The 70487-nt window shown below is 53.1% G+C and overlaps 2 protein-coding genes and 1 pseudogene across 2 annotated transcripts; 2 read left to right on the top strand and 1 right to left on the bottom strand.

Moving 5' to 3' along the window:
* The first annotated feature begins 10387 nt into the window (after nt 1-10387).
* On the top strand, nt 10388-11347 carry LOC143398887 (olfactory receptor 2B11-like; annotated as a pseudogene).
* A 19898-nt stretch (nt 11348-31245) lies between these two features.
* Or2b11 (olfactory receptor family 2 subfamily B member 11) lies at nt 31246-32201 on the top strand. The gene is given in 2 exon segments (XM_076857349.2): nt 31246-32146; nt 32149-32201. Coding segments are annotated over 2 exon segments (954 nt in total).
* A 7367-nt stretch (nt 32202-39568) lies between these two features.
* Nucleotides 39569-61520, bottom strand: Nlrp3 (NLR family pyrin domain containing 3). Its single transcript, XM_076855607.2, has 10 exons — nt 61493-61520; nt 60971-61291; nt 57511-57624; nt 54943-56704; nt 52580-52750; nt 49771-49941; nt 48553-48723; nt 43564-43734; nt 42938-43108; nt 39569-39996 (listed from the first exon to the last, which is right to left on the bottom strand). The coding sequence occupies exons 2-10, from the start codon at nt 61245-61247 to the stop codon at nt 39897-39899; spliced, it is 3108 nt and encodes a 1035-aa protein (XP_076711722.2). The 5' UTR covers nt 61248-61291; nt 61493-61520; the 3' UTR covers nt 39569-39896.
* Nucleotides 61521-70487: the final 8967 nt, after the last annotated feature.

Genomic DNA, 70487 nt, shown 5'->3' with positions numbered 1-70487 from the left:
ACCTGCCGGCGACCTCTGGGTCAGCAGCAGGTAATACACCAGCAGGTGTGTACATGTACTATGTAGCCATAAAAGGTAGGAAATCGCAACCAGCACTGCAGTGTGCACTTCAGGGCATTCGGTAAAGGAAATGAGCTAATCATGAAACTAAAAATGTAGAATGATCACGTTAGCTGAGGTAGTCAGAGTGGTCAGAATCACATGCAGGCAATGAAGCTGGGGGCTGCCGGGTTTGGAGGAAGGAATGACATTGGGCAGGTGCAGGTGGAGTTTGTCAGTTGGAGGATCCCGTTGTGGGAGGCAGGAGGGTTGCACCACACGATTGTGTGCCTGATACCACAGGGCACACACTTGGAACAGGTAAGCTAGAAAACTTTATCTGTATTTACCATAATGAAACAGTGGGGCAAAAAAGAAAGGGAGAGAGGCGTGCTGTCAATGAGCTGCAGTGTCTCCTCCCAGCAGAGGTAACAGCACCAGGGAGCTGCAGGGCAGCTGGTCACCAGCCCTCCTCCTGAACCAGGGCCTTCCCTGACTGCTAGAGAAGGACACAGCAGGCACTGTCCCCCAAGAGCCTTTCCTGGAAGAGATGTGCATGCCAAGTGCTGAAGCCCCTTCCCCTCTGGACAGCAGCAAGGCTTTGGAATGGATTGAGAAAGAAACTTAGTCATAGAGAAAAGAGTAGGAATAACAAGAATAAGTGCACAGGTGAGGCCACGGGGCTCAGCATGGACCTCCACATGAAGTCTGCCTTAGATGCAGCAGGTCTCCCTCCTGCAGGGTCACCAGCAAAGGCAGAGATTGACAGAGCAGACCCACACAGGGAGGGCTTCTCCTAAAACTGATGGGACCACCCACCACCATGGTGAAGGCCTCAGAGTGTTGCCATGGAGACACTGAAATGAAAACACCCTGCACATTTCACCTCTCTCTGTCTACAGCCAGGGAAGAGCCAGAGCCATGGGAGGAGAAAGCGTGAGCTCCCCAGCAACATCATCCTGCTGGGCTTCTCAGGTACCAACCTGGAGTGCCCCCTCTGCACAGAGATGCTGGTCTCCCGCATCCTCAAGCTCACAGGCAATGACCTCACCATCTCTCTCTCCCTGCTGGAAACCAGAGTCCAGATGCCCACGTACCTCCTCCTGGACAAGCTCTCTGTGCTGGACCTCTGTGTCACCTGCACCATCATGCCACAGATGCTGGCCAACCTCTGGGGGACAAGAAGACGATTACCTCCTGGGGCTGCATCACACAGTCCTACCTCTTCCACTGGACAAGCTTGAAGAATATGCCCTGCTGATGAAGATGGCCTTTGACCTCTACATGGCAATGTGCCAGCCCCTCCAGTACCCACTCATCATGTGCCTGTGGGTGTGTCGGCAGCTGGCTGCCGCAGCCTAGTCCACCAGCCTGGTCAACTCTGTGCTCCAAGCCACACTCAGCCTCCAGCTTCCCTTCTGTGGGCACCACACCCTGGACCACTTCTTCTGCGAGTTGCCAGCCCTGATCAAGCTGGTTTGTGTGACACCAGGGCAAGCGACCTGGCCCTGACCTTGGGAGCCGTCCCTTTTGGCATAGTGGCTCCACTGTTGTGCTCATCTCCTGCACCTGCGTTGCTAGGGCCCAGGGCAGCACAAGGCACTGGTATCTGCAGCACCTACCGGCTGGTCGTCCTCATGTAATTTGGGCCAGGAATCATCATATACCTCCAGCCCCCGCCAATAGCACCCAGGTCAAGTTCAAGTCCCTCTTCTACTGGGTTGTCCCCCACTGCTCAACGCCCTGCTCACACCCTGAGAAGAAGGATGTGAAAGCAGCCTGGAGCGGGGGGCTGCTTCCCAGGGCTGGCTCAGGTCCTAAGGAGCGGTGTTCTCCACCTGTCTCCTGGAGCAACGGCATGCACACACCACCACACTGCTCAAGCAAGTCTCTGTGCCCACAGAGGAAGGGCTCCCTTCCCCCTCGTCAACCATTCGATGACAGGAAGAATCTTCAGACTCAAAAATCTCTAAGCACCATTGTGTCAACCTTGGCTCTTTGTCAGCGTGACTGTCTAGAGCCAGAAGGACTAGCATTGTCCCCACCCCCAAGGAGTGGAAAGTATCACCTTGGAACCCTTTCCCACAACCACTCCCCTTGCCCAGGTGCCTTCCAACAAAGTTTGCTGACACCTCAAAACATGAACCATTTATGGTGAAAACTCTCAAAGTCCTTTCTTTGAAATATACATCCCACATCATCATAACACATGATGCTAGCCTCCACAGCCACCAACTGTATCACAGCACCGCAGAGCTGCCTGCTCCCGCCTACCTGTGATGACCCACCTTTCCCCATCCATTCCTCCCTCCCTCCCACTCTGCTCATCCTCTGATCACAAACCACATTCCACTCACATCTACTGTAAGATTAACCTATTCAGATTCCACACGAGTGAGATCTGTGGTCTTTCTGTTCCTGACTTATTTTACTTAACATATTAAAAATGCATGGCTTTCAAAAGTCCACATATTATTCAGTATTCGTGACACATTTTTTTAAAATCAGCAGTAGACATTATTCACTGCTGTAGTTTTGATGTGAGGTATACCTGCAAAAGCTCAAATGTGAAAAAATGCAAGAATATTCAGAGGTGAAATAATTATCTTATGGGAGGTATAACCTCACTGGTGGGTTGATCTATTTGAATGGATTAACTGGTGGTACCTATAGGCAGGTTACCTCTCCTGTCTCTCAGCATCTCATGAGCTTCGTTTCCTAACAGACTTCTTCATCCCACACTTTATCAAACCTTGGCTTCATTAATGCCCTCAAGGTCCATCTTTGGTCACTTAGGGGACATGATCCTCTAACCTCACCATGACAAAAGTCACTTTGTGTTCCTCAATGAATGTGTGAGGAATATCCAGCACCTCTTGATAATTCTTGCCTGCATAGGATCATCACCTGCCTCTGCCTACTTTGTCTGTTTTACTGGCAATTTTAAAGATCAGAGCCGGCCAGCCCCTTGCATGTGGATTAATAGGAATCCTGCATGCCCACAACCCCTGTGGCACAAAGCCCTGGTGGGGCACAGATCTGACTGAAATGCCGCTGCTCATGGTGCCCTGCAGGTGTGCTGCACACACGGCCAGTGCAGGAGGGCAGTGGGGACGCCAATTGTGGTAGACACCCACTCTTTGATCCTTCCTCACAACCTCGAAGCAAGGAGTTTCCTTCTGCCTCTTTGGTCTCCACCATAATGTCCTTTGAGAGTAGATCTTGTCCCCCACTAGACACAGCCTCTGCTTCTAGTAGCACCCTCTTCTTGCCACAGGCCTGAGCAGGATGGTGTCTTTGTGCACAGTTCTTTTAGTATTAGGAACAGATTCCACACAAGTCCTCTGTGAAACGCTGGCTTTTGGGGGTGGGTTTGGGACTGCAGGGTGAATTGGGAGATACAGATGTGCATCAGCTCAGCGCTGACCCAGGGGATTGTGTGCAGCGATGGGCACTCGGGGAACAAGGGTGTGGACTGCAAGGCTGCACTTTCCCGTGTCACGGGCAGGTATCTGTGTAGACTGTGTAGATGACCTGATCTCTGATAGACATATGGCACATACACATGTCAAACTGAGGGTCACTGCAGGCCACCTTGGCATCAGATGGTTCCTGGGGGACATCTCGCAGCAGCCCTGTCCTCACGCTTACTTCCCAGGGCTTCCCCAGATGCTCAACGAGCTCTCCCTTCACCATATTTAGGCCAGACTTCATGCACCTTCACCCCTAGTGGGGACAGCTCTGCTGCTGTCACCATGTAGGTCCCTGGGCTCCCAGGCAGGCATGTCTCAGCACAGCAGCAGGTGGAGGCTGAAGCCCATCTTCCACAGCAAAGCTGAATGAGGCCCTGCAGCCTCCGCAGACACTCCTCACGCAGCCCTCCGGCATCTCAGAATGAGTAGGACAGGACTGAAGCTGTCCGGCCTTGACCCTGAACATTGGGAAAATGTCATCTGGAAGAAAGAGGGACATGGGCACATCTCCTGGCCATTGTGCCCCGAGTGTCTGGAATGTCCCCCAAAGCCAGATGGGAAGAGCAAGAGGCTGAAGAGGCAACAGCAGGCAGGGATCCTCTCCAGACAGATCCAGAACACTGCACCCCAACAGGGCCACACCAAGGCCATCACCAGAGATGGGACTCCAGGGGCCCGGGGTGTAGCTCAGGGCCAGAAGACTATGGGGTGCCCGGTGTCACTGAAACGGCAAAAAGTATGCAGGCCAAGAGTCCTCACCCACAATGATGAGCATGTGAGGACACACTTGCCAATGAGCTGGATTTGGTCACCCCACAAGGTACATGTACTTCCAAACATGAGCTGTACACAATAAATTCACATGATTTTATCAGTCTGTTGAAACACCTGATAACAGTCCTCCTCACACCCAGCAGAACCTGCCATCCACACGAGAAGAGTCGAAGCACATGGGACGGGTGGAAGAGAGCTGTGCTCCCCCAGGGCAGGGCCATCAGAGCTCCCAAAAAGAGCAGCGCTCCGAGTGCAGTGAGCAGTCATCCCTACACTGACAGGAACCCCCAAGGATACCCTCCACCTCACTCCCCGCAGACCCTCCACACAGCCAGCCAGGGAAGAGCCCAGGCGTCCTCCATGGGTGAGCAGATGTAGACCTGGCAGTAAGGCCAACACAAGGACACACAGGGGACCCTCGGCCCTCAAGAGGGATGCCATTCTGCTGTTCGAACAGCCTGGGTGGCTTGTAGGGCCTGTGCTGAGCAATCAGCCAGACAGGAAGAAAAGCACTGAGTGATCTCACTCATGGGACCTGAAGAAAAGGAGAGCCAGGCAGCAGCCACCAGGCTAGGCCCTGAGGAAGTGAGGAGGGACAGGGGAAAGGGCACGGGTACAGGTGCCCAGGAGGAGCCACACCAGGGCCTGGTCTCTCCACGGGACTATGCGCAGGGCAGCCGGCAATGACTGCAGCGCTCTTACCACGATACAGCGGGTGGCTGAGACAATGGACATGCAGCTTGTTCTGCAGTGGAAACCATTGTACCACATACACAAAATACAGCATCGCGTTGTGACTCAAATACACATAATAAAATTTATCCTAAAATGGAATAAGCCTTCCTAAAGCTCTTCCCTTCACTGTGTTGAGCTATAATGTTTTAATTTCATTCCCTATTGAACTTGAACTTTGTTCTCTCCTTGTAACCAATGAAACAGTAGCTGGGACTGTGTATAGTGATCAGAAGAGAATTCTCCACATGTGTCTGTGGCAGTCACTGTTCTAAGAGCTTGGCCAACACCCTTGCGTCTCACCCTTGTAACAGATTCTAGAGGGTGGTCCCAGTACTTCTCATATCTGCAGATGACACAGTGAGACACAGAGAAGGGAGGTAACCTGCCCAAAGACACACAAAGAGTGGTCAACTCTGCTTTGGCCACTGGGGTCTCAGGTTCCACAGGGCCACCGCTGCTGGCTGCACTCTGACTTTGCAGTCTCCCTCCCAACCCTGAAGAGTCAAAACCCACTGCTCACCACCGGCTGCTTTACAAGGCCCCAAGCCAATACAGGGCCTCGACTGGCAGCCAGCCCTTGACACCAATCAACAGACCTCAGGGACAGCCTCCTGCCAGGGAGAAGCGGCACCACTGGCTGTCTGGGGACAAGGAGCCCAGCCTCCCTCAGGAGTGGAGATGGCAAGGCAAACCTGACTAAGACACGCTTATGCAGCAGGGACCGGCACTTTGCCCCTGGATGCCACATCCTTGGGAGTAACCTGGGAGCAATGCTGGGCCACCTTGAACCCACACCCGCCTGTTGCCTAGGAGATTGCAAAAGGCGCCACACCTTCCAGCAAGCCTGCTGACAGGGAGCACGTACTGCTGAGGCTGAATCCCCTCTCCACTTGGACCGAGGGCCAGGTCAGGTGAGAGCAAGGTCCAGGACCTCCTCAGGGCATGGGCTGGATTGTCCTGAATGTGCAGGGCATTTCCAGTGACAGTTGCCTTGCACCCCTCCACACTGAGACCCCTTGGGCTGTAATAGAGCCTGCATCCTCGACCTTGTCCTCTACAGATGCCAGGGAACCAAGGAGTGCCTGGCTGGCCATTAGCTCAGACACACTGCCCTGCACAATGGACTAGAGGGTGACAGGGTGACAGCATGGACACTAGTCTCTGCTGGATTCCACCAGGGCCTGGGCCAGAGGGCAGGGAGTCAGTGAAGGATGGTCATGTACCAGGAAGCTGATTCAGCTCTGTGGATACTACTTGTAACGGGGGAGGCCACCAAAGCACATGGGCACCTGAACCCTCCCCACAGCTTCATCCTGCTCCAGCAGTGCCCTCACAAGGAAGATGGACACAGCAAGGAAGCCAGGGCGTCCCCAGAAAACCATCTATAGGTTGGATCTCACAGCAAACCCAAGCGGCCCAGGGGCACAGTGAGGGAGCTGGGCTGGTCCCTGACTCAGCGAGGGCAACAGGAGCCTCCTGTGATGTCCTTTCCCGCAGGACCAGGGCTCACCACAGCAGTGCTGACGGGTCTGCACAGACCACCGCATAACAGCAGTGGGGACTGGCACACCACTGCAAGCCACCCGACACTGCTGGGGGAGGGCGACAGGATTCACAGACTAACAGGGAACTGGCTGGAGCTGGGAGCCAGGTTGGAAGTGGGATGACCCAGTCCACAGTGTCAGGAAGGCATGTGGAGGACACGGAAATGAGAGCTGGAGCCACGGGTCCGGGAGGACTCGCCCGAGCAGGACTGAGTTAGGCTGGGAGACGGCTGTTAGAGCAGCAAGAGAAGCTGTGCCTCGGCGGGATCTGTGTTTGTTCAGAGAGAAGACAGAGAAGGCCAAGGGGGTCAGAGGCTCCTCCTGCAGAGCTCCAGGTCAAAAAAGATGGATAGCCAGGCATTCCATGCAGGGCACAAAGGAACAGGGCTGGACAGTGTCCAGCTGTGAGGTTGAGAAACTGTGGGGGTGGTGTGCACGTGTGCCCTAATAGGGAACACGTGAGTGCAGGCACCCAGGCGCTGTGTCTGTGCACCCAGGTGTGGTATGGATGCATGTGCCCATCCAGCTTGTGTCTCTATGTGTGCACCCAGGAGAGATATGAGTGTGTGTGTGTGTTTGTGTGTATGTGTGTGTGTGCGTGCGTGCACATGCCCAGGTAGGATATGCATGTGTCTGTGAGCTCAGATAAGGTGTGTGTGTATGTGTGTGTGTTTGCCCAGGTAGGAGTGTCTCTGTGTGTGTACACACATGTGCCCAGGTAGGGTGTGTGTGTGTGTGCACACCCAGGTAGTGGTGTCTCTGTGTGTGGGTACATGTGTGCCCAGGTAGGGTGTGTGTGTGTGTGTGTGTGTGTGCACACGTGCATGCCCAGGTAGGGGTGTGTCTGTGTGTGTACACACACCAGCTCAGGTAGGGTGTGTGTGTGTATGTATGTATGTATGTGTGTGTGTGCCCAGGTGGGTGTGTGTCTGTGTGTGTGCACACACCTGCCCAGGTATAGTGTGTGTTTGTGTGCCCAGGAAGGGGTGTCTTTATGTGTGTGCACACATGTACCCAGGTAGGATGTGTGTGTGTGTATGTGTGTGTGCGCGTCCAGGTAGTGGTGTCTCTATGTGTGTGCACACGTGTGCCCATGTAGGGTGTGTGTGGTGTGTGTTTGTGCCCCCCAGGAAGGGGTGGGGGCCATGCTGAACCTCCTTTGTTAAAGTAATGCCAACCAAAAGCACAAGGTGCATCCTCTCAGCCATTTAGAATGGTTACAATCTAAAAGGAAAGAAGTTCCTCTTGGGGAGGAATTAGAGAAGAACCACCTCCCACCCTGTTGGTAGGGCATAAATTTGTGTGGCCACGGTGGGGAACAGCCAGGTCCCTCAAAGAACTAAAAGAGATCTACCTTGGTCCAGCACAGCACTGGGTGTGTGCCCAAAGGCAAAGGCTCTTATGCAGGAAGTATCCCCACATCCGTCCTGTTCACTGTGCACAACTCCCAACAGCCAGGAGCCCAGGTGCCCATGGCGAGGAATGAAGGAAACGCAAGAGGGTGTCCATCAGCCACAAAGAATGAAATCCTGTTCAACCATGTACAGCCAGAGCATTGAGAAGTTGTGCTCTGTTTGTGTACAATGTGTCAAATGCATCCTACTGTCAGGAATAACTAATTAGAACAAATTTTAAAGATTTAAAAAGAAGTAAAAACATCAAATTCCTGTATAGCAAACTGGGTGGAACTGGAGGGTGCTGTTAGGTGTAACCAGTCAGGCACAGAAGACAGGCAATGTCCTCTCCCTGAGGCTGAAGAATGGGCCTGAACAGAACACCCATTACTAAGGGTGGGGAAAGAAGTGGGAAAAGGGTGCTGGATATCACCCCTGCCACTATGCATGGGCTTTCCCAGTCAGGGCCTTTGGTCCCCAACTCCTATCCTCTCCCAAGCACTGTGCCTTCAAGTTCATGATAGGCTTGCTGTTGCTCCATGCTGAGAGTGGAAAGAAGTCAAACCCTCTATGTAGGTCATTAGGGAGGATTAATTTTCAGTTATGGAAAAGAAAGTTGGCGTATGACATTTCCATGATGGGAGAGTGGTACCCTCATCATGTACCACTCATCGGTGCTAATAAACACATGAAAAATCCCTTCCCGGTTTGGTGGCCCCCAACAGGCCAGGACAGATGCTGAGAGAGGGGCTGCCCCTGGCCAGACCTGCCCAACCAGGGAGGACCCAGGAGGCCTACGCCGCACCAGGAACACGGAGGCCCATTTGAGGCACAGATTCTCTCTCTGAGCCAGAAATTGCAGCACTGGAGCAGGCTGAGGAAGAAATGTGGAGTGCAGGGGAAGCCATTGTGATTAGCTCCAGCACAACTTCCCAGGATGGAAGGAAAGAGGCACCTTGGAGCTCCAAGTGAGAAACAAAAAACAAGGCCTCTTGGAAGAAGATCAGTCCTGGGGAAGCACCTGCTCTAGACTGCCCAGGCACTGGCCCTGCAGTGGCCTGGTGCACAGGCACAGCAGGCAGCAAACACAGCAGCCACAGCAGGAAGCCATACCCAGGAGGGCAAAGCGGAGACTGGGAAAGGAGGGCAACACTGAGAAGGGGAAGCTCTACCTGTGGACACAAGACCAGGGGAAAGGCAGAAATGCAGCCAGTCGAGCCTTCTCAGATTTTCTTTATTGTACCGTTTTAACAAGAGACTTTACATAGAGAACTGAACTCAACACAGAGGTCGTTTTCTTTCCCAGTGTCTTGATTTTTCCTGTGAGCATGCCGAAGATGAAACCGGGGGCTCACATAGACTAAGCCCTTGTGCGAACCCTGAGCTATACCCCTTTACTCCCCCAAGTTTTTACCCTGTCCATGGTGACTTCAGAAAAGCCACTCTCTCATCATGGAAATGTCATACGCTAGCTTTCTTTTCCATAACTGAAAATTAATCCTCCCTAATTACCTACATAGAGGGTTTGATTTCTTTCCACTCTCAGCATGGAGCAATAGCAAGCCCATCATGAACTTGAAGGCACAGTGCTTGGGAGAGGATAGGAGTTGGGGACCAAAGGCCCTGAGTGGGAAAGCCCATGCATAGCACATGGCAGCCCAGGTGCCTCCAAACAGCAAGGTCATCCAGAAGCCTCACTGCTTCCTTCCTGAGAGAGGACAGTAGACTGGCAAAGAAGTCACACGTAGAGTGGGAGCTCGGAGGCAGGCTGATCTTCCACTGAACACCTCCAGAACTGGTCTTCACAGGTTCCTGTGCTCAACACTCTGTGCTTGGGGACTTTCAGGGGTCATGACAAACCTGGAGCTGAAGTGACAGGTCTCAGCTGCTCCATCCAGGTACCCATGCAGTCTGGCACTGCCAAAGCGAGTGAGCTATGGGGAGGGGAGAGTGCTGTGCCCCATAGAGGCATGGGCAGCTCCTGCAGCCAGAGTTGAGCCCCCAGCTGCTTATGAAGCCCGTCTTGCTTTATCACCTTCCTCCTCTCTCACACCACCACCTCCAAAGACAAAGTGATAAAGCCTGAGAGTGGACAGTTCCCCTGAGTGTGTCTGCAAAGAACTGAAGCAGTCCAACTCAAATAAACCTGTCATGTGTGCGTCCACTCACCCCAGTTCCTTGGCCACCCAAAGCTCTACTCCCCATCTTAGCAGATCCAGACACTGACATTGGAAACGCGAGTGGGTGTGGGTAAGGTCACAGAGAAGGAGGGGAAGTGAAGACACAGGTGCAGTTGTCTGACTCCCCCAGTCCCAGTGTCTACAGAGGTCAGAAAGGTCAGACAGGTGTACAAAGATGATTACCTTCTGACAGGACTCATTCATTCCCACTCTCTTGACTCATTACAGGTGCCAGAAGATGCCTCACCATGAGAAGTGACAACCAGAGCTTCCTGTGGGATCCTCCGAAGTACTTCATCCTTCTGGGCATCTCTGACAGACCATGGCTAGAACTTCCTCTCTTCGTGGTCCTCCTGGTGTCCTACATTCTGACCATGCTGGGAAACATTTCCATCATCCTGGTGTCACAGCTGGATGCCCAGCTACAGAGCCCCATGTACATCTTCCTCAGCCACCTGTCCTTCCTGGACCTGTGCTTCACAACCACCACGGTCCCCCAGATGCTGGTCAACATGGGCAGCTCCAGGAAGACCATCAGCTACAGTGGCTGCACCGTGCAGTATGCCATTTTCCACTGGCTGGGGTGCACCGAGTGCATCGTCCTGGCTGCCATGGCCCTGGACCGTTAGGTGGCCATCTGTGAGCCCCTGCGGTATGCCATTATCATGCACCGCCCTCTCTGCCAGCAGCTTGTGGCTGTGGCCTGGCTCAGTGGCTTTGGCAACTCCCTCGTTCAAGTGGTCCTGACAGTCCAGCTGCCCTTCTGCGGGCGGCAGGTGCTGAACAACTTCTTCTGCGAGGTGCCAGCTATAATCAAGCTGTCGTGTGCGGCGGATACCGCAGTGAATGACACCACGCTGGCCGTGCTGGTGGCCTTCTTTGTGCTGGTCCCCCTGGCTCTCATACTCCTCTCCTATGGCTTCATTGCCCGGGCTGCGCTCAGGATCCAGACCTCCATGGGACGGCACAAGGCCTTTGGGACCTGTTCCTCCCACCTGGTGGTGGTCTCCCTCTTCTACTTGCCTGCCATCTACATGTATCTGCAGCCCCCCTCCAGCTACTCCCAAGAGCAGGGCAAGTTCATCTCCCTCTTCTACTCCATAATCACACCCACCCTCAATCCCTTCATCTACACCCTGAGGAATAAGGACGTGAAGGGAGCTCTCAGGAGACTCCTGGCCAGGGCCTGGAGGCCCTGCAGAAGATAAAGATCCATGACATGGCCATCTCCATCACCTGGATAGCAGGAGGCAGTAGTGACATGCAGAGTGCCTTCCGGCAAGGGACTGAAAATGCACAGTAGGTAGGTACTGTGAGATCCACCTTCTCAACATCCCCACCGCCAGACAACACACCTCTTTGTGATGAAGTCACTAACAAGTGGGTAACTCCAAGAAACCAGGTGCTTTTGAGAAAGGTTTCGGTGAGCTGGTGTGAAATGAATATTTGTTGGATGATTTAATTTCAAACTTCCCTATTCTTGCCCCTTTTCCTCTTTCTCCATTTCTATTTCTCTTCTGTTTGTCCCCTCTTAAGCTTCCTTCCTTTCCCATTACTCCTAAGCATATACAATACAGTGTGAAACTATCTTATTTGCTTATAATAAATGCAGGGTCTTCATAGATTTGAACATGAATTTCACATAGATTTTTCAAAATATTATAAGAATGAAGAGGAGTGCTTTCTTCCTGTGAACATAGATATTTTTTTTTCCACAGCTCGAATTTCCTTCTTTACAAAGTTTTCCCACCATTAACTGGAAACTAGTGACACCAAATCCACCAGGGACATGTAAGACTCCACATCATGTTCCATGGACAGAGAAAATACGCCATACCTTACAAAAGGATGTATTCCAGCTGAGAATGCAAGTTCTACATACCAATGACGGTTAGAACAATAAAACTTTAAACAAAATTTCAAAGTAAGCTACCCAAATTGAACCAAGAGGACATAGAAAACCTAAACCAACCAATAGCAATGTGATTGAATCAGTAATAAAAAAGTCTTGCAACAAAGAGAAGCCCAGGATTGCCAGTTGAATTCTACCAGATCCTTAAAAAAGAACTCATGCCAATGTTCTTCAAATTATTCTACGATATAAAGAAGGGGTGTTATGGTTATGATGTATTGTGTCCCCCCAAAACCTCCTCTCTTAGGGCAAGAAGGTTTCCAGGGGAAATGATTAGATTATGAGAGTAGCACCTAATCAGTGGGTAAAACCATTGAAAGGGCTGACCTTTGTAAGGATTGGGAGGGGGTATTTGCTGGGGGTGTGGCCATGGGGTGATGTGCCCCTGGGGTGGTGGTCATGGCCGTGGGTGGTGCGTTGCTGGTTCTCCCTGGCTCTCCCTGGCTCTCCAGGCCCTCCCTCTCTCTGCTTGAAGGTCGCCCTGGCTGGGCAGCTTCCCTGCACCACACTCTTCCCGATGATGCTCCCTCACCTCAGAGCAAGGAGCCACATACCTTGACTGGCCTTCTGAGACCTTGACTGGCCTTCTGAGACCCTGAGGCCACACAAGCTCCTCCATCTCCAGGCTGGTCTGGCGGGGTGTTTGGGTCACAACAGGGAGGAGCTGATTGGCACGGGGGGACATACCCAGACTGAGCCTAACCAAAACGTGAGGAGAACATGTCAAGGAGAAAAGTCCACAAACTAATAATGACCTTGATCAACTCAGATGAAAAACTCCTGAATGAAATGTAGTATTTTCCTGAAATGTGATCTGAGGAAGCGAAGGATCACGCACCTGCACAAAAATGGACTCTACCCAAGGCAGCGGCCCACTCCCCGCCCATGAGCACGCATGCGCACCAGGGCCCTGCAGTGTGGCTCCTGCAGAAGTTTCTGCGCATACGCGGAACTCAGCGCCTGCTTCCTGCAGCCTTCTGCAGGGCCCTGGAATCTGTGTGGGGTGTTTAATACCCTGACCTAAGGGACACCCTGTGCCTAGTAGATGATAGTAGTAGGCAGAGAAACAAGCAGCCACCACTGTCAGTGAACGGAGGCTCCACTTGAGCAATGTGCAACTGAAATTTAAAGTTAAAAGCCACCATTTACACAGGCTTAAGTTTTAAATGTGGTAAAATGCGTGCAAAAGTATATTCCGGAAGCTTGTGAAACCATGTGGAAATAAATCAAAATCTTAACTAAAAAGAGAGCTATTCTTTTTTTAAAAAAAATAAGTTCAAGGTAAAAGTATAGCTAGCTTTCCTAGAAGGCCTGGGGTCCAGGGAGCAGCCCAGTGCACTATGCTCACCACCTGGTTGGGCCCTCCTAACCCCGCAGGAGGGCTACACTGTCAAGATGTGCCAGCAGCTAGCAAGAGCAGGCAGAAATGGGATGTCTGCCTGATCCCTCCTGCGGAGAAGGGAACCTCCAGGACAGAATTCCAAGTTGACAGTTTCTTTCTTCATGTTGTAGGTTCATTGACAATTTTGTTTTTTTCCTCCTCTCTTGTTTTTGTCAAATGTTAACATAGCCAAACCCAGAAAATAAGAATGAACGTCTAAAACTTAAGAAAGAAGGAAAAATCGTGATGAGCTTTCTGACACTAAAGGCAAAAATAAAATATAAGTCCATAAAGCTGTAGGATTTGATGTTAAAATATGAGGAAAAGATGATAACTATTGCAGGTATCAGGACCACAAAGAATTTTTTCCAATGCACTGCCACAGAGTCACTGGATAATAAACAGATAATTAAAAAAAACTACTTTTGGAGCATCCAGACTGGCATAGAGGAGCATTTTAGTAAATGCACAGGTGCAAGTCACAATTCAACAGGAGGCAGCCCCTGACATAGCACTCTGAGGAGGTGACCTTGTTCTGGGAAAATTCTGAGAGTACTAAGAACTGCATTTCTCAAACAGAACTCTAAGCCTGGCACAGTGGCTCATACCTATAATACCAGAAGCTGGAGAGGCTGAAGCAGGAACATTTTGAGTTCAAAATCACCCTCAGCTACTTAGTGAGGTCCTGAGACACTTAGTGAAGTCTGTCTCAAAATAAAACATAGAGGGTTGCTGGGGGAATAGCTCCATGGTTAAGTACCTCTGGGTTCAATATCTGGTACCAAAAAAAAAAAAAAAGGAAGGAAGGAAGGGAGGGAGGGAGGAGGGAGGAACTTGTCTCAAACTCTAGAAGGTAGAGACTAATTTTCCACCCGATGAACCAGCACTGGTCTTCATGACATGCTTGGCTGACAGAATTCAATGGAAGACGATCTACACCTTCCAGACCAGGTTGTAGCAAGCTGGTAGTTTCTAGGTAGTTACCCTGTCTTTAGGGCCTGAGTCATCAGAAACTCAATAGTTCTGAGGCTGCCAGATAGGGAGGCGCCCAGGGTGAATCTGTGGGGTCACCGTAAATGTCCTCGGACACCTGATGGATTGAGAAGTGTGGACCCAGGAGAATACTATCCAGACTTTGGAAGGGAGTCCATGCTGCCATCGACAAGGATGAATCCCCAGCAGGTGAAGTGAGTGGAACAGACAGGTGATGTCGCCCGCAGAACCTACAGCAGCCCAGCCCTGGCTCACCCCTTCCTCCTTCTACCACAGGAGGAAACAGCAAGGAGCAGGCCCACACGGTTGGCGGGCAGCCTGCTGGCCCCGTATCATGGGCCTCCTGGAGTCCAGTGTTGAGAGCCACAGCGGAAGGGGCCCCAGCAAACTTTCAGACTGCCAGCTGATGATTGGCTCACAGCGGCCCCAGCAACATCTAGCTGATTGGCTCCTCTGCGGTGAAGCTCATTGGGCTGTTTCCCTGCCCTTTCAGGCCACGTAGCAGCTCATTGGGGGACTTTTTGGCTCCGCCCATGCGACCCAGCCAATGGGCCTCAAGAGCAAGAAGATTGTGAGAGGTGTGGAGGCTGGTGGTTGGAGAGTGTGACTTGTGGGAAGCTGGTGGTGGCAGTTGGGCTCTGAGGGTTTTTTCCTGAGGAGCTGTTTTGTTTGGCGTGTTTGGTTCTAAAAATAAAGTTTCTTTCTTTTGACAAGTGGCTCCTGAATTGTGCCCAGCCAGACTGCGGCAGTCCAGAGCCATGGGAAATAAACTTCTGATCTTTACTACATAAGTAATAACTGGAAATCAAACTTACACAAGCAGAAAATAGAGACTGTGGGCCTGGAGAGATGTTGGTCAGAGGCAATATGGTCTCGGACAGGCTCTCAAGAGCCCTGTGGTACAGGTAGCAACTCCAGGTAACAAGACTGTGTTGTTACCCAAGGGCTCTGATACCAACCCAACTAAGTATGTCAGGTGAGCTTGATTAAGCCATTCCACCATGTATACATATTTTAAAAACTCAACAGGTGTGCGTACCATAGATATGTTCAATTTTTATTTGACAACTTTAGCTTAATTTGAAATTTTAAAATGTGGTAGTCATCAGGAAAGCCCACTTCAGTTAAGGTAACCAAAGATGGCTTCTCAGATAGGAGTCATTGGCATGAATTGAAAAGATGAGGAAGGTCCAGGCTTGTGAGGAAGAGGAGGAGAACTTGACAATTGTGAAGAACAAGGTCCAAAGCCAAAGAAAGGCCTTGTGTCCACAGCAGCCAGATACAGAGGAAGCCACAACCACAGGCCACAGGTCAGAGCAAGCCGGGACTCAGAGGCGGCAGCCCTCCAGGAAGAGCTCCCAGGGGCAGTGCTGATCCTGGGGAGCATAAGGTCCTGCTGCCCCATGAGGAGACCCTGCCATAGGTCTGGCTGTGGGAGACCTACTCAGTGGGATGCTGAGTTAAGCTCCTCTGAACACCCCAGAAGGGGACAGCTGCACTGTGGTGATTCTGTTCAATAGCGACTTCTTTTTGTGTGTCCTACATCACGAGTTGTACTTTCCTGAGGGAAGTCCATGCTGAGTCACATAGTACCTGAGTACCTCCCATCCTACCTCCTCCCTCCCTCCTCTGGGATCTCTCTTCGCTGCTGTACCCTCCCTGCTCTTGTGACCACCATATACAGTCTTCCTAGGCTCCCTGCTCCTGCCTTCTTCCCTCCTCCTCTAGTCTGAAGATACCCCGTCACCTTCCCTTCCTCTTCCTCCCTCCCTCGTCTGGTGTCCACCATCCCTCCCGCCCCCACCCTCCTCTGATGTCCTATGCCAGAAAGCCCAGGGCTCAGGTCCCCTGCTCTGCACTCCCTACTGTCCTGTGATAGCCAAGACCAGGCTCAGGTCCCCTGCTCTCACTCCCTCCTGTTCTGTGCCAGCCAAGCCCAGGGCCCAGGGACCCTGCAGTGCACTCCCTTCTGTCCTGTGCCAGCCAAGCCCAGGGCTCAGGTACCCTACTCTCACTCCCTCCTGTCCTGTGCCAGCCAAGACCAGGGCTCAGGTCCCCTGCTCTGTACTCCCTCCTGTCCTGTGCCAGCCAAACCCAGGGCCCAGGTCCCCTGCTCTGCACTCCCCCCTGTCCTGTGACAGCCAAGCCCAGGGCTCAGGTCCCCTGCTCTGCACTGTCTCCTGGGAACTGGGGAGGCTGAGGCTGGAGGATTACAAGTATTAGGACAACCTCAACAACTAGGCAGACCCATTCACAAAACTCAATGTAAAACAAAACAAAACAGTGTAAAAGGAGCTGGAGTGTAACTGAGTGGTGGAACACTTGCCCAGCATATGGCAGGCTATAGCTTTCATTCCAGGCACCAAAAATAATAGAAAGAGAAAAGTATGTGAATGGGGCAGAAGCTATACTGGACTTGAATTATTGCTCTTAAAACCTGACTGAAATGTCCAAGAGATTCCAAAACGAAGTTAAATGGAAAGCCTACAGCAAGCTGGTGCTGCCTCCATGTTTGAGGTCTGCCTTTCCCTCTGGCTGTTCTCGAGCCTCGGATTCAGCCCAGATGTCACCTGCTCCATGAGTCTTTCCCTGCGCATTCTCACTGTGATCCCCAGTGCCCCTCTGTGCTGTCACCCTGGGTCCAAGGCTCCCAGTACAATGGGAAACTGCCTTCTATACCTATGGTTCCATCAACAGATGCAAGTCCCTTCCAACAAGAATGCAAACTCAGTGGAGCGAAGACCCCATCTGCAGCCCCCAGCGCACAGCACTCTCACCAGCTTGTAACCTCCCACAGGGTGGGAGACAGACCAGAGATGGATGGAAGACAGAGGAGAGACAGGGATGATAGACAATGGCAGGTGATACAGAGATCAGAGCTGGAGGATAGACACAGGGGGCATGGATGGGTGGATGGATGGATCACAGATGACAGATGATAGACAGGTCACAGATAACCCATACAAGATGATGGATCTGGATAGATGGATGACAGATGATGTAGACACAGGAGCTGGAGGGTAGCTACAGGATGGATGGAGGGTTAGATAAGCAGACAACACATGATTGACAGGGGAGGGGGACACATGATAGATGACGGAGCTGGATAGAGAGATGACAGATGACTTACATATCAGATAGGTGACAGATGACACAAGATGGACAGAGATGGAGAGACAGCTGGCTGAATGGAAGAATGACTAGCACTCCTCATGGGGACAGAGGCTTGGGTGGAACTCTGTAAAGCACATTTACCGGCTGCTCCTCACTCACACTTATGTGGATTGTATGTAGCGTAACTTTCCATGTGGGGATCTGGAGGGGTTGGCCAGACCTTGTGTGGGGACACCCATAAGGTTGGCTGGTCTATGTGTAGGGACACCGGGAGGGGCTCACTGTTGACTGTGTGGTGACACCTGCAGGGATCTCTGACATCTCTACATAGCTGAACCTGACCCAGGCATGCTGAATGGTGGGGCAGAAAGGCCTCTCATGAATCAAACCCATGTCACCTTTCAGGAAATGGGGCAAGCCAAGAAATCCAGGAATGTGCCTCCTGTGCACTGAGGCCAGTGGTAACATTGTGACAGTGCTCTCCGTGCTGGGCTTGCACTGGTTCACCAGGAACCCGCATGGCGAGTACAGCCCTCACAGTCAACAAAGCGTTCACAGACCAAGCCAGGCGGTGTCTGCGCTTCCAGGGATTCTAAAGGGTGACAGCCATACTGGGAGCCCAGGAGTGAGTGTGGTGGCCAGTGAGAGGGAAGCACAGCTCTAGCTAAGGCCCAGCATAGACTGGTTCACCAGAGGCCCAGCTGCCCCAGAGACTGTGGCTGGCCTATAGGCCAGGGCTGCCCCAGAGGTCACGGCTGCCCTGGAAGCTGTGGCTTCACCAGAGACCATGGCTGCTGCAGAGTCCATGGCTGCCCCAGAGGCTGAGGCTGCTCCAGAGTCCATGGCTGCCCTGGAGTCTGTGGCTTTAACAGAGGCTGTGGCTTCACCAGAGTCCATGGAAGCCCCATAGGCTGTGGCTTCCCCTGAGGCTGTGGCTTCCCCAGAGACTGAGGCTGCTCCAGAGGCTGAGGCTGCCCCAGAGGCTGTGGCTTCACCAGAGGCCACGGCTGCCCTGGAGGTCGTGGCTTCACCAGAGGCCATGGCTGCCCGCGGACTAGAATGTCCATGGTGCGGGACAGAGGTGCTGGGTTCTCACTGGAGCCACGAGCTTCTTCGCCTGTCATGAACAATGACACCTGTCCTCAGCCACGTTACCCTGGAGGCACCCATCTCATCTCATCCTGAAGCCATGCCCGGCCCAGGAAGTACATGGGTGGGAGCCCCTGGGGACTTGGAGTAGCTCCCTGTGCTGGACACAGCTCCCTCTGCGACTCTAGTAGGGAGCCACACAGGGAGGGGTGAGAGTTTTGCTGGGTGAAGAGACTTCCTTCACTTTCAGCCATGCACCCCGGGGGGAGGACTGTTTTCAAGATAATGAGACATGACTCCCGCTGGATGCACCTTCCTGCAAACTTGGCCCTTGAACTAATCACCTGCTTACATGTGGCTCAGACCCCAGAGGAGCCAGACACTAACCCTCAGGAGGCTCAGTGGAACAACAAATGCTCTCTCTTTGTTAAATTCTAGAATCACCATCACAGGATCCCAGACCCTCTCCTGAGCAAGGGCTCTGTGTTTAGGGCAGGCTGTCACTCTGCTCAACTCCTGCTTCTCCCCCTCCAGGTAGAGGAGTCAAGGCCGGGCTGGGCATGAGAGCAGGCCCCCTCCTTTCTCCCAATGGCTCCACACCACTGCAGGACTCTCACCCAGGACAGGTGGCCGAGGTGGGCAAGGGGACAGAAAAGCCTTCCTAGGCCCTATCTTCCCTCTCAGCACAGCAGCTTGCAGACCCAAGAAAAAAATCAGAACTGAAAGGAGGCATGCATCTATGGAAGCTGCTGACAGAGGAAAAGGCAGTAGCCTAGACTCCTGAGAGCAGGACAGAAGGGCAAAGAGCCCACGCGGACTCCTCTGCAAGCCCAGAGCACTGGACCAGTGTCACACAGGAGGACGCAGGCAGGATGCTCAGTCTGATTCCAACCAAGTGTGGAACATCGGGTGGCAAAGAAGCCGCATGAAACGTGGAAGAAATGCCACCTGCAAGCAAGCTGTGGAGGAGCCGGCAACCCCCTACAGGAGGCCACCTGGGCAAGAGCTGAGGGACTCCCGCTGCCACTGTGGAGGAGAGGAGGTGCTCTAGTGAGAAGGGCTCCAATGCGCAGGAAGGAAGGAGAAACTTCCAGACAGGGGACAGACATGCTACCCGCCTGGCCTGCTGCCTACACGTGGCCTAGGTGTGTCAGTCATCACAGAGCAGCACAACATCATGCGACATTTTATAGTGACGATGAACGTTAGGACAGCATCTGGGGAGCTTGCCCAGCATCTACTCCAGCAGTGTTGGGAGGCAGGACAGCTCTGTGACTGAAGGACACGCAGAGCATGGGCACCACAAAGGGCAGGGCTGGGTGGTCTGACCAGGAGAGGGGCTGTGTTGGGCATGACGGGAGCAGCCTCCCCGGGTGCACAGAGAGGGAAAGAGGACCCGGCTGGAACTATGCCCCCTGAATGTGCTCAGAGCCAACAGCACAAGGAGGTTGGTGGGACAGGAAACGGTGCCCTGTGCCCTCTAAAGAGATGCAAGGCCGACTGAGCACAGCCTGGCGTGAGGAAGGGACCTGCGCTGCTCCACAGCAGGATCTCCTGGGAGGGATGACAGGCAAACACTGAGGCAGCAGGGGTCCAGAGAGGGTTGGCCCTTCCTGTTTTTCAAGAACCTTCCTTCTGCTGGTCCCCAAAGCTGGTGGCCAAACTTGACCCAGTGGTAGGCCACAGTGTCATGGCACAAGGAAAATTCCTTATAAAATCACATTTGTCTTTCTCTGCCTGGCGTATCACACTTAAAATGGTGGCCCCGGGCTTGTCCATTACCACCGAAGGAAGGATCGGCCTCTTGCTGGGCAAGGAGCTTGCCACTCTGCACAGCCCTCAGTCTCCCACCCTCTTGCTGATGGACAGTGGCTGTCAAGCTTGGGTGCAGCTTCAGAAGCTCCCCTGGCTGATGTCCTCCTGGGCTGTGGTCCCCTTAGTGGCTGCTGGTCACCCAGTCACTGTGTTTTAACTTTGTTAGGAAAATCCATGCTGCTCTCCATAACGCCTGTGCTAACTTCCCTGCCCACCACTGAGCAGAGGGTGCCTGTTCTCCACACTCTGGCCACATTTAAGGGTTGCTTTTGTAGTAGACACTTGGACAGAGAGGGGAGAGAAATGTGCTGATCCTCATATACAGAACGTAAGATGGTGGCCGGCAAGATGGTGGCCGCAGTGGTGCCAGCCGTGGGGGGACACTGGAAGACAGTGGACAGGAGTCGTGAATGACAGCCGTGGCAGAGGGAAGGCTGAGAGATCTGCACTGGGCTATTTAGCCATGACAACGGAGTGGACACTAATCTCCCTCCGCACCAGGAGGAGGCCAGCAGGTAGAACCCGCATCTCCATCAGCCAGACTTCCCCACTCCACCCGCTCCCTGCTCCTCAGAGCCCCACGCGGCACCTGAGCAGTACCTACGAATGTGTCCGTCAACCAGAAACTAACAAAAATTCAAAAATATATGATGCTTATTTATCCAAAATTGACCGTGCTAAAGTTTGGTTTAGCTTGGTTTGGATACTGTAAGGGAGAATTCCTTTCAGGAGCGGAGGTGCAGCTGCCCAGATGAACAGCCAGGGCTTCCGTGCGGCAGGGGAGCATGAGAGCAGTGACCGGCACTGACCCTGTCCTTCCCACGCTGGTGATCTGTGATGCTGTGGTTTCCCTGGCTTGCTGTGCAGCCATTACGTATTAAAGGAAAGTCGTGTGGAGAGTAAAGAAGTCACTTCAGCATGCCTCCTCCTGCCAGGCCACTGGCAGCACACTGAGTCTGCACGCCCTGAGGGAGGCATGCCATCTGCTTTCCAGGGCAGGAAGGCAGAGCCCCAGGCTGGCACTCTCTGTCCCACACTCTAGGGTCACTGTGTCAGGCTGGCCCCACTGGACCCAGATGTGGACTCTGCACATTAGCACTGTGCTCCTCAGCCACACAGACATCCCACCGTGCACAGCACCACCCCAGCCAGTCCCAAACCTGCTGCCCCTGTTGTGGGCAGATTAGAACTCACACCCACCTGCTGCGACCAGCACTCTCTGGATGCCTGCACACGGATGATGGACTGCTGTCCACTTTGTCTCCAGCCTGCATCACCAGGAAGTGAGCATACAGCCCCAAGATTCTGTTTCCTCTTTTTCTAACACCATGTGTGATGGCTTCGAGCTGGTGATGCGCTTTCTAACTTTCTTGATGCACAGTGCCCACTCCTAGTGGCTGCACCTTGGTGAGGACCCGCTGATCTAGAACCTGCACTTCTGAACAGAGGGCAGAAGGCTGGGAACAAGGTACACGTGCAAAATGGCATAGAGGTGTGTGAGCAGATCCACAGCCAGTTCTGAGAGGGAAAGGTCAGTCCCGAGGGAAGAGCTCACCAGAGGGACTGGGGGCAGCTCTGAGCACGTGCCAGGCAGTGTCCCCCAGGGGAGAGAGGGCAAAGGAAAGTCTGGAGACAAGACAGGAGCACCAGGTCTCGCCCCCACCCCAAGAGAGTCCCTGAGCCAGGCAGGAGGAGGGCCTGGAGAAAAGCTAAGGAGCAGAGGACCCCAGGCCCTGCACAGAGAGCAGTACCAAGCAGCCCCAGGAGGTGACAGCCCACAGAGGATGAGCACAGGATGTCACCAGAGGCACATGGGATATACACGGAGAACCAAGCCCAGGCAGGAGACGAGAGCAGACAGAGGGAAGTGACTGGTCCATGCAGGGGACGCTCAGGACAGCACCTGGAAGCCTCTCCTCATGAATGTACCAGAGCAGTTGGAGGGGCAGGAGGCTCAGAGTGCAGAGAGAAGGAAGGGACTTCAGGACACTGGTCCTGCAGGGACAGGAGGCTCAGAGTGCAGAGAGAAGGAAGAGGCGTCAAGGATGCTGGTCCTACAGGGGCCTCCAGGTCATAAGGCCCCCAGGAACAGACAACAGCGAAGTAGAAAGTGAGCTCGCTGTAACTAGGGATTCCCCACACACCACCAGTCACACCTCCGGGCACAGTAACAACTGGATGTGGAGGCTTACTGCTGACCACTGCCCAGCGGCCAGTGAGGAAAGGACACAGTCTTCTCAGAGGCTCTGAAGAGATGACATTCTTCTGCTCCCACAACGCAGCTATACCTAGACATGAATACCAGGTGAAGACAGCACAGACAGCAAATCAGGCCCTGCAGCACCACTGACGCAGCACCTCAGCTTCTGCTAGAAGCCAAGCGCAGCAGGTCCATGTCGTGGACACTGAGGCCAGGCAGGCAGGCCACCAGGACACAGCATGCTCCAGTGCACGAAGGCCAGCCAAGTTGGTGCTTGAAGAGAAGAGGAAGCAGAAGAAATTATATGAGGTGTTCTAATTTGATGCATTTGACAAAATTCAACTTTCTTTTAATGAAAAAAATCACAAAAGTAGGAATAGAAACTATGTCAACTTAATAACACACACACACATAAAACCGGTAAACCTGAAATGATAGAATAAACAGTGCCCTGAAACTTAATGACCAGCCAGCTGGGCAAAAACTTGTCTCAAAACCCAGCAAAGGCGTCAAATACACATTCTCCCAAGAAGAGGTGCAATGGCCATACTGTGAGGGAGCAGACGCACACGTCACCACCAGGAAAGGACAGGGGACGCAGGTGAGGTTCAGCTCCACACCTCTCAGGCAGCCAATCCATCCTGGGTCCAGCTTGTGGAGGATGTGCAGACCCAGTACCTGCGTCCACTGCGGTGGAAATGCAGCGACATGGGTGCTTATCAGACAACCTCTTCCCCAGATTCCTCAGGTATCCTGACTCCCAGTTCAACATTGTCCTTGTTGACTGCACCCCAAAGTCTGAAGCAGGTCAAAGAGCACCCCACACCACACACTGAGCAGCTCTGTTCACAGCAGCAAAGCCTGCCGGCGACCTCTGGGTTAGCAGCAGGTAACACACCACCAAATTTGTACATGTACTACGTGGCCTTAAAAGGTAGGACCTCGCAACCTGCACTGCAGTGTGCACTTCAGGGCATTCTGTAAGGAAAATGAGCTAATCGTGAAACTAAAAATATGGCATGATCACATTAGCTGACGCAGTCAGAGCGGTCAGAATCACAGTAGGCAATGAAGCTGGGGGCTGCCGTGGGAGGCGGGAGGGTTGCACCACACAATGTGTATGCCTGAAACCACAGGGCACACACTAGGAACAGGTAAGGTGGCAAACTTTATCTGTATTTACCATAATGAAACAGTGGGGCAAAAAAGAAAGGGAGAGAGGCGTGCTGTCAATGAGCTGCAGCCATCTACTCCCAGCGAAGGACACAGCACCAGGTAGCTGCAGGGCAGCTGGTCACCAGCCCTCCTCCTGAGCCAGGGCCCTCCCTGACTGCTAGGGAATGACACAGCAGGTACTGTCCCCCGAGAGCCTTTCCTGGAAGAGATGTGCATGCCAAGTGCTAAAGCCCCTTCCCCTCTGGACAGCAGCAAGGCTTTGGAATGGATTGAGAAAGAATCTTAGTCATAGAAAAAAGAGTAGGAATAACAAGAATAAGTGCACAGGTGAGGCCACGGGGCTCAGCATGGACCTCCATATGAAGTCTGCCTGTGATGCGGCAGGTCTCCCTCCTGCAGTGTCATCAGCAAAGGCAGAGATTGACAGAGCAGACCCACACAGGGAGGGCTTCTCCTAAAACTAACGAGACCACCCACCACCATGGTGAAGGCCTCAGAGTGTTGCCATGGAGACACTGAAATGAAAATGCCCTGCTCATCTCACCTCTCTCTGTCTGCAGACAGTGGAGAGCCAGAGCCATGGGAGGAGAAAGCGTGAGCTCCCCGGCAGCATCATCCTGCTGGGCTTCTCAGGTACCAAGCTGGAGCGCCCCCTCTGCACAGAGATGCTGGTCTCCCGCATCCTCAAGCTCACAGGCAACGGCCCCACCATCGCTTTTTCCCTGCTGGAGACCAGACTCCAGACGCCCATGTACCTCCTCCTGGACAAGCTCTCTGTGCTGGACCTCTGTGTCACCTGCACCATCATGCCACAGATGCTGGCCAACCTCTGGGGGACAAGAAGACGATTACCTCCAGGGGCTGCATCACGCAGTCCTACCTCTTCCACTGGACAAGCTGCAAGAATGTGCCCTGCTGACGATGATGGCCTTTGACCTCTACATGGCAATCTGCCAGCCCCTCCCGTACCCACTCATCTTGCGTCCGTGGGTGTGTGGGAAGCTGACCGCCACAGCCTGGTCCAACGGCCTGGCCAACTCCGTGCTCCAAGCCACACTCAGCCTCCAGCTTCCCTTCTGTGGGCACCACACCCTGGACCACTTCTTCTGCAAGTTGCTGGCCAGCCCCTTGCACGTGGATTAATATGAATCCTGTATGCCCACAACCCCTGTGGCACAGAGCCCTGGTGGGGCATAGATCTGACTGAAAGGCTGCTGCTCATGGTGCCCTGCAGGTGTGCTGCACACACAGCCTGTGCAGGGGGGCGATGGGGACCCCTATTTTGGTAGATGCCCACTCTTTGATCCCTCCTAACAACCTTGAAGCAAGGAGTTTCCTTCTGCCTCTTTAGTCTCCATCCATAATGTCCTTTGAGAGTAGATCTTGTCCCCCACTAGACACAGCCTCTGCTTCTGGCAGCACCCTCCACTTGCCACAGGCCTGAGCAGGATGGTGTCTTTGTGCACAGTTGGTTTAGTATTAGGAACATAAAATTCTAGAGCAAGGCTTCCAACAGTCCTCTGTGAAACGCTGGCTTTCGGGGGTGGGTTTGGGGCTGCAGGGTGAGGTGGGAGATACAGATGTGCAGCAGCTCAGCACTGACCCAGGGGATTGTGTGCAGTGATGGGGTACTCGGGACCAAGGGTGTGGACTCCAAGGCTGTACTTTCCCGTGTCATGGGCAGGTATCTGTGTAGATGACCTGATATCTGTTAGACACATGGCACATACACATGTCAAACTAAGGGTCACTGCAGGCCACCTTGGCATCAGATGGTTCCTGGGGGACATCTCATAGCAGCCCTGTCCTCACGCTTACTTCCCAGGGTTTCCCACAGATGCTTAACAAGCTCTTTCTTCCCCATGTTTAGGCCAGACTCCATGCACCTTCACCCCTAGTGGGGACTGCTCTGCTGCTGGACCCATGCAGGTCCCTGGGCTCCCAGGGAGGCATGTCTCAGCACAGCAGCAGGTGGAGACTGAGACCTGCCTTCCACAGCAAGTGAGTGAGGCCCTGCAGCCTCCGCAGACACTCCGCTTGCAGCCCTCGGGCATCTCAGAATGAGTAGGACAGAACTGAAGCTGTCCGGCCTTGACCCTGAATGCTGGGAAAATGTCATCTGGAAGAAGGAGGGACATGGACACAACTCCTGGCCATTGGGCTCCGAGTGTCTGGAATGTCCCCCAAAGACAGACGGAAAGAGCAGGAGGCTGAAGAGGTGAGCAGTCATCCCTATAGTGCACACTGACAGGAACCCCCAAGGATACCCTCTGCCTCGCTCCCCACAGACCCTCCACACAGCCAGCCAGGGAAGAGCCCAGGCGTCCTCCATGGGTGAGCAGATGTGGACCTGGCAGTAAGGCCAAAACGAGGACACACAGGGGACCCTCGGCCCTCAAGAGGGACGCCATTCTGCTGTTCGAACAGCCTGGGTGGCTTGTAGGCCCTGTGCTGAGCAATCAGCCAGAAAGGAAGAAAAGCACTGAGTGATCTCACTCATGGGACCTGAAGAAAAGAAAAGGCCCTGAGGAAGTGAGGAGGGACAGGGGAAAGGGCACGGGTACAGGTGCCCAGGAGGAGCCACACCAGGGCCAGGGCTCTCCACGGGGCTATGCGCAGTACGGGCAGCAGTGACTGCAGCACTCTTACCACAGGACAGCAAGTGGCTGAGACAATGGACATGCAGCTTGTTCTGCAGTGGAAACCATTGTACCACATACACAAAATACAGCATCGCGTTGTGACTCAAATACACATAATAAAATTTATCCTAAAATGGAATAAGCCTTCCTAAAGCCCTTACATTCACTGTGTTGAGCTAGAATGTTTTAATTTCATTCCCTATTGAACTTGAACCTTTTCTCCCCTTGTAACCAATGAAATGGGTAGCTGGGACTGCGTGCAGTGATCAGAAGAGAAATCTCCACATGTACCTGTGGCAGTCACTGTTCTAAGAGCTTGGCCAACACCCTTGCGTCTCACCCTTGTAACAGATTCTGGAGGGCGGTCCTAGCACTTCTCATATCTGCAGATGACCCAGTGAGACACAGAGAAGGGAGGTAATCTGCCCAAAGACACACATACAAAGAGTGGTCAACTCTGCTTTGGCCACTGGGGCCTCAGGCTCCACAGGGCCACCGCTGCTGGCTGCACTCTGACTTTGCAGTCTCCCTCCCAACCCTGAAGAGTCAAAACCCACTGCTCACCACCTGCTGCTCTTCCAAGGCCCCAGGCCAACACAGGGCCTCGACTGGCAGCCAGCCCTTGACACCAATCAACAGACCTCAGGGACAGCCTCCTGCCAGGGGAGAATAGGCACCACTGGCTGTCTGGGGACAAGGAGCCCAGCCTCCCTCAGGATTGGAGATGGCAAACCTGACTGAGGCACGCTCATGCAGCAGGGACCGGCACTTTGCCCCTGGATGCCACATCCTCGGGAGTAACCTGGGAGCAAGGCTGGGCCACCTTGAGCCCACACCCACCTGCTGCCTAAGAGATTGCAGGAGGCCCCGCATCTCCAGAAAGCCTGCTGACAGGGAGCAGGAGCTGCTGAGGCTGAATCCCCTCTCCACTTGGACCAAGGACCAGGTCAGGTGAGAGCAAGGTCCAGGACCTGCTCAGGGCATGGGCTGGATTGTCCTGAATATGCAGGGCATTTCCAGTGACAGTCGCCTGTGCGTCCCCACACTGAGACCCCTTAGGCTGAAACAGAGCCTGCATCTTTGACCTCGTCCTCTACAAATGCCAGGGAACCACGGGGTGCATGGCTGACCTTCAGCTCCAGACACACTGCCCTGCACAATGCACTAGAGGCTGGCAGGGTAACAGCATGGACACTCATATCCTGTCTCTGCTGGATGCCACCAGGGCCTGGGCCAGAGGGCAGGAAGTCAGTGAAGGATGGTCATGTACCAGGCAGCTGATTCAATTCTGTGGACACCACCTGGATGGGGGGAGGCCACCCACAGCACATAGGGACCTGAGCCCTCCCCACAGCTTCATTCTGCTCCAACAGTGCCCTCACAAGGAAGGGGGACAGAGCAAGGAAGCCAGGGTGTCCCCAGAAAAGCAGTTGCAGGCTGGATCTCACGGCAAACCCAAGCAGCCCAGGGCCACAGTGAGGGAGCTGGGCTGGTCCCTGACTCAGGGAGGGCAGCATGAACCTCCTGTGATGTCCCCATCCCACAGGACCAGGGCTCACCACAGCAGTGATGACAGGTCTGCACAGACCATTGCACAACAGCAGTGGGGACTGGCACACCACTGCAAACCACCCAACACCTCTGGGGGAGAGCAACAGGAGCCACAAACTAACAGGGAACTGGCTGGGGCTGGGAGCCAGGTTGGAAGTGGGATGACCCAGTCCACAGTGTCAGGAAGTCATGTGGAGGACATGGAAATGAGAGCTGGAGACACGGGTCCGGGAGGACTTGCCTGAGCAGGATTGACTCAGGATGGGAGATGGCTGTTCGTCCAGCAAGAGAGGATGTGCCTCGGCGGGATCTGTGTTTGATCAGAGAGAAGGCAGAGAACGCCAACAGGGTCAGAGGCTCCTCCTGCAGAGCTCCAAGTCAAAAAAGATGGACAGCCAGGCATCCCATGCAGGGCACAAAGGGCCAAGACTGACCAGTGTCCAGCTGTGAGATCAAGAAACTGTGGGGCTGGTGTGAACGTGTGCCCAAATAGGGAACACGTGAATGCAGGCACCCAGGTGCTATGTCTGTGCACCCATGTGTGGTGTGTATGCATGTGCCCATCCTGCGTGTGTCTCTGTGTGTGCACCCAGGAGAGGTATGTATGCACACATGCCCAGGTAGGATATGCATGTGTCTGTGAGCTCAAATAAGGTGTTGTGTATGTGTGTATGTGCGCCCAGGTAGGGGTGTGTCTGTGTGTGTGTGCACGTGTCCCCAGGTCGGGTGTGTGTGTGTTTGCGTGCCCCCCAGGAAGGGGTGGGAGGCACACTGAACCTCCTTTGTTAGAGTCATGCCAACCAAAACCAAAAAGCACATCATCTCAGCCACTTAGAATGGCTATGATCAAAAAGGGAAGAAGTTCCTTCTGGGGAGGAATTAGAGAAGGACCACCTTCCACCCTGCTGGTGGGACATAAGTTCATGTGGCTACGGTGGGGAAAAGCCAGGCCCCTCAAAGAACTGAAAGAGATCTACCTTGGTCCAGCATGGCCCTGGGTGTGTGCCCAAACGCAAGGAATCTTATGCAGGAGGTATCCCTATGTCCTGTTCACTGTGCACTCCCAACAGCCAGGAGCCCCGCTGTCCATCGACGAGGAATGAAGGAAACGCAAAAGGGTGTCCTTCAGCCACAAAGAATGAAATCCTGTTCAACCATGTACAGCCAGAGCATTGAGAAGTTGTACTCCGTTTGTGTACAATGTGTCAAATGCATGCTACTGTCAGGTATAAGTAATTAGAACAAATTTTAAAGATTTAAAAAGAAGAAAAAACATCAAATTCCTGTTCATAGCAAAATGGGTGGAACTGGAGGGTGCTGTTAGGTGAAACCAGCCAGGCACAGAAGACAGGCAATGTCTTCCCCCTGAGGCTGAAGGGTGGGCCTGAACAGAACACCCATTACTAGGGGTGGGGAAAGATGTGGGGAGTGTGGGAAAAGGGCGCTGGATGTCACCCCTGCCGCCTCTGCAAGCATGGTACCCTCATCGGTGCTAATAAACACATGAAAATCCCCTCCCGGTTTGGTGGCCCCAAAGATGCTGAGAAAGGGGCTGCCCCTGGCCAGAGCTGCCCAACCAGGGAGGACCCAGCAGGCCCACGCCCCACCAGGAACATAGAGGCCCATTTGAGGCGCAGCTTCTCTCTCTGAGCCAGAAATTGCAGCACTGGAGCAGGCTGAGGGGAAAATGTGGAGTGCAAAGGAAGCCATTCTGATTCACTCCAGCAGAGCTTCCCAGGATGGAAGGAAAGAGGCACCTTGGAGCTCCAAGTGAAAAACAGAGAACAAGGCCTCTTGGAAGGAGATCAGTCCTGGGGAAGCACCTGCCCTGGACTAGCCAGGCACTGGCCCTGCAGTGGCCTGGTGCACAGACACCACAGGCACCAAACACAGCAGCCACAGCAGGAGGCAAGACCCAGGAGGGCAAAGCAGGAACTGGGCAAGGAGGGCAACACTGAGAAGAGGAAGCTCTACCTGTGGACACAAGACCAGGGGAAAGGCAGAAATGCAGCCAGTAGAGCCTTCTCAGATTTTCTTTATTGTACCATTTTTACAAGAGACTACATAAAGAACTGAACCCAACACAGAGGACATTTTCTTTTCCTGTGTCTTGATTTCTCCTGTCAGCATGCTGGGGATAGAACCAGGGGCTCACACAGACTAAGTTCTTGTGCTAATCCTGAGCTGTACCCCTTTACTCCCCCAAGTTTTTGCCCTGTCCATGGTGATTTCAGAAACCCACTATCCAACAAGGAAATGTCATACGCTAGCTTTCTCTTCCAAAACTGAAAATTAATCCTCCCTAAATTACCTACATAGAGGGTTTGACTTCTTTCACTCTCAGCATGGAGCAATAGCAAGCCCATCATGAACTTGAAGGCACAGTGCTTGGGAGAGGACAGGAGTCGGGGACCAAAGCCCTGAGTGGGAAAGCCCATGCATAGCACATGGCAGCCCAGGTGCCCCCAAACAGCAAGGTCATCCAGAAGCCTCACTGCTTCCTTGCTGAGAGAGGACAGTAGACTGGCAAAGAAGTCACACGTAGAGTGGGAGCTCGGAGGCAGGCTGATCTTCCACTGAACACCTCCAGAGCTGGTCTTCACAGGTTCCTGTGCTCAACACTCTGTGCTCGGGGGCCTCTCAGGGGTCAGGACAAACCTGGAGCTGAAGTGACATGTCTCAGCTGCTCCACTCCAGGTACCCATGCAGTCTGGAACTGCCAAAGCGAGTGAGCTATGGGAGGGGAGAGTGCTGTGCCCCAAAGAGGCATGGGCACCTCTTGCAGCCAGAGTTGAGCCCCCAGAGCCCCCAGCTGCTTATGAAGCCTGTCTTGCTTTATCATCTTCCTCCTCTCTCCCACCACCACCTCCAAAGACAAAGTGATAAAGCCTGAGAGTGGACAATTCCCCTGAGTGTGTCTGCAAAGAACTGAAGCAGTCCAACTCAAACAAACCTGTCGTGTGCGTCCACTCACCCCAGTCCCTTGGCCAACCAAGGCTCTACTCCCCATCTTAGCAGATCCAGACACTGACGTTGGAAATACGAGGGGGCATGGGTAAGATCACAGAGAAGGAGGGGAAGTGAAGACACAGGTGCAGTTGTCTGACTCCCCCAGTCCCAGTGTCTGCAGAGGTCAGAAAGGTCAGACAGGTGTACAAAGATGATTACCTTCTGACAGGACTCATTCATTCCCACTCTCTTGACTCATCACAGGTGCCACAAGATGCCTCACCATGAGAAGTGACAACCAGAGCTTCCTGTGGGATCCTCCAAAGGACTTCATCCTTCTGGGCATCTCTGACAGACCATGGCTAGAACTTCCTCTCTTCGTGGTCCTCCTGGTGTCCTACATTCTGGCCATGCTGGGAAACATTTCCATCATCCTGGTGTCGCGACTGGATGCCCAGCTACAGAGCCCCATGTACATCTTCCTCAGCCACCTGTCCTTCCTGGATCTGTGCTACACGACCACCACGGTCCCCCAGATGCTGGCCAACATGGGCAGCTCCAGGAAGACCATCAGCTACGGTGGCTGCACCGTGCAGTATGCCATTTTCCACTGGCTGGGGTGCACCGAGTGCATCGTCCTGGCTGCCATGGCCCTGGACCGATACGTGGCCATCTGTGAGCCCCTGCGGTATGCCATTATCATGCACCGCCCTCTCTGCCAGCAGCTTGTGGCTGTGGCCTGGCTCAGTGGCTTTGGCAACTCCCTCGTTCAAGTGGTCCTGACAGTCCAGCTGCCCTTCTGTGGGCGGCAGGTGCTGAACAACTTCTTCTGCGAGGTGCCAGCTATGATCAAGCTGTCGTGTGCGGATACCGCAGTGAATGACACCACGCTGGCCGTGCTGGTGGCCTTCTTTGTGCTGGTCCCCCTGGCTCTCATACTCCTCTCCTATGGCTTCATTGCCCGGGCTGTGCTCAGGATCCAGACCTCCATGGGACGGCACAAGGCCTTTGGGACCTGTTCCTCCCACCTGGTGGTGGTCTCCCTCTTCTACCTGCCTGCCATCTACATGTATCTGCAGCCCCCCTCCAGCTACTCCCAAGAGCAGGGCAAGTTCATCTCCCTCTTCTACTCCATAATCACACCCACCCTCAATCCCTTCATCTACACCCTGAGGAATAAGGACGTGAAGGAGCTCTCAGGAGACTCCTGGCCAGGGCCTGGAAGCCCTGCAGAAGATGAAGATCCACGTCATGGCCATCTCCATCGCCTGGATAGCAGCAGGCAAGTGAGTCACATGCAGAGTGCCTTTCCCCAAGGGACTGAAATGCACAGTGAGTAGATACTGTGAGATCCACCTTCTCAACATCCCCACCGCAAGAGGACACACCTCCCCTGTGGTCACAATGTCTAAAATCCCACGTCTACTGATGAAGTCACTCACAAGTGTGTAATTCCAAGAAATCGGGTGCTTTTGAGAAAGGTTTCGGTGAACTGGTGTGAAATAAATATTTGTTGGATGAATTAATTCGAACTTTCTGATTCTTGCCCCTTTTCTTCTTTCTGCATTCTATTTCTCTTCTGTTTGTCCCCTCTTAAGCTTCCTTCCTTTCCCATTACTCCTAAGCATATATAATACACTGTGAAACTATCTCATTTGCTTATAATAAATGCAGGGTCTTCATAGATTTGAACATGAATTTCACATAGATTTTTCAAAATCTTACAAGAATGAAGAAGAGTGCTTTCTTCCTGTGAACATAGAAAAAATTTTTTTTTCCATAGCTCAAATTTCCTTCTCACAAAGTTTTCCCACCATTGACTAGAAACTAGTGACACCAAACCCACTCTGGATATGTAGGACTCCACATCAAGTTCCAAGGACAGAGAAAATACGCCATAATCTCTTACTTTACAAAAGGATTATTCCAGATGAGAATGCAAGCTCTACATACTAATGACGGTTAGAACAATAAAACTTTTAAAAATTTTCAAGATAAGTTACCCAAATTGAACCAAGAGGACGTAGAAAACCTAAACAGACCAACAGCAAAGAGATTCAATCAGTAAATAAAAAGTCTTGCAACAAAGAGGATTCCCAGTTGAATTCTACCTGATCTATGATATAAAGAGAGGGTGTTATGGTTAGGATGTTATGGTTAGGATGGTTAGGATGCATTGTGTCTCCCAAAAGCTCCTCCCTTAGGGCAAGAAGGTTTCAAGGTGCAATGATTAGATTATGAGGGTCGTGACCTGATCAGTGGGTAACACCATTGAAAGGGCTGATGCTTTGGAAGGATGGTGGGGCGTGGACGGGGGCGTGGACAGGGGCGTGGACGGGGCGCGGGCAGGGGGCGGGGGGCGAGGGCGTGGGCAGGGGCGCAGGCTGGGGGGGCGGGGGGGGCGGGGGGGGGGGCGTGGGCGCTGCGCTGCCAGGGAGTGGCCTTGGATGGTTCACTGCTGGGGGCGTGTCCCTGGGGTGGTGTGCTGCTGGGAGCCTGGCCATGTGGTGGTGAGCTTCTAGGGGCGTGGCCATGGGTTGCTGCGCTGCTGTGGGGGTGGCCGTAGGTTGGTTCGCTGCTGGAGCATGGCAATGCCTTGACAGAGGGTCTCCCAGGCTCTCCCTCTCTCTGCTTGAAGGTCGCCCTGGCTGGGCAACTTCCCTGCACCATACTCTTCCCCAATGATGCTCCCTCACCTCAGAGCAAGGAGCCGCGGACCTTGACTAGCCCTCTGAGACCCTGAGCCCACACAGCTCCTCCGCCTCCAGGCTGGTCTTGCAGGGTGTTTGGGTCACAACAGGGAGGAGCTGACTGGTACCGGGGGACACACCCAGACTCAGCCTAACCAAAACCTGAGGAGCACAAGTCAAGGAGAGAAGGCCACAAACTAATAACCTCGATCAACGCAGATGAAAAACTCCTGAACGAAATTTAGTATTTTCCTGAAACGTGACGTGAGGAAGCGAAGGATCACGCACCTGCACAGGAACGGACTCTAGCCAAGGAAGAGCCGCTTTCTCCCCCACCCCCCCACACCCCCGCTCCCCCCCTCCCCCCCGCTCCCCCCCTCCCCCCCGCTCCCCCCCTCCCCCCCCGCTCCCCCCTCCCCCCCCGCTCCCCCCTCCCCCCCTCCCCTCCCCCCGCTCCCCCCCCCTCCCCCCCGCTCCCCCCCTCCCCCCCGCTCCCCCCCTCCCCCCCCCGCTCCCCCCCTCCCCCCCGCTCCCCGCTCCCCCCCTCCCCCCCCTCCCCCCGCTCCCCCCTCTCCCCCCTCCCCCCCCGCTCCCCCCTCCCCCCCCGCTCCGCCCTCCGCCCTCCGACCTCCGAGCACGCATGCGCACCCACGGCCCTGCGGTGTGGCGCGCAGGGCGCTCTGCGCATGCTCAGTTCTGCCTTTTCTGCAGCCCTCTGCTGGGTGCTTGCCTGGGTGCTGGAATCTGTGTGGGGTGTTTAATACCCTGACCTAAGGGACAGCCTGTGCCTAGTAGACGATAGTAGGCAGAGAAACAAGCAGCCACCACTGTCAGTGAACGGAGGCCAGAGCGCTTTCTCTACGTGAGCAATGTGCAACCGAAATTTAAAGTTAAAAACCACCATTTACACAAGCTCAAAAATTTAGGTTTTAAATGTGGTAAAATGTGTGCAAAAGTATATCCCGAAAGCTTGTGAAACCATGTGAAAGTAAAAACGAAATCTTAACTAAATGGAGAGCTATTCTTTTTTTAAAAAATAAAATAAAATAAAGTTCAAGGTATAAGTATTAGCTAGCTTTCATAGAAGGCCTAGGATCCAGGCAAGCAGCCCAGTGCACTATGCTCACCACCTAGCTGGGCCCTCCTAACCCTGCAGGAGGGCTGCACTGTCAAGATGTGCCAGCAGCTAGCAAGAGCAGGCAGAAACTGAATGTCTGCCTGATCCCTCCTGTGGAGAAGGGAGCCTCCAGGACAGAATTCCAAGTTGACAGTTTCTTGTTTTTTTTCCTCCTGTCTTGTTTTTGTCAAATGGTAACATAGCCAAACCCAGAAAATAACAATGAACGTCTAAAACTTAAGAAAGAAGGAAAAATCGTGATGAGCTTTCTGACAGTAAAGGCAAAAATAAAATATAAGTCCACAAGGCTGTAGGATTTGATGTTAAAATATGAGGAAAAGATAATAACTATTGCAGGTATCAGGACCACAAAGAATTTTTTCCAATGGACTGCCACAGAGTCACTGGATAATAAATACCTCAGAGCCCCTTATAACTACCTTTTGGAGCATCCAGACTGGCATAGAGGAGCATTTTAGTAAATGCACGGGTGGAAGTCACAATTTGACAGGAGGCAGCCCGTAACGCAGCACTCTGAGGAGGTGACCTTGTTCTGGGAAACATCTGAGAGTACTAAGAACTGCACTTCTCAAAACAGATGTGCTAGTTTAAAAAGAACTCTAAGCCTGGCACAGTGGCTCATGCCTATAATACCAGCAGCTGGAAAGGCTGAAGCAGGAAGATTGTGGGTTCAAAATCACCCTCAGCTACTTAGTGAGGTCCTGAGACACTTAAGTGAAGTCTGTCTCAAGATAAAACATAGAGGGTTGCTGGGGGTGTTGCTCAGTGGTTAAGCACCTCTGGGTTCAATCAACTTAGCAAGGCCCTCAGAAATTCAGTGAGAACCTGTCTCTAATAAAATACACATGCTCTGCAAAAAAAAAAAAAGAAAGAAAGAAAAGAAAAAGGGCTTGGGGATATGGCTCAATGTTTAAGCACCCCTGGGTTGAATACCTGGTAATAAAATAATTTAAAAAATTTAAAAAAAACAAAACTTGTCTCAAACTCTAGAAGGTAGAGACTAATTTTCCACCCGATGAACCAGCACTGGTCTTCATGACATGCTTGACAGAATGCAGTGGAAGAGGATCTCTACCTTCCAGACCAGGTTGTAGGAAGCTGGTAGTTTCCAGGTAGTTACCTGTCTTTAGGGCCTGAGACATTAGGAAACTCAGTAGTTCTAAGGCTGCCATACAGGGAGGCGCCCAGGGTGAACCTGTGGGGTCACTGTAAATGTCTTCGGACACCTGATAGATTGAGAAGTGTGGACCCAGGAGAATACTATCCAGACTTTGGAAGGGAGTCCATGCTGCCATCATCAAGGATGAATCCCCAGCAGGTGAAGTGAGTGGAACAGACAGGTGATGTCACCCGCAGAACCTACAGCAGCCCAGCCCTGGCTCACCCCTTCCTCCTTCTACCACAGGAGTAAACAGCAAGGAGCAGGCCCACACTGATGGCGGGCAGCCTGCTAGCCCTGTATCATGGGCCTCCTGGAGTCCAGAGCCATGGGAAATAAACTTCTGAACTTTACTCCATAAATAAATAGCTGGAAATCAAACTTACACAAGCAGAAAATAGAGACTGTGGGCCTGGAGAGATGTTGGTCAGAGGCTACACAGCTTCGGACAGGCTCTCAAGAGCCCTGTGGTAGAGGTAGCGACTCCAGAAAACAATACTGTGTTGTTACCCAGGGGCTCTGATGCCAAACCCCACTAAGTATGTCAGGTGAGCTTGATTTAGCCATTCCACCACATATACATATTTTAAAAACTCACCAGGTGTGCCATAGATATGTTCGATTTTTATTTGACAACTTTAGCTTATTTTGAAGTTTTAAAATGTGGTAGTCGTCGAGAAAGCCCACTTCAGATAAGGTAATCAAAGACTGCTTCTCAGATGGGAGTCATTGGCATGAACTGAAAAGATGAGGAAGGTCCAGGCTTATGAGGAAGAGGGAGGAGAACTTGACAATTGTGAATAACAAGGTCCAAAGCCAAAGAAAGGCCTTGTGTCCACAGCAGCCAGAGACAGAGGAAGCCACAACCACAGGCCACAGGTCAGAGCAAGTCAGGACTCAGAGGCGGCAGCCCTCCAGGAAGAGCTCCCAGGAGCAGTGCCGATCCTGGGGAGCATGAGGTCCTGCTGCCCCTGAGGAGGCCCTGCCATAGGTCTGGCTGTGGGAGACCTACTCTGTGGGACGCTGAGTTCAGCACCTCTGCATATACCCCAGAAGGGGACAGCTGAACTGTGGTGATTCGGTTCAATGGCGACTTCTCTTTTTTGTGTGTTCTACATCATGAGTTGTACTTTCCTGAGGGAAGTCCATGCTGAGTCACTTAGTGGCCCGGAGGACCTCCCATCCCATCTGCTCCCTCCCTCCTCTGGATCCGCCCTCCCTGCTCTACCCTCTCTGCCTGGTGTCCACCATCCCTCCTCCTCCTCCCTCCTGCTCTGGTGACCACCATCCCCCCTCCCTCCCTCCCTCCTCTGATGGCCACCATCCCTCCTCCTCCTCCTTCTCCCTCCCTCCCTCCTCTGGTGACCACCATCCCTCCTCCTTCTCCCTCCCTCCTCTGGTGACCACCCATCCCTCCTCCTCTTCCCTTCCTCCTGGTGTCCACCATCCCTCCTCCACCCTTCCTCCTGGGGTGCCACCATGCTTCTGGTATCCATAGTCTTTGTACTACTGATGTCTGACCAGCCACTTCATTGACAGTGCAGTTCTAATAATGCAGAACACTTCCTGGATGACCACCATCTCTCCTCCTCCCTCCTGCTCTGGTGACCACCATCTCTTCTCCCTCCCTCCCTCCCTCCCTCCTCTGGTGTCCCACCATGGGCTCTGTGTCCAGGAATTCCTCTCAGCCACTGAGGGACAAACTCTTACACTCATAAAGCAGGTCTTAGTTCCTTGTGCTCCAAGTTCCCATGGGCTGTGTGCGTTTAGTTTGTATGAGGGGCTGCTCCTAGCAAGGCTCTGTCACTGATAGGTACTGTGTGTGCACACTCATGTATGCCCAAGGGATGTACCATGGTAACAATCCCGTCAGATCACTCACATTTCCTTTCCCCAAGTGCTCACTGCTTCTCTGTGCTGGGAATCTGCAGCCTCTCCTCTTCTGGCTGGTCATAAACAGTGTAAATGGCTGTGCACCAAGTCTCCCTCCTGGGCTGGGACCTCAGAGCTCGTTCCAACCTGCCTCTGTTGCCCGACTTCCTGGCCCTTCCAACCTCTAGTGTCCATGATTCAACCCTCAACTTGCATGTGATCAACTCTCAGCGTCCACGTGTGACAGAGCAGCAGCCCTCGTCTCTGCACCACCTCTTCTGCTCTGCGGTGTTCTCCATCTCCATGTGTGTATTTGAGTCACACTTTTTATTCAGCATTTCGAAGGGTCTGTGGCAAGGAGGCAATCTGCAGCATTTTACCAAGATGCAGAAAGCAAATATGCAGATAAGAGCTACTTGAAAGTCCTAGACCAGAGAAAGTCTGCACTGGCATGTCAGCCGCACAGCCGCCTTCACTATTTATGAAGTGCTAGGGATCGAACCCAGTGCCTCACCTGTGCTAAGTAAGCGTTCTACCACTGAGCCACTCCAGCCCTTTTTATTTTTCACTTTGAGTCAGAGTCTCAGTTGCCCAGGCCAGCCTTGAACATATGATCCTCTGCCTCAGTCTCCCAAATAGCTAAGTGTATGGTTTGGATATGAGATGTCCCCCGAAAATCTCCTTAACATAGGAATGTTCAGAGGTGAGATGGTTGACTAGATTATGAGATCTGTGACCTAATCAGTGCATTGAACTGTTTTCTGGATTAATAATGAAAGGACCACTGTATGGGGTGGTCCCTGAACACAGGTGGCATGTGACTGAAGGAGCAGGCTCACTGGAGGCATGCACTTAGGGATTAGGTCTTGTCCCTATGGCTCCTTCCCAGCCCCTCTACCATGCCATTCTGCCTCCCCTGGGCCCAGAGCTATGGAGTCAGCTGACCATAGACTGAACTTCTGAAACCATGAGCCAAATGAACTTTTCCTCCTCTAGGTTATTCTTGTTGGATATTTCGGTCACAGCAATGAAAAGCTGACTAACACATTGGCACACAGTTTCCTCTAAAGGGTCTTGCTATTTTTCAAAAAAACAGCTTATCTGAAAAGCGTGTGTGCAATTATGAGATTGATTTACATTCTTGCACAACCTCTGTTCGTCAACACGCCACTTTGAGTAGCCAAGGCCTGGGTGGCTCATTGAATGAGGAAGCGGAATTTCCATTTCTAGCAACATGTGTGCTCCAACACTGCCCAGGCTCACAGAAGCACTCGCTCCACCCTACACCCTATGCTGTGTGAGCACACCAGAGGGACTGCTCTTCTGTAAGGACAAATCCAAGACAGCCCAGGTGAGAGACATGCCCTGTGTTCACTTCTGTGCCCTGTGCCATTCCACCCTGCCACACAGAGCTGACATTCCACCCGCAGAGCTAGAGTAAGGTGACTCGGTTTCCACCAACCACAGTTGAGTCACTTTGCAAAGAGATATTTAAATGCACACAGCAACCAATCTTTAGTAGTTTAGATGAATAATTCAAAAGATTTCTGGGTACTTTTTGGAATTAAACAATCAATTTAATAACCAGAAGGTTTTATATATTTCTCAATTTTCAACTAGCTAAGATAAACATGAATTACTTTTGTTAGAAAACTGTTACAAAATTAAAAATAAATAAGTAGCTGCCACAAAATTCCACATAGCACATAGGTAGTTCTGTGTAACAGACACTTAGTAGAAACGGGGATGGAGACTTTGGCAAAAGTAAACAGAGTGAGAAGGGAAGATGGGGAGGGGACACTTGGGGGCAGGAAGAGGAAAAGGAAGAGAACGTGTTTACTGAATGAGGTGACTCTGTGAGTCCACCAGGAACATCCGCAGCTGTGGTGGCGCTGAGAACCGCACTGTCCAGGGGAATGAATGGCCTCGGTTCCCTCCATGAGGGCACTTTTGGTCACCCTGGCTGTGACACTGATCATGTGGAGGTGACTCTGGGCACAGGAGGGCTCACCTCAGCTGAATACAGCTGGGTGGTGGAACCAAAGAATCCAGTGTCTGGCGGGCCTGGGTCCACCCCTACCATGAAGGCTCAAAGATGATGGTCAACTCTGGCCTTTCTTCCTGGAGCATTTCTAATGCACATTTTGTCTCATAATTGAAATACATCTCACACAACCTGTAAAGGCAAACAGAAACTATTAGGTTGTACTCAGAACACTCAGTTTTTAGCCTTAATATTCTCATCTCCCAGCCAGTCATACACCTGTGATCCCAGCAACTCAGGAGGCCGAGCCAGGAGGATACCAAGTTCTGGGACAGACTGGGTCACTTGGGAAGACCCTGTCTCAAAATAAAAAAATAAAAAGGACTAGGGGTACAGCTCAAGGGTAGAGCACCTTGGGGTCCACCCCCAGTGCTGGAGAAAAACTCATTTCCTCAAACCTTGAACTCTACATGCCTCTATGCTCTGAGTGCAGAGCTGGCTTCTGAAGTGTTTGTTTCTGAGAAGTGTCTCTCTATGTTGCTCAGGCTGGCCTCAGACTCCTGGACTCAAGGATCCTGCGGCCTCAGCCTCCTGAGTAGCTGGAGTAACCAGTACAGACTGCTCTATTCTGAACCTTCACGTTTGGCCTCTTCAAACACAGGTGAAGGTGAAGAAGACTGCATGATGACCACGTGTCCACTGCCAGGTCTAGCAGGTCACCTCTCGGCTGCCCACTCCTATGTCAACAGGTTGTGTTAGACACTGTGTTTCATGTGTCTGTAGGCACTTCACTGTGGCCTGAAGGAAGAAGGCCTTAATAAACACAACCGCACGGAAACCCTTGCAGCCAGTTTGGGGTCACACCTGTCCCTCTGCATCACCAGCGTCCTGTCTGGGCTCAGATCTTCTCGGTGGTCTTGCGTTTTCCACGGCACTCACTTAATCGGGATCCCTACATCTGCCCTGCAGTGCAGGGACACCACAGAGGTGGTCTCTGATAATGAGCACCTCCCAGCCTTTCATAGCTTCTCTTGGCACCATCTGTCCCACCTCATTCCAGCAGGCTCTGGTTGGAGGTGTCACACCTAAGTGTCTGCCTTCAAACCCGTGAAGCCCTGACCCCCAAGGCGAGATGGGGTTTTTGAAGGTGGTTAAAGACAGATGAAGTCACAAATGGGGCCCTCACAATGGTCGATGGCCTTGCAGGACAGACTCCAGAGCATCTATCCCAACTCCTCTCTCCCGCCCACCACCCGCCAACCACTGTAAGCACATCATAAAAAGGAAGCTATCTGCAAATAAGGGAAAAGCCCCACCAGCTTCGGAACTAGCCAGACCTTGATCTGGGACTTTCCAGCTTCCGGACTGTGAGAAACAAGCTCCAGCTGTTATGCCACCCACCTGGTTTTGTTATGGAGGCTGGGGCTGAGGGAGACAGGCTCCTCACATCTGTGAATTCCCCAGGCTGTTCTGAGCCTGTCCCCAGGCCAGGTCATGAATGTCCCTCAGGGCTATGTCAGTGACAGACAAATAACAATGTCCCCAGCTTCATCCTGAGCAGTCCCGCCCTCTGTCCCTACACTTGTCTTTCCTGGGAATGTGAAGTGTCCCACTGCATCCCCACAAGGGTGCAGCGCTGACCAGCCATTGTTGATTCCAACCTGCATCCTGACGGGCTCAGCCTGGGAACAAGCTGTGGACAGGAGTCCCTGGACTCCTGGAATATGTGTTGTGGGGAAAAGACATAGAGAATGAACCAGCAAGAAAATGACACAGCACGGAAGGGGTGCGCCGCTGTGGAGGAGAATGAGAAGCGGCAAGGGCAGCTGGCTGCTTTCAGTACAAAGCCTCGTGCAGATCAGGTAGGGGTGTGTGGGAGCAGGCAAGTGGGAACTGGAAGGGACAGAACTCCAGGCACAGGGACAGCACCAGCAAAGGTCCAGAGATGGCTGTGCTATGGCAAACCCGAAAGGAGACCACCGCAATGGAAGCAGCATGAGCATCAAGGGCAGCTGCCGCTGGCAGAAGGGGCTCAGAGCCACCAAGAGTTTGCAGTCCCCTCCCCCACTGTGAATGTGACAGGAAGTCACTAGAGCACCTGGCAAGAGTGAGAAGAACTGTCTCACATCCAGCAGCTCACTGTGTGTACTACCCAAGGAGCAGTGCAGACATGGCATTTCAGAATGCATCCTACAACCCAGACCAGAGGTGACAGTGACCAGACAGTGACATGAAGCCACCAAGAGGAGGCCAGGGAGTGGACATCCCATGGAAGCAGATCTCACAGGAAAAGCTGATTGGTTAGATGTAGGTTTAAAAAAGAAGAGCTGTTAAGGTCAGCACCAGACTACTCTGGTCTGAGCAGTTAGGAGTAAGTTTGGTCTTGACTGCAACTGGGACGGAGCTGGTCGAAGACAGAGAGGAGGAACAGAAGTTTGGATTTGGATGGGGGAGTTAAGGAGCACTTTAAACCTCCAAGAGGAGGGATCAGAGAAGCATTCAGACATGAAATTCACAGAGGTAAACTGTGAGGGCACAGCACATCCTTGGTGACTGGACATTAAAATCAGGGAAAAAGTGTGAGCAACAAAAGTTAGCACCCGGATCGAGACTTGACAATCCAACGCGTACCAGCCAGGAGGGTGAGGGGAGCCAGGAGATCAGAGAGAGGCCCAAGGACAGAATGCGGACCCCCAACGGCTGTGGCTCTAAGAAGCTGGGAGACACTCTGCAAGCTCCGGCCACAGAGCTGATGCCCACCACTGAGGCACAGCAGAAGTCCGCGGGTTGAGGTCCCTCCTGCTGAGTGTCGTAGAATTTCTCCCCTTTTTCACTTAGAAATCCTCAGAGCCAGGACAGCAGCCCACTATGCTAGGAGGCTTGCCGTCAGAGACCCTCCTGGTTCTGCAGAGCACCGTCGGCCACTGTCACCAGACTGGCTTCCCCAAGGACGCTGGGTGGAAAGCCTTCTCGCACTGACTGTACCTGGGTGCTCTGAATCTCTGGATGCTGTTGACTGGGCAGCCCATTTCCTGTCTACCCCAGTAAAGGCATGGGGCCAGGCCCAACCTAACCCTGAGAGCCAGTGCGTCTGGAGAGCCGGGTTTGGGTGGCCCCTCTGCAGAGCACTCACTGTAGGCTCCGGAGGAGACAGCTCCGCTGCTTCAGGACCTCACAGAGCATCATGACCCCCAGGTCGCCAAGGTCATTGTTACCCAGGCTCAGCTTCTGCAGGCTCTGGTTGGAGGTCAGGATCCTGGAAAGATGCCAGCAGCAGTGTGAGGTGAGGCTGCAGTTGTCCAGTCTGCAAGAAGGAGTGATTCAAGGACACGCCCAGGTCATCCCCCCAGGGACCCAGGGTCAAAGCCTGCCCCGTTTCAGACCCAGAAAACTCCCAGGGCTAACTAGTGTGGTGCAGCCATATGTGCCAAAGGTCATCTTCCTGTTTTCTTTAAAGGGGAGGACACTCGAGGCTACTGGACTGTGCCCACCAATTAGTAAGGGAAGTTTCTTAAGCTGTCATGCCCAGAAGCTGTCTGCCCCAGTTTTCCATAAACTGCGAGCACCACTCTGTCCCTGCCTGCCTGCTGCACAGAGGACTGTGGTGCAAGGAGCTTGGCTTTACAACATCTTGAAAACACCTGCTTCCTGAGACTCTGTCATAGTCACATCTGTGACTCCTGGCCTCTCAGATTCAATGTCTCAGGCCCTTCCCACCAGGGACCACCCCTACACCACCTGAGGGAGCAGAGGACTCACTCCAACAACTGCAGCCTGCAGCTGGGAAGCAGGAGCCCCTCACAGAGGAGCTTGACGCCAGCGTCCCCAAGAGCATTGCCACGCAGGTACAGGTGTGTGAGGCTCCGGTTTGTTCTGAGCACGGAGGACAGAGCTGAACAGCAAGAGGATGTGAGGCCAGAGTTCACCAACCTGCAGAAAGAGCAGAGTGAGCCCTCAGCGGGCGCCCATCCCAGACATCCCAGCAGCCATCTGAGCAGCTGTGCCCTTCACCTTGAGGGCAGTCTAAGGGGCATCCCACAGGCAGACAGCTCTCCACAGATGTTCTGCAGGGAGGGAGAGGAAAAGTGAAGGATCCCAGATCCCACCACACTGCACTTCCTTGCAGATTCCTCCTGCCTCAGGCACCCAGCAGCACTCCAACCAGGAAAACACTCCAACAGCTCCTGATGACAGCCCCAACACCTCAGGGGCCTGCCTGACTCTGGCGCAGCCATATCGGTTCCACACCTTTTGCAGATAGAAATCCGAGTCTCAGGGAATCGTGTGCCTTTCTCCAAGGGCAGACGCTGGTCTCTCACCTAGTAATTCAACATGGCCGACATAGCAAGGTGGTAGGAGACAGGGTGAGGTCCCTGACAGCCTTCGGTGCCAAGCTCAGGTTAAGGACTTCCCAGTCCTCTTGGACATCCCTATCTGTCACCCCTGCTGTCCATTCCCTCTTCCTCCTGCCCAGGAAAGTGATTCTCAGAGTGTAAATCTTGGTTTGCATTAGAACCAAGGGGTGAGGAGTTTGATGTTCTCCCTTTGGGTCAAGTTGAGCTCTCACCCAACAAGACCATGAGGGCTCTGAGACAGACAGCTGTGTCCTTCCTGCTCGGGAGTTCATGAAGGCACACGGGCATCACACAAAAGCCACTCAGTCTGCAGTGAATGGCCATGAACAAGAACGTCTTGTGCGGTAACAGTGCCCCTGACCAGAGTTCTTGGCAAGGGCACATTTTAAGCCCTTTGGTCTCTAAAATCATGCACAACAGAAACAGAAGGAGTCATTCCAATAGTGTACGTGAACACACGACCAAGATGACAAGAAGTCCTATCACCAGCTCATCTCCGTTTCCCTAGTAGAGGGAGAATTGAGTGAGAAAAATAAGGACGTGGGATGGAGGGGAAGTGATGCCCGGACCAGCAGACTGACAGGCGCTGAGTGGCCTACTCCCTCCTCCAGGAAGGACCACCATCAGGTCCTCGATGACCACACACAGAAGGGACACGAGGCTCACTAGCAGAGATGGGCAGTGCCAGAGGAGGGGAAGGGGCCCTGCCCAGGAAGGGCAGCAGTGAGAAAGCAGTAGGAAGTCTGTGAAGACACTGGCATTCAGGGCTGGGCGTGGCCAGGGACCCAGTACTGCAGCTGGAAGGATGCCAGAAGCTGGCAGGTAGGTGTGCACCGCGACAGGTTTGCACAGTCAAACAGCAAACCCCCTGACTAGAGGGCGCACCAACGGGGCATCTCAGTCTCCCCACATCCAGCTCACCCTGTGTCCACTGAGCACAGAATCCTTGCCAGGCACTGTGGGGGGGGTTAGTCTGTTGGACCTCAACTCACAAGAGCATCTCACAATGAAGACTGAAGAGCTAACACTGGTGGGGTATTTGTTAGGTACCTCACTGTCGGGTGATGACGCTGAATGGAATTATCCTATTGAATTATTAAAAGTCAACATGGTGTTTCTCTTATCCCTACTCTTACCATGGGGAAAAAAAATGAGGATCAGAGTAGTTGCTTAAGAATAAGTGGGGGACTTGGGTTGTGGCCCAGTGGTAGAGCACTTGCCTAGCATGTCTGAGGCCCTGGGTTGGATCCTCAGCACCACATAAAAACAAATAAGTAAAATAAAGGTATTGTGCCCATTTACAACTAAAATTTTTTTTCAAATAAAGTGTAAGTGGGGCCTTCACAGCTGAGAATAAAGAGGAGAAGGGACCATGTCACCTAAGAAGAGACCAGAGGAGCAGGAGAGTGAGCCCAGGCCAGCTCCAGCACTAATACCAGCTCAGTGTCGCCCAGGAGGGGGCAGAAATGGGGCCGGGGCTGGTCCAGAGGCTCATGTTTAGTGACCTAGCATGCAACCTCATCCTACTTTCGCAAAACCTTTTTGAGGATTCTGAGGAAAGGCTCAATACTGTCATTTTTGCAGGCTATCAAGTTTCCTTGGTGTGACGTTAAGGAAACCAAAAATAAGAAGAAGAAATAAAAGGACGGAACTGAAAGTAAAGGCAGCTTAGAGCTTCCCGGTGTTCACTGGCTGGCAGGTCCCAGCAGAGTCCCCATCCAGCAGGAGCAGTTCAAAGAGGGGGAGGGCCATTTTGATGATTAATCATGTTTTGCAAATAGTTTCTGTGTTATGCTTATGTGGCACTGGGGAGGTGAGGGACAGGGGACACAACATGCAAGCTACAGATTAAGGCCTGAAGTTCAAGAGGAGAAAATCTGGCTATACCTAATAAAAAACAGGTGTCTGGAAGTCCCAACTCCCTGAGTCCACCTAAGGAATCCACCTCTAGAGACTTACATGTATGACCCAGGTGCAGAGGCACACACCTGTGATCCCAGCAACAGGGGATGCTGAGGCAGGAGGACAGCAACTTTGAGGCCAGCCTCAGTAACTTAGCAAGGCCCTGAGCAACTTAGTCAGCTGGGCACAGAGGTCAGGGTCATGGGGGCCTCTCCTCTGTAGGCTTTGCCCAGAGTGCTGGTCCCTGTCTTCTCACAGCTCATGCCACACCTGATCCAGCACCTGCTCTGATGTGGCTTGTGCAAGAAGTCTTCACGGAAGGTGGGCAGAGAAGCAGCGCGACCCCGTGAGGCCACTTTTGTTTGCCTCTTATCTGTATCTGTCATCCTCTCCCTTTGAGGATGTTTGCGAAGACAGACATTATTTACTTGTAAAATAAAGGGGCCAAATCACACCTTGAACAACCAAGAGCAGCAGAGCGCAGTGCTGAGGAGGAACAGTAGTAGGAGAGCTGGAGCTCTGTGTGACCTGTCCTCCAGGAAGGAGAGCTCTAGGGTGGGCAGTCAAGGGAGGGCCAGGCCTCCTGATGCAGACTGTGGTTGACTGCACTGATGGAGTGCTCCTCAAAAACCCTTCTTACTATATGTTGCCCTGAATGCTGATCTGGCCAACTTTATGTCAGTAGAATGTGAACAAAGATGCCTACTGTTTGCTTGTCCTTACACAACCTACCAACAGAATCAAGGTTCAGCTGAGTGCAGTGGCACATGCCTGTAATCCCAGAAGCTCAGGAGGTTGAGGCAGGAGGATTGCAAGTCCAAAGCCAGCCTCAGCAACAGTGAGGCACTAAACAGCTCAGTGAGACCCTGTCTCTAAATAAAATACAAAATAGGGCTGGGATGTGGCTCAGTGGTCCAGTGCCCCTGAGTCAATCCCCAGTCCCCCCCGCCCCCAAAAAATGATTCAAACAGGCCTAGATGATGGGTCAAAAGAAAGGTCCATGTGAGCCCAGTGCAGATTGAGAGCTGGATGCGGAGGCCCCCATAGAGCCCCACAGCAACACTTCACCAGGCAGCAAGGGCACAGGAAATGATGCCAGTGTGTGTGCGGGGAGCTTCACCACCTCTCCCCAGCATCCTCAGGCACAGGCTGTGCCCAGAGCCTCACTGCCTCCTCTACCTGGCCTTGGTGGTGCACACACCTGTAGCCGCAGAGACCAAGGAGGTTGAGGCAGGAGGATTTCGAGTTCAAGGACAGCCTCAGCAATTTAGAAAGGCCCCAAGCAACTCAATGAGACCCTGTTTCGAGAAATTTTAAAAATATTTAATCAAAATTAATTTTTAAAAAATTTAAAATAATTTAAAAATTAATTGTAGCTCCATGGTAAAGCATCCCTGGTGTCAATCTCCAATGCCCCAAAGAAAAGAAAATGTTGGCAACTCCTATAACTACTTTGTGTCATTTTTATGAGCCCAACTGAGAAAACCATGCAGGGATATATGGAAAGTACGGGATTATTAATCGGTATTCTGTATTCTTATTTACTGCAGAAATCCAGCCTCGAAAGCCTGACATGGCTGCCGAAAACACAAGGCAAGCAGGGAGTTGGTCAGCAAAAGCAGAGCTCATGGAAGGAAGGAGGCCCCCAACTTCCTGTTTGAGGCGCCTTTCTAAGGACCCTCAGCAAGCCAGCCCCCTGGGAGAGCGTGACTGCATGGGTTAAGATGCTGAGCTGTGTCCCAGGTAAAGATTTAGCAATGTCGGTGCAAGATAAGACAAGGGTGAGAGCCGCCCAGGGGCAGAACTACAGTTGCTTCTCAGAGCCCTAGGGAGGAGGACAGGGACCAGGACAGGGAACCAGAGAAGGTGCTACATGGGGAGACACGCTTTGTGCTGAGGCCACACTGCTGCGGTCACTTGCATGCCTGCAGGTGTCCACACCTAGAACTCAGGCCAACTCTAGAGCTTCCTCATTCAATGGGAATTGGGCTGCACCTCCTCTAAAGTCTCTTCTAACTTTATGAACGCCAATAACCACAAATTAGCAAAAACTGGCCTCATTAGCAGCAACCCAGCTGACCCTCAGTATCCTGGCTCCGCCCCTCCCCCCGCCCTTTGGCATCAGAGTCAGCAGGTGCTCATGGTGCCCACAGAGTAGTGCAGAATGTGCTTATGGCCGGCACACCCTCTTGGACTCCCCTCGACGTTATTTACCATCCCTGATGGAATGTACACGATGCAGCTGTGACACTGCACTGTTTAGGGAACGATGACAAGGGAAACCTGTGTTTATGTTCAGTACAGACCTATTTTTTCAGATAGGTTTCGTCTGCGGCTGGTTAAGTCCATGATTGGTGGACTGTGGAGTAGACAGGAAGGGCGACCCCTGCAGGACACTCTGCCACGGCTGTTTGGTTCTCTTCCCTAAGCCCAGCGACCTCCCTCTCTGGAGTCACCATCACGTTCTGCCTGGGGCTGGAGGCAGCCTTACCCCAGCTTCTGCAGGCTGCACTGTGGATGTCCGATGGCCTCGCAGAGAGTCCTGACTCCTGAGTCACCCAGGGTGTTCTCTCCAATGTAGAGTCTAGTCAAGGAGCGACTGGCGCTCAGCGCGGCCGCGAGATCCTGGCAGCACGCTGAGGTGAGGCAGCAACTGACCAACCTTTCACAGAGAGGAGAAAGTCTGTGGCTCTCCAGCTGGCCCCTCCAGGGGGAGCACCTGACCACCCGCGTGTCCCACCCTCCGCGGGAGCCTGACCTCCCGCTGTGGTAAAAAGCAAGCCCTTCCAAGCCCATCCAGCACTGTGACACCTCCCTGGCCCCTGGGCTGATGCCAAGGTGGCAAAGTAGGATAAAGTCGACCACTTCGCCATTCTAGCTGCATGAGTCAATGGCATACGCCCATGCACAGTCTCCTACAGCCACGGCCATCCATGCCTGGAGCTCTTTCCATAGACTGAACCACAGCTGGGCACCTTCACATCCCTCCCCTGGCCTCCCCACCTTGTTAACTCTCCCAGGTTTCCTGTGGGGTTGTGCAGTGCGGCCCTGCCCCTGGCTTAGCTCAGCTTGCACGTGGGCCCGAAGGCCGGTGGCCCCTTCCACCAGGGGACTTCTGTGGTGGGTCACTCCCAGCTGCCTGCTGCATTTCTTTGTGGGCCTGTGCCTGAGCCTCTGAGTAGAGCTGCTGGCTCAAGGGGTCATTCTGTTTGGGGAACTGCCACACAGCTTCCCAACGGGGCTGTGCCACCTTGCCCCCCACCAGTGCCCCAGGCTCACTTCACCCCTCCACAACACTGTAGTGCTGGCTTGCTTTCCTTTGTCCCCATGTCTCCATCGTGAACTGGCCCCACCCTCCCGAGTGCTCTCTTCTCCAGAATGCAAGTCTCCCTCCAGTGTCAGGAAGCATCACACTTTGGCATGGGTTTTCTATCTATCTGAGAGCTCCCCATGAAGTCCCACACTCTTTCCGCACACCCCACAGTGGCCTTATGTACCTTGGCTGGCCCCACCATTTCTTCATGCCCCACCAGGGCTTCCACCGGCTCTCCCAAGCCCCGACTGGGTGATTGACAGCACCCACAGAAGACACCTGGGTCCTCCGAGCAGCCCGGCCACTCTCACTGTGAAGCACCAGCTCCCACGGCTCCCTGCCCAGGAGCTGCCAGGCACCCCCACGGGCAGAGCTGCCCGGCACGCCCAGACCCACCAGAGTTTCTGCAGACAGCAGAGTATGTGCTTCAGGCCCACACACAGAAGCCGGACCCCAAAGTCTCCCAGGGCGTTGTCACTCAGGTCCAGCTCCACCAGCTTCTGGTTGCTGCTCAGCACCAAGGAGATGTCGAAGCAGCACAGATGAGAAAGGCCGCAGCGCCCCAGCCTGCAGCAAGATGGAAGCAAGAGGTGTCATGATGTGGCTCCGGTCACCGTGGGCTCTGGGCTGTCCCCAAGGCTTGTGTGCAGTAGGCATGGCCGTCTGCCCCCAGTGCGACCGAGAGGTGGTGGAGCCTTTGGGGTGGAGCCTGGGGAAGGAGAGAGGTCACTGGGGACAGGCCCTGGAAAGGGACACGGGGACCCTGGCCCTACTCCTGTATCTCCTCAGGTCCCAGCCACCGTGGTGAGTGGACTCCACACATGCCCCACCTGAGTGGCTGTCCCACCCCAGGCCCAGAGCAGCAGCGCCAGACCGAAACCTCTGGAAGTAGAGCCAAAACAAACCTCCTCCTCTGCTTCCCTCGGGCTCCTGTCACGTGGTCATAGGGCAGGCTAACGGTCCCTTCCTGGCTGTCCACCCAGTGTGCACTTGCTGTGTGCACCAGGAAGCCCTGGGTTCTCCAATGCGAGGGGAATGTGCCAGGCCCTCGTGGGAATGCCATCCACCCAGAGCTCCTAAATCCAGCCTTGGCACCAGGAGGCCAACTCTACAGGGTGGGTGTCGGGCAGCTGGCCATGGAGACACAGCACCGGGTCCAGCTAGGCACCACGTCCAGGCGGCGCCCCAGCAGTGGCCTCGCTGTCTTTTCCAGCTTTTCTCCCCTGTTCTCGTGACGATTTAATCACAGTGCTCCGTTTACCCGGAGGAGAGACACTAAAGCAGAGGGCCTGGTTCTCAATGGCCTCCCTGTGTTTGGATATGACCCATCCCCCACGGCTCACATGTCGGGGGCTTGGGCTCAGCGTGGTGATATCAGGAGGTGGTGGGACCTTCAAGAGGTTGGGCCGAGTGCAGGTGATGAGGTCACCAGGGTGCTGGCCTCCAAAAGACACTAGCATCATCTTCCTGGCACCCCAGTTAGTCCCCACAAGAGGGTGTTGTAAATGAGTGAGCCCAGCCCCTCCCCACTCTCCAGTTTCCAAACTCACCATGACCTCTCCCTCTAGCACACACTCCCATCATGATGCCATCCACCAAGAGACCCTCCCCAAGACTGGCACCAGGCTGTTTGGGCTTTTAGTCTCCAAATCTGTGAGCCAAATAAGCTGCTTTTCTTTCTAAAATACCCAGCCTCAAGTATTTTGTTGTAGCAACAGAAAACTTTTACCACTGTACACACACATACACACTTCACTACTACCATCTCCCCCAACAACAAACAACAACAATTTGTCCCTGTTGTGGGAGCAGGAACACCTGGGGCACCTTCCTTTCTGTCCCCATCTTTATATCAACTGCAAGCACATGGACAGCTGGGTCTCTCCTTATCCACAAGCATCTCCTTATCCCTGTCTGTGTCTCACCCCCTAGAATCACATGGGGAACCCAGAGGAGAGGCAAGGAGAGGGCCTTGGGGCGAAGCTCAAGAACCAAGGGTGCATGGTCAGCAACCAGAACCCTGGGGCAAGAGGAGGCTTCTAATTTATGAAAAGAGTGGCAAGAGATTCAGGCATGGGAAGACACAGCCAAGGTAGGACTTGTGAACAATCCCGTCTCCTGCATGCAGAACAGATGGGCAGGGGCATGAGCAGATGGAGAGACCAAACAGCCTACAGGCTCTCTGTAGATGTGTGTCCAGGTGTTGCAAAGAGAGCAGCAAGACCGACCCAGAGGACCAAGAGGCCACTGCAATGACCAGCAGGGGTACAGGGTTGCTGGAGCGGGGCTGGTGAGAATCAGGAAAGGGGACAGTGGCTGTACAGTAGGTGAAATGAATGAGGCCAGGGTTGGGTGGGTGTGAGGAGCATGAGAGGTGGCCGCAGGAGCTGGGCACAGTGGTACAGACCTGCAGTCCCTGCCACATGGGAGGTTGAGGTGGGAAGGTCTCCAGGGGCTCAAGACCAGCATGGGGAAACACTTTTTACCCACCCCACCCCCAAAAAAGAAGAAGAAGCAGGCCTTCCTGTGGACATGCAGCTTTTCATGTAGCGCAGGGCACCTGGAGCTGCAGAGGGCAGGGAACCCAGCTGCACTCAGACGTGTGAATCTGACTCAGCTCTGGCAGACAGAGGGACTTCCTAGCAAAGCCACAGGAGAGTCCCCAGGCATTTTAGTCTATGCAGAACATCCTGGTGGCCTAACTCAGCTAACCGTGACCATGCGTAATGAAACTCCGGCTCTCCTCGATGAGCCTGGCCACGAGGACACGGGAGAGAGTAAAAGTCACGGCCTTTTTGTTTGCCACCAAGAACTCACTTTCTTCTCAGTTCCTCCCCAGTCCTCCCCCATCCAAAACTGCCCCGGCTGTCCTCCTGGCCTCTTGCAATGGACAGGAGGACCACAGAATCGACATGCATTTGGAAGGAGGGTCTTCCCACCAGTGGTAAGTGGAAGGAGGTCATTGGTATGGACCTCTTACTGGTGTCCTGTCAGGGAGAGGCCACAGACCCAACAGGGAGAGTGTGAAGACAGGGACAAAACAGCGACCTCCACGCCCAGGCGAGAGGCCTCAGGAAAAGCCAGCCTGCTGACCCTTGGCCTGGCCGGGAGATAAAGTCGGGCCTGTGGGCTTTGCCAGGCAGCTGAGGACAGCCCCAGTGTCCCTGTAGGCCTGCCCCTCCCGCGAGGAGCAAGGGGCACTCACCACAGCCTCTGGATGTTGCAGCCCGGCTGCTGGAGAGCCTCGCAGAGCACCCTCGTGCCTGGGTCCCCCAGGGTGTTGTCGCTGAGGTCCAGCTCAGTCAGGCACTGATTGCTGCTCAGCACCGAGAAGAGGCCCCGGCAAAAGCTGGACGTGAGAGAGCAGCTCACCAGCCTAGAAGTCGGAAGGGAGAGGGAGAGAAGGAAGACTGGTTTCTAAAGTCAGAAGCAGAACCAGAGATGCCTGGCTGGTTCATAGGAGGCCCCAGGGCTGGGAAGGCTCAGAAGGCTCAGGAGGAATGCAGAGGGCAGGGCACTGGGAAGAACCCTGCCACCGAGAATGGACTCCCGGCGCCCTCCAGCTGCCCACAGCCTGCCTGCCCTGGGCAAGCCTTCCACGGCAAGGGACAGCCTCGCTCCGTCATCTGCCCATCTGCATCCAATAGGAGACACTGTGAGGGGGCTTGTCAACAACAGAAATGGGCTTGCTGCCGATGCTCTGGACATCCAAGAGCAAGGGCGGCACACTTGGTGCCGACGAGGGCCCGTTTCCTGGTCCATAGATGGTGCCTTCAGTCACACAGAAGGGACTTCAGAAGTGAAATGACCCAAGGACCTCCGTGTAGGACAGGGCGACTGGCTTCAGCTCCCTGGCCAGCCCCCAAGGGCTGCTTTGGGTGACATCCTAATGCCAAAGCACATGGGAGAATTTAAGAGTCAACGTCCCAGGAAGGGACAGCAGTGTTTGCTAGCAGGGATGAGGACAGGGGAAAGGGCTGGCTTGTGAAAGGAGGTGAAGCTTCAGCAAGTGGGGCAGGGATGAGCTTTGGTTGCCTGTGGCACGGCCTGAGGACCACAGTCGATAACAAATTTTTGTGCATGTTGAAATCGATAAAATGGACTTTAGCACTCTCGCCACCAAATATGTGTGCACTGGTGAATTATGGGTATGCCAATCAACACCGTCAAAACATCAGGGCCTGGGGCAGCTCAGTGTCCGAGCATATGCTTAGCGTGAGCAAGGACCTGGGTTTGATCTCCAGCACACCAAATAAGCCATCCGCCTGTCTGTGTGTCTGTCCCTATCAGTCACTTATCTATTTATCATCTATGTCTCTCCATTATTTGCCAGTTTAAAATAAATCTAAAGCCAAGGCAGAGCCTCAAAGGAGGCTCCGCCCTCCCTGCCCTGCCCCCATGACTCACCCTAGGGCTGTCCACGCTGCCATGCCACCCGGCGATCACCTGTGCTCTTTCTGCACTTGGAGACTGTACGCTCTCTGTCCCTGCCAGTCCCTGCCCCCCCACCACCACCACACAGGACCAAGCCTCCAAGGCAGCCTGGCTTCCCTGCCTCCACTGACACTGACCTCCCTCCACCACTCTAGGTCCCCCTGTCCTCTGCGTTACTAGTTTGTTTTAGGGGGCTTGGTCTTGGAGATTGAACTTGGGTCACTTTGCCACTGAGCTACATTCCAGTCCTTTTCTTTTTAGTGCTTGGGATGGAGCCCAGGGCCTTGTGCTCTACCAACTGAGCTATGTCCCCAGCCCTTCATTTTTATTTGGAGACAGGGTCTTACTGAGTCACTGGGGCTGACCTCAATCTCCCAGGTCACTGGGGCCACAGGTGTGCAGCACCTTGCCCTGCTCCTCTGTGTTCCTGGACCCCAACTCTCAGGGTTGTTCTGCCCCTCAGGCACTGACCACCTGCCATGAATGCTGTACTTTGGATGTGTGCCCCAAAGCATTTGCCGGACAGAGGAGCCTGGTAGGAATGCTTTGGTCACAGGGGCTCCATCCTCACATAGACTACCACCATTACAGAAGGAAGGGGGCTGAGGTCCCACTTCTTGCACCCTCATGTGCACACACCCTCTCTTGCTCTTCCACCTTCCCCCAAGGGATGATGTAGCACAAAGGTCCTCTCCAGGGGTAGGCCCATAGGTCTAGGACTTCCCAGTCTCCAGAACTGTAATTAATAAGCCTTTGTTCTTTGCAAATGTCTGAGCCTCAGGCATTCTAATATAGCAGCACAAACATAGACTAAGACAATGCACCAAGTAGATTAGCAGCAATTGAAGTTTATAAACACTTCCATGAAATTCTGTACCCACCCAATACTTCATGCTGAACTGGCATGTTTCCAAACACTTGTTTCTTGTTTTATGGGTTTTCTTTGTCTTTGATTTTATCCACCAACCAAAAGTCAATCTCTGATAATGAAGGGGTCTGACAGAAATGAGCATTGGTGACATCATTATATGGCACTTGCAGGATAGTTAAAAAGAGAGGAGAGGAAGAAGTACCATGAAAAGGAGCCAGAAAGCAGAGGCACATTCTGCCTCCTGCTGGAACCTGTCTCCTTACCTGTGAGAATAGGCAGCATGAGGATCCAGGAGGGCTCGCTGGCTGGTGGGGAGATGTCTGCTATCCTCCTCCTCTTCCTCCTCCTCCTTGGGCAAGTTGTGCAGAAACCCCAGGGAGAGTTTCTCCACACAATGACAGTTCTTGATACAGAAGGAAGAAACCACATGGTCCATTCTGGTGGAGAGGTTGATCTCCATTTTGGGGAAGTGGTCCAGGGCCCGCTGCACGAAGTCCTCCTCCTGCATCTCATACAGGCAGTAGAACAGCTCCAGCTGGCTGGGCTGCATCTGCAGCTTCTTGGCCTTGGCTTTGGCTTCAATCCATTTCAGCAGCTCCACCCTGACTTGCTGAGAGATCTTGCAGCTCAGTTTTTTCTCCAAGTACGAGGCCCTCTCCTGGTTCACAAGGCCGAAGAGGAAGCGCACCACGAAGATCAGGTATCCCTTCTCGAACTTGCCGTAGTTCTCCAGCAGCACCCTGACGTCTCGGTCTGGAAGCTCCAGACTACGAGTGGGCACGCCCCTCTCCCTGCCCGCCTCCTCCTCCTCCTCCTCCTCCAGTAGGTAGTACATGGCCGCAAAGAACTCCTGGAAGGTCATATGGATGAAGCTGTAGAGCTTCTCGCAGTCCACCTCCTTCTGGAACAGATTCATCCTCAGGAAGGCCGACACGTCCACCTCCTGCAGGCCATGGTCCCTCAGGTCACACTCCTCAAAGAGGATCTTCTGGTTCCAGATTCCATCGGCAGCCAGAGAGCAGAGGCTCCGGAGGTGGGTGGAGAGGTGCTGCTCCTGGCCGCCCCCACGGGAGTGCAGCAGGCTGGAGAGGAAGAAGACATACACGGCCGTCGTGGTCTTGGACGTCTGAGCCAGGCCCTTCCCACTCTCCATCTGCTGCTTCAGCCCCGTGCACACGATCCAGCAGACCAGCGGGATGAAGCACATGGTGAACAGGATCTCATTCTCCTGGATCAGCCTGAAGGCCTCACTGGCTTGCGCCTCGGTGGGGAAGTACTTGAAGAAATACTCCTTCCTCCTGGCCTCGGAGAAACCCAGGATCTCCACATGCCGAGGGTGGTCCAGCAGGTGCTGCAGTTTCTCCAGGGCCACGGGCCTTGTTGTGATCAGCAGAGAGGCCTCAGGCAGCAGCTTCTTCCTGATGAGGCTGCTCAGGAGGACGTCCCCCGGCTCGGCCTTCTGCCAGTCGGTGCAGACCACGCCTAAGTGCTCGTCAAAGGCTCCCTGCAGCTCGTCGAAGCCATCCATGAGGAAGAGGACCCTGGATGGCTTGCGCATGATCTTGTGCACAGGTGGGTTTGGGTCAGGGCAGCAGCTGACGATCAGGTCCCCCAGGCTCCTTGGGGTCACCAGGCTTACCTCGCGACAGTGAATGTAGAACAGATAGTCAAACTTGTCCTGGAAGAGCTTTCCGGATGCCCAGTCCAACATAATCTTTCTGGCCAGGATCGTTTTCCCGATGCCGGCAGCTCCCTGGAAAACCACCGTGTGCACAGGCTCTGAATGCTGGTCGTTGGGCTCGAACAGCTGCTCCAGCCTGATGGGGCTCATGGGCCTGTCCCACGTCTTGGTCCCGCCAATGGCCAGCAGCTCCTGCTCCCGCTGCTGCTGGCTCGGGTACTCCTTGACCAGCCGCAGCCGCGTGTAGCGCCTGTTGAGGTCCACGCTCTCGCCTAGGCGCGCGTTCCTGTCCTCGATGCAGTGGAACCTGCTCCTCACATGTCTCCGGTACTCCTTGCAGTAATCTATGCAGAGACAGAAAGTCATCAGGCCCTGGAGAGACAGAAAGTCAGGCCGCGGACAGAGCCACGCGGCTGTGCGCCCTGAAGGGGGCGCTGAGGCTGCCGCCCTGGTGCGAGACAGGAAGGCAGGGAGCACAGGCCGCCAGCAGGAGGCAGTGCGCCTCCCACGTGTGTGTGGAACCCAGGTATGAGCACACGAGCTACTGTATTTCAGATGTATCTAGATGCAAATCCACGTCTGCATTCCTTAAAACAACAAGAAAAAAATGGGCCTGTGATCCAGAGGGAGTGGCAATGGGGACAGAGACAGGAGATGTCACTTCTCCGGGGCCTGCTGGGAAGGGTCCCAGAAGCATTACACTCTCACAAGCACAACTGAGCAGAAGTCCAGGCTGTGCGTGCAGCCACCAGCCAGAAAGCATTTCCTTTTCTAATCTTACTCCCTCCCTACATCCTAGACCTTGAACCCCTCAGCACCTCCCTGGGCTCTGAGACCATGAGGAGCCAGGCAAGCCCGGATCTGCTTCCTTGACTGATAGTGGATTTCCTAAGACAGCTCTTGCATCCCAAGGAGTAGAGGAGGGGTGCACTATAATCCCAGCTACTCCAGAGGCTGAGGCAGGAAGATCAGCTTCAGCAACTTGAAAAGAAAAGGACTGGGGATGTGGCTCAAAGGAGAGCACCTCTGGATTCAATCCCCAGAGCCAAAAAGAACAAAACAAGGAGCAGGAGCAAACAGGACCATGACTGGCCAGCTGTGCAGTCCCTGACCCAGGTCGGAAACCCAGTGGAAGGCCATCATGGCTTACCATGCTTCTTTTTACAAGCTGAGATTCTGGAAAGACAGGTCAGCAAACTCTTCCACTCCTCTTCGATGCTGTCTTCCTGGCACACCACAGTGGGACCGGAAACATGAGCGTTATCTGAACACCAGAGGAAGAAATCATGAAGTGTCAAAAGCCAGGCTTCAGGAAGCAGCTGAGAGCAGCCCAACAATGGCCAAGGTCAGGGTCACCCCAGATGTCCCCCAGACTGAGGCCAGATTCGGGGTTGCAGGCTCTGGGTGCTCAGCCACAAGTCCAGGTGGGAGCCTCCTGCGCTCCAGCTTTGAAATGGGACTGCATCCACCTGCCAGCCTGGGGCCCCACAATGCCTCCACCCTCAGAGTGTCCTCCTCAGAGCACCCTCCCAGGCCCAGCGATGCACCAGCCAAGGCACTAGCCAAGCCAGTCTCCACCTGCCCAACAGGGAAGCCAGCCCAGGGCCTCAAGGTCTGCAGCAGGGACTAGCCTTCCCTGCCTGCCATGGCCTGTGTCCACCTCACCCACACCCTGTGTTCTCACATCTAGACTTCTGGGTCTTCCAGGACAAGAAGGACCCACTGGGTTCCATTCTAATGTAGTCATTTAGAGCCTGGCTGACCTTAGATTCACCCAGGGAGCTTTATAATGCTGATTCCAGGGATCCCACAGCGATGGCTGTCTGTGTGAGGTGAGGCCCAGCTGCCCTCCTATATTCAAAGCTCCAATATGCACCCACAGGGGTCTGAATAGTCACTGGTGACATCCCCAAGTAGCTATTCATGGAGAAATTGAGGCCTGGTAAGACAAAAGCTGGCCTAGGAGAACTACCTAGGACAGCAACAGGTGGGCAGGACCTGAGAGCAAAGTGGAAGACTTCAGAGCCTGTGTGCTCATTCAGAAAGCAAATGCTATTGGCAAGGTCATGAAAGCCACATTTAACTCATCCCAGGCCCACCCTAATCTTACCCAAGTTTGACCTGGCCCAAAGACTCCAAACTAGGATTCTAACTTTTCCACTCAGAATCCTGACGTGGAAGCCAACGTGGCATGGTAGCTAAGAACTAGACTTTGAGCCGGGTGCAGTGGTGCACACCTGCAATCCCAGCAGCTCAGGAGGCTGAGGCAAGAGGATCAAGTTCAAAGCCAGCCTCAGCAACAGTGAGGCACTAAGCAGCTCAGTGAGACCCTGTCTCTAAATAAAATACAAAATAGGGCTGGGGATGTGGCTCAGTGGTCAAGTGCCTCTGGGTTCAATCCCTGGTACTCACCCCCTGCAAAAATAAATAAATTAACAAAACTAGACTTTGGCCAAACACCCCTCCCTTTCTACCTGGCTGCAGCTCTGGCCAGAAGGAGCCTGGGGCAAGCAGAAGGTCGGGGTTCAGCTCTCTCTCTAGGAAGCAGGGAAACTCCACAAACCACCCCATGGGGCTCTCGAACCATCCACAGAGTCAACCGAGCTGCCTCCTGGGGAACTCCAGAGCAGCATCATCCTTCAGTATGGCTCCAGGGGTGTGTCAGCATTATAAAGCTCCCTGGATGACTCTAAGGTCAGAACTGTGTGGTCATGGATCTGTCTGCAGGGTAACCCTGTGCACCTCCTCCCCACCTCCCTTCTCTCCCCACTCTGCCCCTGTGGTGGCCACCTGGCTGCGCAACTCCTTATCTGCTGAGTGCCCCCCTCCCTCCTTTCACTGCCACAGCTTGAAGTCATCCTCTGACTTTCTAGGTCACTGGCCCTCCCCAGGCTGGGAGGAAGCACCTCCCCCAGTGTGTACACAGGGGTTGAGGACGGGGTTCTGCCACTGCTTCTGTACCCCAGGTAGCAGCCGTAGGAAAGGCTTTCCCCACAAATGACATCATTCTGTGAGGACAGAGTTCCCCCTGAGCTGTTGGGGTGGGCTTTGGCTTGTGGACCCTGTGAGTGACACTGAACCAAGCACACTCCTGCTGGACTTGAGGAGCAGGGTGCAAGCCCCAGGTCCAACAGGCAGAGGCCAGGAGGTGGCCAGGGGAGCAGCTTCCTGGGCTGGGTAACTCTGCATTGGCTCTTTAAGGAGTCAGGAAAAGCAAACTGCTTCCTGATCTTCTCAGAGCTCTTCCAGGAGGGAAGAAAGAGTAAAAGCCAAAAAATTCCTTTAGAACACTAACTTCTGTGTATCGAAGGATGCCATCAACAGGAAAAGGCAAAACCCAAAGGGTGGGGAGAGGACCGCAAGTCATTCATCTAACAGGGCAAAGTCAGCATGTGGAAAGCGCCCCAGTGAGTTAACAGGGAAACCCAGCAGCAGAAAAGGACATGAGTAGGACTTTCTCCAAAGAAGCAATGCACATGGCCAACTAGCCCCTAGGAAGGTGCTCGGCACTCGCACCCCAGGGAGGCACTGACAACTGCAGACAGGGCCAGGCGCTGCTCAGCGGGCAGCCCATGTCCAGCACATGCAGATGCCCAGGGTTTGATCCCCAGCAGGCAGAAAAACAAAAACAGAAAAAACTGCAATGAGGTGCCAGCTCATGCTTCTTTGGCTGATTACTGCTTTGAAAATGGAAAATAATGGATATGGAGAAATCGGGACTCTCATGTCCCGTTGGTGGGAATATAAAATTGCATCTGGTATAAAGAGCTGTGCTGGGGCTCTCCAAAACAAGCACAGGGTGACCACAGGGTCCCTAAGTCCGCTTCCAGGCATATGCCCAAAAGAGTTCCTATGGGGCTCTGGAAGAGGGCTTTGTGCACCAAAGCTCACACCACTGATGACAAGAAGGAAGCAGCACAAGTGTCCAGGGACAGTTGGGTGTGTGGATGAGATGTGGTCTGTGCATGAGACTCGGACGCCCTTCAGTCTCTAAGGAGGAAGGTGTGCCAGGCGCAGTGGTGGACACCTGTAACCCCAGAGGCATGGAAGCTGAGGCAGGAGGATCGCGAGTTCAAAGGCAGGCTTAGCAATTTAGCAAGGCCCTAAGCAACTTAGCAAGACCCTGTCTCAAAATAAAACATTTTTTAAAGGGCTGGGGATGTAGCCCAGTGGTTAAATGCCCTGGATTCAATTCCTGGTTATATATATATATATATATATATATATATATATATATATATATATATATATATAAATGGAAAGGAGGAATCTACAGCATGGGTGAGCCTGGAGGGCAGGCTAAGTGAAATAAATCAGTCACAAAAAAGACACCGCCACCTGAGCCCACTGTAGAGGAACCCAGGCAGCAAAACTCTGGAGACAGAAGGCAGGGCACTTCCAGATGCGGGATGGCATGAGGAGGGTCTGTTGTGCAAGTGAGCAGTTCTGAAGGTGAGTTGCTCAACAGCACAAGTGTCCTCACCACTGGACTTCACGAGAAAAAGAGGCAGAGCTGGGCCAGGCACACTCCACCAGTACTGAAGAAGAGCATTCCTCAGGTATAACTGATTAGTACTAATAAAGAAAGAAGAAGAGCCTCGCCCACTCACCCGCCTCTGGCTGCTCCCTCCTAGCTTTCTCATAAAGGTCTCTCCTGTTGATGGCAGAGAAAATCCACACGGCCATGGCCCAGGCCTTCTCCTCCCCATTGAAGTCAATCATGAGTGTGGCCAGATCCACGTGGTCAGCCCTCTCTGTGTGGCCCCGTGGGAGCGGGGTGCAGCCCTTCTGAGGAGGGTAATCCTCCAGGTGCATCTTGAACTTCTTCAGGTCTGAGTCCTCCAGGTCCTCCAGGTAGCGGGCCAGCCGGCAGCGCACACTTGCCATCTTGAGGAGCAGCCGGGAGCAGGGTCCTGGGGCTCAGGTCCTCCCTGGAGTGGCAGGAGCAGAACAGCAAAGGGTAAGAAGCCCGTGTGGGAGCACTGGCACCAAAGGCTCAGGGAACACTGTGAAGTAGCTAAGGCCCAGGGAACCCATAGGTATGCAGGACTCAGAGTACTCAGGGGAATAAAAGTATCACTGGACTCAGTGAAGCACCACCTCCCATCTTGAAAAGTGGGCCCCATGCTTACCAGAAAGCTCTCCTGCTGGCCTGAGCCATGGGAGGGAAGCCTCCTGTGGGGTAGAAACATGCATGCCCATAAGCAGGAGCACATCACGGTGCCTGGCAGACTCGCACTGCCTGAGGCACCAGACAGAACAGAGAGAGCCCTGCCCTGGCTGTGGCCCTGGGCAGAACGGCCCTCTGCTTCTCGGCTTGAGATTCCGCCTTTAGGAACTGAGGATGAAGGCTGGGTTTCTCCCTTATCCTGACCTGAGGAAGATGCAGGCCAGGGCCCAGCAGCAGTCTAAGGTACACAGGAGGAACTCAGGCAGCTCCAGAGGAGGGCAGGTCTCCAGCTGTCCTCTTCAGCCCACTGGCGGACAGGAACAGAAATTCCAGGGAACCAGAGTGTGTGTGGAAAGTGACAATGTGTCCCCTCCACGTCTCCTTCAAGTTCCCAGTATGATTGCTATCACCCATGTCGCCAGGCTCCCGTTGGCCAGCTGTGTGGCCCTGGGGTTTATTCCTTCTCTGATCTCCACGGAGCCCATGAGATGTGCACTTTCCTATGGCCAGCACATGGCTGCAGAGGTCTAGGCTCAGTGCCTGCCCAGCAGTTCACAGGCCGGAAGGAACAGAGCCAGGTTTAAATCAGAGGCACATGTGGGATCATGTCCCCCAGCAGGTATGAGGCAGAAAGCCAAGGCACTCAGAGACTCAGGATGGAGGGGAGAGCAACGCCCCTTCCCTGGGTGGAGGGGAGAGCAGCACCCCTCCCTGAGTGGAAGGGAGAGCAATGCCCCTCCCTGACAATGGTAGCTGTTTCCCTAACTGGATTTCAGGCTCCACCCAGGCGAGATCACCAGCTGCATCTGTAAGTGCATCTCATCTCCCAGTGTGTGGACAGACAGACAGGCTGGCTTTGTTTGGAATGCTCTCTCTTGAGTCCTCCATCTTGCTATATTGGCAAGAAGACATCAGCTTCCAAGCCATGTGTAATGACCCAGGCAGGCAGGGCTAGGAAAGGGACAGCAGCCTGGTGCTGGACACACAGGGGAGCCTCGGTCCCTGTTCCTCCTCCTCTTGCCTCCCAGCTCTCCGCTTTTGGACCATCCAGAGTCCATCCTTCTGTGTCTTCTGGGTTCTCCAGCAGTTCCCAACTCTGTGGTCCTCCTCCTCAGGAGGTGTCCATCCTCTGTTCCCCTCAGCCCCAGCCCGAGCACACCACCTGGTCTTTACTTTGTCCCCTGCTTTCCTGCAGGTTCACGTCCTCATGGGCATCCCACCCATCAACTGCCCGGAGGGGATGCTGGCCACATCTGCCGGGTCACGGGGGTAAGCTGAAGCTGCTCCCCTGCCCTCCCCCACACACGTACACACATGCATTTGCACACACAATGAGTGAAAGCATGAAAGAACATTCCAGAGACACTGCTGAAGGGCAGACTTGGACGCTAGAAGAAGAAACCCCTAATCCACTAACCCAGGAAAACCCTGTCCCTACGCCCAGCCCACCCTTCCTCCCCTCGTCTTTCCAAGCACCCTGTTCCATGGACTCACCCAGACACAGCCTTGGAAACGAGTGGGGAGGAAATGAGATGAATTTATAGTGGTCATGGCCCAGCAGGGCAGGAAGGATGTGGTCTCGGCATGGAGTGAAGAGATTGCATCATGACAGAGGCAGGGACTGAGGGCTCCTTCAGTTTTCCACACTTAATCTGCAGCTCTTGGCCAGCCTGGGCTAGCAGCAAGGTGCACCCCTGTCCCCAGGTCCCTGGAGAAGCAGTGTGTCCTGGGGGCTGCAGTAGCAGTTCCTCCCACCCTCAGCACCCTGCAGATGCCAGGACTCCTGCTGCACCCAGGGAGGAGCGACCCCCAGGAGGCCAGAGCCGGTGAAGAGGGAGTTCAGGGTGGCCACCTTCTAGCCCCCAGGCCTGTGTTCTGTCCCTGAAGGTGGAGGAGGACAGCAGGCCGCTGCAGGTTCTATCTGATATTATTTTTAAGACACAAATTCTACTCCCTGACTTTCCACTCACTGCTCAGCTAAACCAGAGAATATTTTTATTTATTTTTTAAAACTCTTTTTTTTAATATTTATTTTTTTAGGTGTAGATGGACATAACACAATGCCTTTATTTTTATGCGGTGCTGAGAATCGAACCCGGGTCCCACCCATGCTAGGCGAGCGCTCTACCGCTGAGCCACAATCCCAGCCCAGAGAACATTTTAAATATATTTTCCATATGCAATAAAAAGTTGTTGCAGCCACTCGGAAGGCCAAGGCAGGAGGATGGCAAGTTGAAGCCAGCCTGGGCAACTTAGTGAGACCCTGTCTCAAAATTTTAAAAAGCATGGGGATGTAGCTCAGTGTTCAATCCTGATAAGGAATGGGGGATGAACTCAGATAGACACCACTCCAGAGAGAATGCAAAAACGGCCAGCAGGCCATGCAAAGTGCTCAAGGTGCACATCAACCTCACTGAGCTGTCAGCCCAACCGGCTAGAATAGTAATCACTAAGAAGACACAGGAAAGGGTCAGGCTGAGTATTGAGGAAAGGGTCCCTGGCCCACAGCTGGGGAGGATGTGCAGGGCCACACGGAAACCAACGTGGAGGCTCCCAGTCAGGTAAGAGCAGAAGCACCAAGGGCACAGAGTCCTGGGGACTCAGGGGATGAACCCCCTCACCAACATCTCACTGCCTGGAGGTCATGGCATTGCTCACAGGAGCCCAGGAGAGGAAACACCCAAGAGTCTGCAAATTGCCTGGTCGCAGGTGCTTGAGTCAGCAGCCCTCAGTGGGCATGGTGCTGTCCAGCTTCTGTGGCCACTGATGCAGGGGTCACCACCTCTGCTACCCACAGCATCCCATGTATTCCACTCCCTGCTTCTCATCAGCACTTGCTAGAATCACTTCTGTTTTATTATTTAAAGCCATTCTAATAGGGTTCCATGAAACTGCAGAATTTAATAAGAAATTTTTTGAAAAAAAAAAAAACATGCAATGGGTAGATTGGTGCAGTTATTTAAAGGACTTAGTCACTCAGAGTAAAGGAAGTTCCCAAAAAGCAGATGTGCTGGCATTTCTCGCCACTGGACTCCCCACTAAGCCTGTCCTCTCCCCTCTCCCCTTACTCGGCCTTTCCCATGAAAGAGCCCCAGGAATGAAACAAGGGTACAAGGTGTGTGTTCAGATGTAGCTCCAGAATCCTGAGCAGATCCTGTGACCAAGAACACATCCCCATTGTTTTGTGTGTGATGATGCATTCCAAAAAAAAAAAACAAAAAAACTCAGTCCAAATGTGGAAATATCAAAACCAACAAAATTAAGTCAGCTCATAAAGCAGAACTTAGTGGTTCTCTGTGACTTGTCCATGAGAACAGTCATGGTGCACCCGAAAGAAACACAACTGCGTCCCTGGAGCTCCTGAAGCTCCCTTCAGCAGAACACTGCGAGCTAGACGCAGGCACCGGCTCCAAACCTAACTGACAAGGAACTTTTCAAACTGATAAAGTGGAGAGGACCCAAGAAAATGTAGGTCCACGGTAAGAAGCCAATAACCCAGCAAGGTGCACAGAGCAGTCAGCCTAGGGTGAAGAGGCAGGGGAGCAGCCTTGCCCAGAGCCTGGGGAGAGCCCCCTCTCTGGCACAAACAGGCAAGGAGCTGCCCAGTCCAAGCACAGGAGAAAAGGCACACAGAGACAAAGGCCCCACATGGCAGAGGTCAGCTGTCCACCGCCATCCAGGCCAGGTGACCACCCAAACCCTGCACCAACCTCCCAGTTCAGTCCTGCAGCTCCAGCCTGGATGGCCTGGGGCAGTGCTGGCCCTGCTCCAGGCCTGCGATGCAGGCAGCTTCCCTCCCATGGGTGGGGAGAGCACAGGACAGCCTGGTGGAGCGGTTCTCCCAGGCTGCAGAGAGGGCAACCATTTTCCTTTTGCCCAACACAGCACCTTCCAGTACAGTAGCCACTCCCCACAGGGGGCCACAAGAATCAAACCCAAGCCAATTAAAAGCAGTAACTCCAGCTGTCTTCATAGCATTTAAGGGCTCAGCAGCCACGTGTGGGTGCAGTTACCACAGTGGGCATAAGAAAGAGAACGGCCATCCATCCTTGCAGAGAACGCTGCTGGTCCATCATGCTCTGACAGCTCTCATTGCCAGGAAGGGCTTGAGATTGTTGTGATAGGAAAGAGGAAAGTTGTTGAAAGTGTATGTACTATTATTCATTTTTAAAATACCTGCTTGTGAAATAGTATTAGACTGAAAAAAGGAGATCTACCATCTATGATGATTTGAATAAACTTGGAAGCCATTATGTGCCACATTTTCAAGGTTGGTGTTCCCTCAAATTCATGTTGAAAACTAATCCCCAGTGGAGTAGTAGGAAAGCATGTGTCCTGAGGGAGGGGAGTGAGTTCTGAGGAGACTAATGTCTAATACAAGAACTTGAGAAGCTCCTTCCAGCTCTGCTCTCTGAGGCCACAGCAGCAAGCCACACCTCAGGAGGAGCAGGAAGCCTCACAGACACCCTCACCTGCTGGGTCTCGACGTGGGCCTCCAGAACCAGAGAAATGCATGGACATGATCATGAACAACCAAGACAGATTTCTGTCATTGACTTGTGTTTGCTTTGCTTTCTGTGGTGCTGGGAATGAAGCCAGGACCTAGTGCCTGCTGTACCTGAGTCACAGCCCCAGTCTGCAGTCTGAGGTGTTTAATTAAAGCAGCACCAAAAGGTGAAGACGCCATGCTACATAAAGTGCGCCAGACACAGAAAGAGCAATTCCACATGCTCTTACTCACAGGTTGACTCTTGAAGCCAAGGACCAGAAGCCAGGTGCTCTGGCCAGGTCAGCAATCCCAGCTACTAAGACTGAGGCAGGAGGATCCTAAGTTCAAGACTTGAGCACTTGGCCAGGCTGTCTCAAAATGAAAAATACAAGGAACTGGGAGTGTAGCTCAGTAGCACAGCATGCCTGGCTCAATCCCCAGTACCACAAAAGGTGAGAACAGAGAAACGGAGTGGGGTGCTGCCTTCCAAGCTGGAGGGGGAGGAACACAGAGCCTTTGGCCACAGGGCAGTCACAGTTCTGTGGTGCACAAAGGCTGTCCTTGATGTGGCAGTGTGATTAGGAGTGTGTAGGCTGGGGGACCCTGAGGTATGGCTCTGCTAGCTGGGCGAGGCCCTGGATTCAACCCCCAGAGCTAGAAAAGCAATACACACAAACTAAAAGCAAATTGGCTGTGGTATCATTCACACAGCCTTCCCAAGCCTGCGCACACAGGAAAGGGCAGGGGTGGGTTGATGGATATATGCATGTATTTCAATGCAGCCATCATTTTGTTACATATTCACATACATATATGTGTACATGGAAACATCATGCTGTTTACCCAAACCACATACAATAAAAGGGGAAGTCTCTCAATAAAATAAAGCCCACACTAGCAGTTAGGAGCACATGCACAGAGAATTCTAATGGAGTTAGGCCTGAAGCTACACACAAGAAGGGAGAGGATACAGTTGCTTTTCACTTCTTCAGTACATAGTTCTGCAACTGAATTCTGCTCCAACAAGCATAGATGACTTTGTATTTAAAAAAAGAGGAGGAACTGTTGCCGGGCATAGGTATCACACAGGTCTGTGCTAACCACTGGTCCTTCCTGCTTTGCCAGCCCCAGAGTGTGCCAGCCCTCGGGCAGTGCTCTGTTCTGCCCTCTTCTGCCCAAACACATGTGAACCCTCCCTCCACACCCAGCGACCCATGCTGGGGCAGAGATTACAAAAGACTCAGGAAGTGACACCAGCAAGTGGCAGGGTAGGAAGTCTCCCTCCACCCACAGGCTAGCAAACATCTGCCACCAACTTCCTGCGAGAGCCAGGAGCCCCTGTCCTCCACAAACTCAGGAAAGGAATCCCTCCACCTGCTTTTCCCTGACATGTGGTGACTGACTCTAGGCTCCCCGGGTTGGGGGGAGGGCAATAACACCTGTGACTGAGGAGGAGGATGAAACTTCAAGGCCAGCCCAGGTCACTTAATGAGACCCTGCCCAAAACAAAATAAAAAGGGCTGGGGATGCAGCTCAGTGGAGGAATGCTCCTGGGTTCCTCTCCAGAGCCACAAAAAATTAAATTAAATTAAAAATTTAAAAAATAAAATGAGAAAGGTTCCGCTGGTTTGGCTCTTAATTGGCAGAGTTTTCCCTTTGACTCAGAGTGCTCTCCCTGCGTGGCTTCCCAGTAAGCCAAACACAGATGAGACCAGAACCATGGTCTGGGGGAGCTGTCCTGGCTGCAGGACCCGCCAGATGCTTTGAGTCCAGCCTGAGGTGAACCAGACCCCTGACTTGGATGCAGTCCCTTTGTGCTGGCCATTTACAAGCCCTTCTTCCCCATAAGCTCCTCCACCCAGTACCAGTGACCCACCTCGCCAGGACCACGACCACACCTCTGCTAGTGAGTGACACCCCCAACAAGCCGCGTGTTGTCCCCCCCCCCCCTCCTGTGCCTGCTTCCTCCTTGGGCCAAGCACCTCTGCTCACTCTGGGATCAGAACACTCCCTGGGAACAAACTCGAGGACACAGTGAGTTTCCACCCTCCGAAATTCTTGGAACCAGAAACACTTCAACGGGGGACGTCTTCAGGTTTGGGCACGTCTGCCGATGTGCGCCTAGGCGGTTCAGGGGTGTCACCGACGCCCGCTGCCTAGGTAGGGTGCGACCTGGCCCCTCACCCGCGCACTGAGCTGCTCAGGGCAGACCCGGAGCCGCGGGGTGGGGGCGCTGGGCGGCCGAGGTGCGGGCGGAGCAGATCTCGGACTAGGCGCATTTGGACTGGGTGCTGGGTGAACTGTAGATGGGCGTCTGGGCTTCCTGGACGGACACCCCGAAAGTGGAAACGGGAGGAAGAGGAAAGACTAAGAGAGATCACTTTGTAGCCACCCTGGGGTCGCTGGTCGCGATGGCGCGGACTTCGCCGCCCTCTGGTGGTGACAGCCAAGTACCGCTGATAGGAAAATACCCCTGCGCTAAATTCCGCGGCGCCAGTAGGCGGACTTCATTCCTTGGGAGGAAAATGCAGGACCTTGCGATTGGTTGTTTTTTGGTTGTTGTTGTTGTTGTTTGTTTGTTTGTTTGTTTGTTTTTTAAAGCCTGCGCTTCCGGCTTTCACCTTTCGCCGAAGGTTGACGTTCCAGCTCGTCACCGTGATGCACGCGTCTCCGAAACCCCGGCGCCGCTTGCTCGCCTCCGCAGCCCAGAGCGCCGCCTGCTCTCTCCGGGCTGCGCCCAGCCTTCCAGGACCTCCGCAAGCGCAGCCCGGAGGCCTCCTGCTTCAGCCTGGGTTTCGTGGTCCACCCTCAGCCTCGTCTGCAGAGAGGTGGGCTTTCCTTCCGCCCCAGGCGAGGGTTAGGGTTCGCCACACACAAGCTGAGGGACTTTCCTAGTCAACCTACTTTTCAGCATTTACTGCACCTAAGAAACTTTGCCTTTTGGCTCTTCTGATTCCTGATAAAGGCGCGCATGGGTGCAGGGGCCATAAGAAAATGCAAGTTGAGGGTGCAGACGAGTAGGGGCTAAAGGTGGAGTCACATGGTTCCCTGCACCTGTGCCTCGTCGCCCTAAGAGGAGGCCAGGATTTAAACTTGGTCGTGGTAATAATATAAGGAATCCGGTTCTGATCAATACTCAATTTTTAGAAAAAAAAAAAATCTGGAAATGATTCCGTTTACCTTAGAGGCAACTGGGAGCCTCACAAGATCCCTCCTACACCGTTCCCGTTGCATAAAGGCTTTGCAACCTCCTCTGAGTTGGTGACCTGTTTACCATCAGGCCTCTGCTTGTGCCTGCAGCATTGCCCTGTACCTTCTGCCCCTCCAGGATGGTTCATCATTCTACTTCAGATTTGTTCTGTCTCACAACATTGTGAATCATCAAAAATTACCCACAAACACCCTCCCCTTGCAGACCCTTTACCTGTCTCCCTGGCTCACTGTTTCCCTGCTGCTTGATTATATTTTTATATCCACGCTAGGAATAATTCTGGTTGGTTATTCTGTTTTCCTCAACAACTCATATTTTCATGCTTTTAACAATAGTTTCATCACCAAACACAAGTCTTTATGGTACAGTTTGTACAGAAAACTATATATATATATGTATGTATACACACACACACACACACACACACATACACACACAATTAGAAAGCTCAGCACTCTATTTGTAGTGAAAATCAAGTTACCAAAATTTAAAGGGTGTACCTTTTAACAATAATTTAAAAATACATACTGCAGAAACTTTAGATCCACATGCTCCCGCATAACAATTTTTTAAATATTCCTTTTAATTGTAGATGGATGCAATACCTTTATTTATATGTGGTGCTGAGGATTGAACATAGTGCCTCACACACACGCTAGGCAAGTGCTCTACCACTGAGCCACAAACCTAGCCCCCATGACAGTATTTAGTGTGGAAGAGGACACAGGTAACAATCCGTGTGTGTGTGTGTGTGTGTGTGTGTGTGATTTTACAAAATTTAGAAAGATGAGGGGATAAATTTTAACTTCATGATAGTTAAAAGCTCAGCATATTAACTCAGGAAAACTGCATTGTATTGTGAGTTTCTGTTATTTATTGCAACAACTTCAAGACTACAAACTACATAACTTATATGCATGAATCACATTTATATCCACCTAATTTCTTGTTAACCACTGTACTCAGATGGCATGAAGACAGCTTAGTTGCTGGCCCATCCCCTCCCTCTTTATCCTCCTCCTGGCTGCCATGACATGGGCAGCTCTGCTCTTCCTCCATGTTTTAAGTCATCTCAGACCAGCGGGGCCACCCAATTGTGGACAGAACCTGTGATCCTGAGCCAAAGGAAATCTTATCTCCTGTTATCTGTATTTCTCGTGTGTTCTGACCCAGCAAAGGAGAGCTGAGTAACCTGTGAAGAGAACTGGAAGCCAAATGCGTTTATGAGATTTGTTACTGTTGGGAGTCCCCCCCCCC

Source organism: Callospermophilus lateralis, chromosome 5 (genome assembly GCF_048772815.1).
Source record: "Callospermophilus lateralis isolate mCalLat2 chromosome 5, mCalLat2.hap1, whole genome shotgun sequence".
Classification (NCBI taxonomy): domain Eukaryota; kingdom Metazoa; phylum Chordata; class Mammalia; order Rodentia; family Sciuridae; genus Callospermophilus; species Callospermophilus lateralis.
This window is presented reverse-complemented; position numbering and strand designations above follow the sequence as displayed.

Coding starts and splice junctions, on each gene's coding strand:
- Nlrp3 (XM_076855607.2), bottom strand. CDS start 61,247: ATGGCAAGTGTGCGCTGCCGGCTGGCCCGCTACCTGGAGGACCTGGAG. Junction 57,625..60,970: donor GAGGGAGCAGCCAGAGGCGG/GTGAGTGGGCGA, acceptor TCTGGTGTTCAG/ATAACGCTCATGTTTCCGGT. Junction 43,735..48,552: donor TGCAGCCTGCAGAAGCTGGG/GTAAGGCTGCCT, acceptor CTCTTTCTGCAG/GTTGGTGAACTCTGGCCTCA.